General features: G+C 40.8%; 2 protein-coding genes across 2 annotated transcripts; one reads left to right on the forward strand and one right to left on the reverse strand.

The window, feature by feature from the left end:
* The first annotated feature begins 33,210 nt into the window (after positions 1-33,210).
* On the forward strand, positions 33,211-34,158 carry LOC110875520. The gene is made up of 2 exons (XM_022123715.2): positions 33,211-33,454; positions 33,683-34,158. The coding sequence occupies exons 1-2, from the start codon at positions 33,211-33,213 to the stop codon at positions 34,156-34,158; spliced, it is 720 nt and encodes a 239-aa protein (XP_021979407.2).
* A 3,401-nt stretch (positions 34,159-37,559) lies between these two features.
* LOC110877435 lies at positions 37,560-42,289 on the reverse strand. The gene is made up of 2 exons (XM_022125563.2): positions 42,002-42,289; positions 37,560-41,420 (listed from the first exon to the last, which is right to left on the reverse strand). The coding sequence occupies exon 2, from the start codon at positions 41,416-41,418 to the stop codon at positions 39,841-39,843; it is 1,578 nt and encodes a 525-aa protein (XP_021981255.1). The 5' UTR covers positions 41,419-41,420; positions 42,002-42,289; the 3' UTR covers positions 37,560-39,840.
* Positions 42,290-72,089: the final 29,800 nt, after the last annotated feature.

Consider the following 72,089-nt stretch of genomic DNA (forward strand, 5'->3'; position numbering starts at 1 on the left):
GGAAAAAGAGGAAGGCTTCAGATGACCTTCAAGGATTTCCTCTTCTCCGTCAGCAATTCCTTGACTATTTTGATGAGGTTAGGATCACTGCCCCTGTTAATTGTCTTCGACAAGTCCGAGGATCACATGTGTCTGATGTTGCTTTCCTGTTGTCTTCTTTAGAAATTCTCCGAAATGGAGACTTACGTCAATCAGGTTGAGGATCAGGATCGTCAAATTGCTGACCTTCAACAGACGTGTGGGCTGAAGGATCTTAAGATTGCCGATCTTGAGAAGGAGATCCGGGCAGTCAAAGATGAGGCTGTTAAAGCGTTGATCAAGTTTGATTATGAGAAGCATGACATTACCCAAGACGCTAAGGTCTCTGCTGCGGTAACCATGTACAAGATACAACTGCAGATGGCTACGGAGGCTCAGGATCCTTCCTTTGACAGGAGCACATGGGATGTTGAAGGTTGGAAGGCAAGGCTAGCAGAATTGGAAGATGATGATGATGCTGAGGACATCCCAATGCTGGAGGGAGGTGATGCTGGCAAGGATCAAGGTGAAGATGCTGGTGGAGATGGAGCAGCAGAGAAGTAAGCTGCATGATTGGGCGATGATGGATATTGTTGACTAGGCCGGAGCCCAATTTTTTAGGTTTTTTGGTAGTGGTTTGTGGTTGATGGTTTGTGAACAATTATGGTCTGTAATTTCTGAACAGTAGTTTCTTTAGGGTTAAGGATCCTGGATCCTTTGAACAATAGGTAGGATTACACATGGTGGAGGGATCCTCTGTTTGGGGGATGAAGCCGTTGTGATCCTGCCGCCTTTTAATTTCCCTGCAATACTTTTGAACCTATTATCATGGACACCCTTTACCTACCCCAGCGGACGGGCCACGTATTGGTAGAAGCTTTGGGTAGGTAATTTTGACAACTTTTTTGAAAGGGTTAATGATCCTTTGGTTTAATAATATAACTTTACTCTTTCTGGCTTATCTTGTATTGTTATCCTTTTTGATTTTCAATTGTTTTGACACATGTTTGTTTGAAAAGTTTGAGCAAATTATGTTTAAGAAATTTAGGATATGATCCTGGATCAAATATCCTATAATCGAAAGTTTCCAAGATAGTTTATTTTAAGGATCATAGGTTCAGTTGTCAAGGTCTAAAGGTTATTCAAATGAATAATGAAATTAAAAGTAGTTAAGGATCATACCTGAGGATCCAAGTTTGGATCCTAACCTTTAATTGGAACAACCGTAGGTAAAACTTTAATGGATAATAAGGATTAAGGATCCTTAATCGTTTAACTTCGAAATCCTGAAAAAATGGAATATAACTTGGGGCTAAGCCAATATAAAAGATAAGTTAGTAACTGGGGACAAGCCCAAAGGATAACTGAGAATGATCCCGGAGGATCACTGGGGACAAGCCCAAAGGATAACTGGGGATGATCCCGGAGGATCACTGGGGACAAGCCCAAAGGATAACTGGGGACAAGCCCAAAGGATAACTGGGGACAAGCCCAAAGGATCGTATGTAAACTGGAGTATGGCCCTTTCTGGCAACTATCCAAACTTAGTGACATGAAAATGTCAAAACCTTAGCTAACGTGAAAACGTTAGAAACCTTAGGAACGGATGTATGGTGCGTCCACCATTATACGTAGGATCCCAAGTATAGCCAGTACGATGAGGTCGCCAGCCCCGAAAGTGGGTACTGATCCCAAAGACGTGAACTATATCAGGATCATCGTGCGCTGCTGGCGGAAACTGGGGATAATCCCAAGGATAACTGGGGTTGGACCCGAGGATCTGTGATGCTTTTGAAGATCTTTGATGATATGCTGAAGATACCTGAACTATCATAACTCAAATGGTTTGTGAGTAGAGGATGAAGGATACATGATCCTTATCCTTAGGCAAAAAGTAAGAAAATGCAATAGTTTTAGGATAAGCATATTACCTGAGTAAGGATCACCGATATCTCCAGGATCCTTCAAGGATATTTCAATGTAAGGATCACATGCAGGAAGGATCATGTTCACATGAAATATTTCTTTAAGTGAACAGCATTCCAGGCTCTTGGTAACAAGTTTCCTTCCATGGTTAGCAACCTGTATGCCCCCTTTCCTGCTTCAGCTTCAATCAAGTAGGGACCTTCCCATTTTGGTGCTAGCTTCCCGTCAGCAGGATTAATAGTATTTTGAAATGCTTTTCTTAATACCATATCTCCGACTTGGAACCTCCTTATCCTGACATTTTTGTTGTAGGCACCAGCCATTCTTTGTTGGTAGCTTGCCATCCTTATTCTGGCTAGGTCCCTGATTTCCTCAATAGTATCCAAATCCTGGGCTAGAGTTGCAGCATTTTCTTCAGGATCACGAGCACTTGTTCTAGCAGTTGGGATCACCATCTCTGTTGGGATCACTGCTTCTGCCCCAAATACTAAAGAGAAAGGTGTTTGGCCAGTGGCATTCTTGGGAGTTGTCCTATCAGCCCATAGCACATAAGGTAACTCCTCTGCCCATTTTCCTTTCTTGGATCCTAGCTTCTTCTTCAGATTGTTGATGATGATCTTGTTGGATGATTCTGCTTGACCATTGGCTTGTGGATGAACTGGTGTTGATGTTATCATCTTGATTCCCCAACTGTCACAAAAGTTAGTGGTTCTCCTTCCAATGAATTGAGAACCATTATCACATATAATTTCAGAGGGGATGCCAAATCTGGTTATAATGTTTCTTTTAATGAAGGATATGACTTCCTTTTCTCTGACTTGAGCGAAGGCTTCAGCTTCTATCCACTTGGAAAAATAGTCAGTCATGGCAAGCATAAATACTTTTCCACCAGGTGCTTTAGGGAGCTTGCCAACTATATCCATTCCCCATCTCATGAATGGCCAAGAGGATGGTATGGGGTGTAGTAATTCAGCTGGTTGGTGAAGGATATTGCTATGTCTTTGGCAAGGATCACATTTCTTAGCATACTCTACAGCATCCCTTTTCATGGTTGGCCAGTAGTATCCTGTTCTAAGGATCCTTGAGAATAATGCCCTGCCCCCAGTGTGGTTTCCACAATCTCCTTCGTGGAAGTCTCTCAATACTTCTTCGATTTCAGGATCTTCAATACATCTTAAATATGGTCCTGCAAGGGATCGTTTATATAGCATATTATTTAGGATTGTAAATTGAGATACCTTGATCCTGAAAGCTCTAGGATTTTCTCCCATTGGGATCTCTCCGTTTTGCAAGTATTTCATGATTGGTGGGATCCATGATCCTGAATAAGATCGAGCTTCTTCACTAGGGATTACTGCAGTATCCTCTTCTATTTCCATGGCTACTTGGTTTTCAATAGCAGGAGCCAGGATGTGGATGATAGGGATACTTATATTTTCTGGAATTTTTAAGGATGATCCTAGGTTGGCCAATGCATCAGCTTCCGTGTTATCCTCCCTTGGTACCTGTGTTAAGCTAAAAGAAACAAAAGAAAGTGCCAATTTTTTGACTATCTCTAAATATTTGGTTAGTTTTTCACCTTTAACAGCATAGGATCCATTAAAGTGATTGGTGATCAATAATGAATCTACATATACTTCGAGATACTTTACCCCCATATCCTTAGCAATTTGTAAGCCAGCAATTAAGGCTTCATACTCAGCCTCATTGTTAGTTGCCTGGAACTCACAAGCTATGGAGTGGGGTATTATGTCCCCCTGTGGCGATTTTAGTAGGATCCCTAGCCCTGTGCCTTTGATATTTGAGGATCCGTCGGTGTGTAGTATCCAAGGATCCTTGGTCTCATCCAGCTGCTGGACCTCCAATTCTGCTTCCTTTTGTAGATCACTACTGAAATCAGCCACAAAGTCAGCTAGTGCTTGAGATTTAATGGCTGTTCTTGGTTCGTATCTTATATCATGGGCACTAAGCTTCACTGCCCACTTAGCCATTCTCCCTGACATATCCGGTTTCCTGAGGACATTCTTAATTGGAAAATTAGTTTTAACAATAATAGTATGAGTTTCAAAATAATGCCTTAACTTCGTGGATGCCATGATTAATGCAAGGATGAGTTTTTCGAGGTGTGAGTACCTGGATTCGGCATCAAGTAGACTTTTACTTACATAGTAGATAGGATATTGTGTACCTTCGTGATCCTTAACGAGGACAGCACTTACAGCGGTTGAGGATACCGCCAGATATAAGGATAACACATCTCCTTTTTCCGGTTTTGCTAATGCTGGTGCTGAGGACATATACTCTTTTAGGGCTTGTAAAGCATTTTCATGCTTCTCAGTCCATTCGAACTTCTTATTCTTCCTTAGGATATCGTAGAATTCTTTGCACTTTTCTGAGGATTTCGATATGAACCTGTTCAAAGCTGCTATCCTGCCTGTTAGTCTTTGAACATCCTTGGCATTGGCAGGAGACTTGATATTTATTAATGCTTTGATTTGTTCCGGGCTTGCTTCAATGCCCCTCTGGGTTACCATGTATCCTAAGAACTTTCCTGCCTTAACACCAAAATGGCATTTTGAAGGATTAAGTTTCATGTTGTAACTATCAAGGATATCGAATGCTTCTTCCAAGTCCCTTAGGTGATCCTCAGCTTTCTTTGACTTGACCACCATATCATCTATGTACACCTCCATAGTTTTTCCAATTTGATCTTTGAACATCATATTTACCAGCCTTTGATATGTTGCACCTGCATTTCTTAGTCCAAAAGGCATGGCAATATAACAATATAAACCGGTTGGGGTCATAAAGGCTGTATCCTCTTGGTCAGATGGTTCCATCTGGATTTGTTGGAATCCGGATGATGCATCCATAAAAGTTAACAGTTCATGCCCCGCTGTTGCATCCACCATGGAGTCAATGTGGGGTAATGGGAAAGGATCCTTGGGACATGCCTTATTCAAATCAGTGAAATCGACACATACCCTCCACTTTCCGTTTTTCTTTTGGACAACAACCACATTGGCTAACCATTTAGGATACTTTACCTCTCTGATCATACCTGCTCGAAGTAGTCTCTCTACTTCTTCTTGGATAATGGCATTCCTTTCTGGTGCAAACTTCCTCCTTTTTTGATGGATTGGCTTGATAGACCTGTCAATGCCAAGTTTGTGAGTAATAATATCCTTGGATATACCTGTCATATCTTCATGTTTCCAAGCAAAGGTAGATTTTCTTCTTTTGAGGAAGGATATCATGTCTTCTTTCATCTTGCCAAGGATCCCTGATCCGATATAGATTTTTGATTCAGGATCACTAGGGTCCAAGAGGATTTCATCTACATCTTGCTCCCTTGCCTCCAAGACATTCCTCGGAGGATACTGTAATTGCTATTGCTCCCTTGGCTTCGAGGTTGGCTTCATGGATGAGGTATAGCAATCCTTAGCCTCTTGCTGATCGCTGTCGATCTTGATTATCCCCCATGGGCTAGGGAGCTTTACACATTGATGGTAGGTAGATGGAACTGCTTTCATGTCATGTATCCAAGGCCTGCCAAGGATAACGTTGCAACAAGATAAACAGTCAATAACACAAAATTTTTGATAATTATGTAATCCTTCCACGTAGATTGGGAGTTTGATGTCCCCCAGAGTTTTCTTCGTTTCTCCACTGAATCCTACAAGCACGGAGGATCTTGGTGTGATGTCTGATTCTGGGATTCCCATCTTCTTCAAGACATCAAGCTGGATTATGTTCACTGAGCTCCCTCCATCGATAAGGATCCTGCGGACAAAATGGTTAGAAATAAAGAGAGTAATAACTAAACTATCATGATGAGGATCCTGGATGTTGATGCGATCATCCTCATCAAAGGTTATCGTTTTCCCTTCTGAAACACTTGATGTTCTAATAGGCCTTTCTCCATTGTCCATTTTTGATTCTTTTGCATGTCTTTTGGCCGCTGAAAAGGATGTACCACAAATGTCTGATCCTCCGGATATGAAGTTGATCACTTGTGCATTTGCCGGAGGTGCTGGGGCTTTTTCGGGGATCCTTTCAGGATCCTGGGTCCTTTGCTTTTTTCTCCCCAGCAATTCTTTTAGATGTCCCTTGCTTAGCAGGTATCCAATTTCCTTTCTTAAGGCTATGCAATCTTCAGTTAGATGCCCGAAATCCTCATGGTATGCACACCATTTGGACTTGTCTTTAGTCCCGGATGGTTTGTCATTCTTCCTGGGCCACCTAGCCTTTTCACCTAGATTCTGCATTGCAAGGATTAGTTCATGATTATCAACGGAAAAACAATATTCTGAGATTGGAGGATATTCTTCATCATCCTCCTCTTGGTCGACAGCATGCACATTCTTGTTCTCGTTTCTATGGTAGGATTTGAACTTGTTGTTTTTGAAGGAGGATCCTTGCTTATCTTGTTTTGAGGATCCTACTTGTCTCTCCTGGATCCTCTTGTCATCCTCTAGCCGGATAAACCTGAGTGCTCGAGTTCTTACTTCATCTAAATTCCTGCAAGGTGTCATAACAAGATCATCATAGAATAATGAATCCTTAAGAAGTCCCATTTTGAAGGCTTCAACAGCCGTAGCCATATCCAAGTTGGGAATATCCAAGGATTCTTTACTAAATTTAGTTATATAATCCCTTAATGATTCATTATTATTTTGAGTTATCCTGTACAAATCACTAGTTAATTTTTCAAATTTTCTACTACAAGAGAATTGGTTATTGAATAAATTAACTAAATTAGCAAATGAAGTAATAGAGTAAGGGGGAAGACTTAGCAGCCATTTAAGGGCTGATCCAGTAAGAGTAGATCCAAATCCTTTACATAGGCATGCTTCCTTCAATTTTTCTGGGATAGGATTGATCTCCATCCTTTCCCTGTATTGTGCTATATGCTCCTCTGGATCCGTTGTGCCGTCATACAACTTCATGGTAGGGATATGGAACCTTTTGGGTACCTCTGCATCACAGATTGGTGGTGCAAAGCGAGATACCTTGTGGCTCCCATCTGCAATCTCTGGGATAGGCTTGACTACCCCTGGAACACTTGAGATCATGTCCTTTAGTTTCTGTAGTTCCCTGGCCATAACATGATTGGTACCTGTATCCTGCATGAATCCAAGGTTAGTAGTAGGATAATTATTTAAAGTGTTACCTCCCATTGGGTTCTGGTTAGGGAATCCATATTGCTGGGATTCTGGAACAACGGAGGGACCAGTGGAAGCAATAGTCTGCATTGGAATGAAGTCCCCTTGATGGACATCTAGACTCCCTGTTTGCAAACTTTTTAGGGATCCTGGCATCTGTAAGGATCCTGGTATCTGGGATGATCCTGGAACGAAGGAGGATCCTTGAACCTGGGATGATCCTGGAACAAAGGAGGATCCTTGGCTCTGGAATGATCCTGGAATAAAGTAGGATCCTTGAAACTGCTGTGCCCCCGGATAGGCTCCCGGATTCATGAAGGATCCCATATACTGAGGATAGGATCCTGCTGGCTGAAAATACGAGCCCGATGTCTGAGTCATTGCTGCTGACTTGAGATGTAATCCTCTCGTCTCCCCTGTGATCTGTACGTCTGGGATCCCTGATGGCTGAGAGGTGACCATTGGAGTCTCAAAACTCAAGGATTTTGGCATCAGTGGGGAATGATCCTCTGCCGCTTTCTTTTGTCTTTTGAGATCTCCAATCTCCCTGAGGATCCTGTCATTAGTTTCATCCTGCCGCTGCATACGATCCTTCATCTGCAAAATTAAAGCAAACACATCACTAGTACTGGGAATAGAAGAATTCATAGCAGAAGAAGATGGAGGTTTAGAGAAAGAAGGGGTTGGTCTCTTCTCAGCATTTCTCTGGGATCCTGCCGGTGGAGGAGGTAGAGTGGTTTGTGCTGAGGTGACTGCAGACATCGCCGTGGAGGTGTTCTTCAATGATGAAGCCATGTAACTCTTTGAAATGATTTCGAACAAAAGATTTTCTTTATGAATGAAGCACCAATTGCCCCACGGTGGGCGCCAAACTGTTTTGGTCAAAAATCACACAAGGATAATGTAACCAAACTTTATGTAAACGGGGTATGATGCTTGGTTAGCTATGAAAGTAAAGGATCACTTCTGTGATGAATATGCAAAGACACAATGATTTATACGAGGAAAAAGCCCTTGATCAATGTATGATCTCCGGCATAAAAAACCTCGGGTGATGGCAACTACCGATCACCAACTTCAATATAATAAAAATGTAGTTACAACTTCGGATGATAATGAGCTGAGTACAAGGATCACTGAGTGTCTAAGTGTTGAGAGTTGTGTCGTATGTTGTGTGTGTTCTTCCGAATGAGGAAGATGGGTATTTATACATGTGTAGGTAACTTATTTTAGGTAGATAGACCACTAATCAGCTCATTACCCCTTTAGAAATAAAGATAATCTAGCCTAAATTGCTGCCCTTAGATCAAGCCATGTTTCCATATCCGGCACAACGTTCATCTTCAATTCAGCTCTTGCCATATTTGTAAAAGCGCGTCCCTGGATCATGATATGTAGGGCATATCCTGCTAGATATTCCTGCAAAATAATATTGTAGTAATCGAAAATGACCGTTAGTATAAGGATCACCTCAATGTCCCGTGATCCTGATCCTGAGGTCCGGCTGAGGATCACTGCCTGCCAAAGAAATAAGGATCACTGGTTAGGATCACGTATAAGGATCATTCATAGTAAAAATCCAGCCCTAACAAAAAGCAACAAGTTCAAATCCTACCATAGAAACGAGAACAAGAATGTGCATGCTGTTGACCAAGAAGAGGATGATGAAGAATATCCTCCAATCTCAGAATATTGTTTTTCCGTCGATAATCATGAACTGATCCTTGCAATGCAGAATCTAGGTGAAAAAGCTAGATGGCCCAGGAAGAGTGATAAACCATCCGGGACTAAAGATAAGTCCAAATGGTGTGCATACCATGAGGATTTCAGGCATCTAACTGAAGATTGCATAGCCTTAAGAAAAGAAATTGGATACCTGCTAAGCAAGGGGCATCTAAAAGAATTATTGGGGAGAAAAAAGCAAAGGACCCAGGATCCTGAAAGGATCCCTGAAAAGGCTCCAGCACCTCCGGCAGACGCACAAGTGATTAACTTTATATCCGGAGGATCAGACATTTGTGGTACATCCTTTTCAGCGGCCAAAAGACATGCAAAAGAATCAAAAATGGATAATGGAGAAAGGCCTATTAGAACCTCAAGTGTCTCAGAAGGGAAGATGATAACATTTGATGAGGATGATCGCATTAACATTCAGGATCCTCACCATGATAGTTTAGTTATCACTCTCTTTATCTCTAACCATTTTGTCCGCAGGATCCTTATTGACGGAGGGAGCTCAGTGAACATTATCCAGCTTGATGTCCTGAAGAAGATGGGAATCCCAGAATCAGACATCACACCAAGATCCTCCGTGCTTGTAGGATTCAGTGGGGAAACGAAGAAAACTCTGGGGGACATCAAACTCCCAATCTACGTGGAAGGATTACATAATTACCAAAAATTTTGTGTTATTGACTGTTTATCTTGTTGCAACGTTATCCTTGGCAGGCCTTGGATACATGACATGAAAGCAGTCCATCTACCTACCATCAATGTGTGAAGCTCCCTAGCCCATGGGGGATAATCAAGATCGACAGTGATCAGCAAGAGGCTAAGGATTGTTATACCTCATCTATGAAGCCAACCTCGAAGCCAAGGGAGCAATAGCAATTACAGTATCCTCCAAGGAATGTCTTGGAGGCAAGGGAACAAGATGTAGATGAAATCCTCTTGGATCCTAGTGATCCTGAATCAAAAATCTATATCGGATCAGGGATCCTTGGCAAGATGAAAGAAGACATGATATCCTTCCTCAAAAGAAGAAAATCTACCTTTGCTTGGAAACATGAAGATATGACAGGTATATCTAAGGATATTATTACTCACAAACTTGGCATTGACAGGTCTATCAAACCAATCCATCAAAAAAGGAGGAAGTTTGCACCAGAAAGGAATGCCATTATCCAAGAAGAAGTAGAGAGACTACTTCGAGCAGGTATGATCAGAGAGGTAAAGTATCCAAAATGGTTAGCCAATGTGGTTGTTGTCCAAAAGAAAAACGGAAAGTGGAGGGTATGTGTCGACTTCACTGATCTGAACAAGGCATGTCCCAAGGATCCTTTCCCATTACCCCACATTGACTCCATGGTGGATGCAACAGCGGGGCATGAACTGTTGACCTTTATGGATGCATCATCTGGGTTCCAACAAATCCAGATGGAACCATCTGACCAAGAGGATACAGCCTTTATGACCCCAACCGGTTTATATTGTTATATTGCCATGCCTTTTGGACTAAGAAATGCAGGTGCAACATATCAAAGGCTGGTAAATATGATGTTCAAAGATCAAATTGGAAAAACTATGGAGGTGTACATAGATGATATGGTGGTCAAGTCAAAGAAAGCTGAGGATCACCTAAGGGACTTGGAAGAAGCATTCGATATCCTTGATAGTTACAACATGAAACTTAATCCTTCAAAATGCCATTTTGGTGTTAAGGCAGGAAAGTTCTTAGGATACATGGTAACCCAGAGGGGCATTGAAGCAAGCCCGGAACAAATCAAAGCATTAATAAATATCAAATCTCCTGCCAATGCCAAGGATGTTCAAAGACTGACAGGCAGGATAGCAGCTTTGAACAGGTTCATATCGAAATCCTCAGAGAAATGCAGAGAATTTTACGATATCCTAAGGAAGAATAAGAAGTTCGAATGGACTGAGAAGCATGAGAATGCTTTACAAGCCCTAAAAGAATATATGTCCTCAGCACCAGCATTAGCAAAACCGGAAAAAGGAGATGTGTTATCCTTATATCTGGCGGTATCCTCAACCGCTGTAAGTGCTGTCCTTGTTAAGGATCACGAAGGTACACAATATCCTATCTACTATGTAAGTAAAAGTCTACTTGATGCCGAATCCAGGTACTCACACCTCGAAAAACTTATCCTTGCATTAATCATGGCATCCACTAAGTTAAGGCATTATTTTGAAACCCATACTATTGTTGTTAGAACTAATTTTCCAATTAAGAATGTCCTCAGGAAACCAGACATGTCAGGGAGAATGGCTAAGTGGGCAGTGAAGCTTAGTGCCCATGATATAAGATACGAACCAAGAACAGCCATTAAATCTCAAGCACTAGCTGACTTTGTGGCTGATTTCAGTAGTGATCTACAAAAGGAAGCAGAATTGGAGGTCCAGCAGCTGGATGAGACCAAGGATCCTTGGATCCTGCACACTGACGGATCCTCAAATATCAAAGGCACAGGGCTAGGGATCCTACTAAAATCGCCACAGGGGGACATAATACCCCACTCCATAGCCTGTGAGTTCCAAGCAACTAACAATGAGGCTGAGTATGAAGCCCTAATTGCTGGCTTACAAATCGCTAAGGATATGGGGGTAAAATATCTTAACGTATATGTAGATTCATTATTGATCACTAATCACTTTAACGGATCCTATGCTGTTAAAGGTGAAAAACTAACCAAATATTTAGAGATAGTCAAAGAATTGGCACTCTCTTTTGTTTCTTTTAGCTTGACACAGGTACCAAGGGAGGAGAACACAGGGGCTGATGCATTGGCCAACCTAGGATCATCCTTGAAGATTCCAGAAGATATAAGTATCCCTATCATCCATATCCTGGCTCCTGCTATTGAAAATCAGGTGGCCATGGAAATAGTAGAGGATACTGCAGTAATCCCTAGTGAAGAAGCTCAATCTTATTCAGGATCATGGATCCCACCAATCATGAAATACTTGCAAAACGGAGAGATCCCAATGGGAGAAAATCCTAGAGCTTTCAGGATCAAGTGTTGAGAGACTTCCATGAAGGAGATTGTGGAAACCACACTGGGGGCAGGGCATTATTCTCAAGGATCCTTAGAACAGGATACTACTGGCCAACCATGAAAAGGGATGCTGTAGAGTATGCTAAGAGATGTGATCCTTGCCAAAGACATAGCAATATCCTTCACCAACCAGCTGAATTACTACACCCCATACCATCCTCTTGGCCATTCATGAGATGGGGAATGGATATAGTTGGCAAGCTCCCTAAAGCACCTGGTGGAAAAGTATTTATGCTTGCCATGACTGACTATTTTTCCAAGTGGATAGAAGCTGAAGCCTTTGCTCAAGTCAGAGAAAAAGAAGTTATATCCTTTATCAAAAGAAATATTATAACTAGATTTGGCATTCCCTCTGAAATTGTATGTGATAATGGTTCCCAATTCATTGGAAGCAGAACCACTAACTTTTGTAACAGTTGGGGAATCAAGATGATAACATCAACACCAGTTCATCCACAAGCCAATGGTCAAGCAGAATCATCCAACAAGATCATCATCAACAATCTGAAGAAGAAGCTAGGATCCAGGAAAGGAAAATGGGCAGAGGAGTTACCTTATGTGCTATGGGCTGATAGGACAACTCCCAAGAATGCCACTGGCCAAACACCTTTCTCTTTAGTATTTGGGGCAGAAGCAGTGATCCCAACAGAGATGGTGATCCCAACTGCTAGAACAATTGCTCGTGATCCTGAAGAAAATGCTGCAATCCTAGCTCAGGATTTGGATACTATTGAAGAAATTAGGGATCTAGCTAGAATAAGGATGGCAAGCTACCAACAAAGAATGGCTGGTACCTACAACAAAAATGTCAGGATAAGGAAGTTCCAAGTCGGAGATATGGTGTTGAGAAAAGCATTTCAAAATACTATCAATCCTGCTGACGGGAAGCTAGCACCAAAATGGGAAGGTCCCTACTTAATTGAAGCTGAAGCAGGAAAGGGGGCATACAGGTTGCTAACCATGGAAGGAAACTTGTTACCAAGAGCCTGGAATGTTGTTCACCTAAAGAAATATTTCATGTGAACATGATCCTTCCTGCATGTGATCCTTACATTGAAGTATCCTTGAAGGATCCTGGAGATATCGGTGATCCTTACTCTGGTAATATGCTTATCCTAAAACTATTGCATTTTCTTACTTTTTACCTAAGGATAAGGATCATGTATCCTTCATCCTCTACTCACAAACCATTTGAGTTATGATAGTTCAGGTATCTTCAGCAAGTCGTCAAAGATCTCCAAAAGCACCACAGATCCTTGGGTCCAACCCCAGTTATCCTTGGGATTATCCCCAGTTTCCGCCAGCAGCGCACGATGATCCTGGTATAGTTCACGTCTTTGGGACCAGTACCCACTTTCGGGGCTGACAACCTCATCGTACTGGCTATATTAAGGATCCTACGTATAATGGTAGACGTACCATACATCCGTTCCTAAGGTTTCTAACGTTTTCACGTTAGCTAAGGTTTTGACATTTTCATGTCACTAAGTTTGGATAGTTGCCAGAAAGGGCCATACTCCAGTTTACATACGATCCTTTGGGCTTGTCCCCAGTTATCTTTTTGGGCTTGTCCCCAGTGATCCTCCGGGATCATCCCCAGTTATCCTTTGGGCATGTCCCCAGTCACTAATTTATCTTTTACATTGGCTTAGTCCCAAGTTATATCTCACTTTTCAGGTTTTGGAAGTCTAAACATATAAGGGTCCTTAATCCTTATTAACTATCAAAGTCTTATCTATGATTGTCTTGATTGAAGGTTAGGATCCTAACGTGGATCCTCAGGTATGATCCTTGATTATTTTTGACTATACTCTTTATCCTAACCAACCCTTATACTTTGACAACCGAACCTATGATCCTTGAACTAAAACACTTTGAGAATTTTCAATATGAGGATATTTGATCTAGGATCATATCCTAAGTTTTTTTTTATTGAGAAATAAGAGGATTATTGAAGGATAACAACACAAGATAAGCCAGAAAGATTAAAGTTATATTATTAAACAAAAGGATCATTAACCCTTTCAAAAAGTTGTCAAAATTGCCAACCCACATTTCTACCAGCAAAACGTGGCCCGTCCACATGGGTTGGCAAAGGGTGTCCATTGTCTATGCGGTCTTAGCAATTTTTGCAGGAAAGAAAAAGCGGCAGGATCACAAAGGCTTCATCCCCCAAATAGAGGATCCCTCCACCTTTTGCAATCCTACCCATTGTTCAAAGGATCCAGGATCCTTAACCCTAAGAAACTATTGTTCAGAAATTACAGACCATAATTGTTTCAAACCATCAACAACCACAAAAAACCACTATCAAACCTAAAAAATTGGGCTCCGGCCTAGTCAACAATATCCATCATCGCCCAATCATGCAGCCTACACCTTCGCTGCTTCATCACCACCAGCATTGCCACCTTGATCCTTCTCAGCATCACCGCCTTCCAGCATGGGGATCTCCTCAGCCTCATCCTCGTCTTCCAGGTCCGCCAGCCGTGCCTTCCAACCTTCAACGTCCCACGAGCTTTTGTCAAAGGTAGGATCCTGAGCCTCCTCAGCCATCTGAAGTTGTATCTTGTACATAGCAATTGCCGCGGAGACCTTGGCGTCTTGGGTGATCTCCTGCTTCTCATTATCCATGTCAATCAACCTCTGAGCAGCCTCAGCCTTCATGGCCCGGAGTTCCTTCTCAAGATCTGCTATTTTGAGATCCTTAAGCACGCCCATTTGTTGAAGGTCAGCAATCTGGCTCTCTTGATCCTCAACATGGCCAAGATAGGTCTCGATCTCGGCAAGTTTCTGCAAAGAGGGAAATAAGGTAAGATCAGAACCGGATGATCCTCGAAGAAACAGGATATTCGAAACGGATGACCAATAGGGGCAGTGATCCTCACCTCATTCACGTAGTCAAGGAATTGTTGACGGAGGAGGGGAAATCCTTGGAGATCTTCAGAGGTCTTCCTCTTTTTTCCCTTGCCCCGGATAGACGCTTTGGGAGCTGATGCTGAAGGACTGGCAGCAGGAGCCTTCTTCTTTGAAGACGTAACATTGGCAAGATCACTTAACCCAAATTTAGAAGCTGATTTGACAGACCTGGCAGACTTTCCGGCACCTACACAATCAAAAAACAAGATAAGTTGCTTTATTAATCAAACCATCCTACATATAATTTGTTTTCTGTAAGGATACTTACTTGACATAGTGGCAGATGCAGAGGATACTTCTTGAGAATCTTGGACGGTGACCTGGAAACTTCTGACTTCAGGATCAAGCTTTTTAAAAGCTAACACTCTTTCTCTTGCAGCAGGGGTCAATTTTAAGTGAGCAACGGAAATAGCTGCATAAAAGACAAAGGAAAAAAGACATTAGTGATCCTCATCATATGAGACAGGACTGACAGTGATCCTTCGAGGATCCTCTACCCTACCATGAGTGGCCCATTCCTTGGGCAGATCCTTCCCATCCGGGATGGAATCCCTCTTAACAAAGAAAAACCGACGTTTCCAGTTTGTATCATTCTTGGTAACTTTGAAGATAGGGTGATCCTCCCCAGCTTTCCGTTTCAGCAGATACCGATGTGATCCAAACGTAGTAAGATCATAGAGCTCAGCTAGCTCCGCCATCCCCAGGTCAATTCCTTCCTGCTCAATGATCCTCTCGAAGGTATAAAGAACCCTCCAGATCATCGGCATAGCTTGGATGTAAGAGATGCCGGTTAAGGAAAAGAAAGACTGGGTAAAGTCTGGAAAAGGATATGAGTAACCTATAGCAAACGGAGTAGCAGGAAAAGCCACCCAGACATCTGAGACAAAGTCGCTCAAAGCAGTAGGATCAAAGGATTTAAAAACAACATTCGCCGGAAAGCAATGGCGAATCTTGTCTATATGGACATCAGTGAAGCAGCACCTCTCCGTAGGAGAATCCTTGATAATCCCCTGGCTTTTTAATGGACTATCCTTCTTAGAATCCTTGTGTGGAGAATTCCGGAGTAACATGTTTATGACAAGACGGAAACAGAGTAGAAGCAAAAAACAGAGCAAAGGGAAGGAAGAAGGGAAATAGAGAAGAAGAGAATACCTGATCAAGTCTTCGGTTGTGATTATAAAGGGAAGATACCTCGAATTTAAATACCGAATGATCCTAACCCTATCTCCTATTTATAATGATGATTTACAGGGATTGTCACATCTGTGACGTAATTATCACAACGGCTAGTCCATGTGTAACGGCTAGTTATCCGGAATCGCCCGTTAGAGATAAGATCAAAACAAAATATAACTCGTCTATTTACAATTAACTCCTTATATTTTGGGGGCAATTGTTAGGGCTGGATTTTATTGTAGGTGATCCTTATACATGATCCTAACCAGTGATCCTTGTTTCTTTGGCAGACAGTGATCCTCAGCAGAACTTCAGGATCAGGATCATGGGACATTATGGTGATCCTCATACTAACGGCTATTTCCACTCAATACAATATTGTTTTGCAGGAACATCTAGCAGGATATGCTCTAGACATCATGATCCAGGAACGCGTCTTCACAAATATGGCAAGAGCTTAATCGAAGAAAGACGTTGCACAGGATATGGAAACTAGGCTTGATTTATGGGCAGCAATTTAGGCTAGATTGTCTTTATTTCTAAAGGGGTAATGAGCTGATAATTAGTCATTTTTACCTAAAATAGGTCACCTACACATGTATAAATACCACTCTTCTTCATTCGGAAGAACACACACGACATACGACACAACTCTCAAACACTTAGACACTCAGTGATCCTTGTACTCAGCTCATTACTATCCGAAGTTGTAACTACATTTTTGTTATATTGAAGTTGGTGATCGGTAGTTGCCATCACCCGAGGTTTTTTATGCCGGAGATCATTCATTGATCAAGGGCTTTTTCCTCGTATAAATCATCGTGTCTTTGCATCTTTATCACAAAAGTGATCCTTTACTTTCATAATTAACCAAGCATCATACCCCGTTTACATAAAGTTTGGTTACATTATCCTTGTGTGATTTTTGACCAAAACAGTGCTGTTGACATAAACTTTGTTAGCTCATCTTCATCAGGTAGGAATGAATAATCATGACTAAGAGGAGGTGGGACTTCATTATAGCCTTGGAATCCCACACTAGTCTTGTCATTACTCTTCTTTAACCCACCCATCATATGTTTCATAACAAAAGTAGAATCCCTGAATTGACCCAATTTCTTTTCAAGTTCAACAATTCTGAGTTGAGCATCTGACAACTCTTTGTTTTTATCAGAAATCTCTTTTGTTTTTTCAGCCATCATGTCATGAGCTAAGTCAATGACTTGAAGTTTTTCATTTAATTTGCAGGTTACGGCTTCAAGTTCACTTTCATAACCTTTTATTTTCTTCAAGTATGACGTTTCGTTTCTTTTAGCAAAAAAGTTTGATTCTTTAATGTTAGACATCTCACTTACCAAACTTTTGTTTTGTGCAGACAGCCTGTCAACCTCACCCTGTAGTTCACGACATTTTAAACACACAGAATTAGATTTTACCTCTCCTGTTTGTTTGTCAAGGTTGGCCATTAGAGCAGCAAGCTGAGCTTCCAGTTGTTTATACTTAGCATCCTTTTCCTCAGCTTCTCTTTCATATTCTGACTTTTGTTTTTCATCTTCAGCACCTGTTGTCTGATCATCTTTCTTTTCTTCAGCTCTATTCTCTACCTTCACCTCAGCATCCTCTTTCACTTCAGCATCATCTACTTTAGCTTCATCATCATCGACTGGAGTAATCTCTGCCATGAATGCTTGAGTGACATTCCCATCATTTTCTAAGTGAATGCTCCAATCGTATGAACCCTCTCTTGCAGTAGAGATCAACGCCTTTGAGCTAGAGTTGCTTGATGCATTCCTGTTGTTTGAACTCTGACTCGAGTTGTCTTGTTTTTGTTTCTGACACTCCCTAGCAAAATGCCCATAACTTTGACAGTTAAAGCACCTCACTTTGGCCTTGTCGAAACCAACAGACCTTCCCACAAACTTTCTTCCTGTTCTGTTCATGAACCTTTTCACACGCCTAGAAATCATGGCCATTTGCCATTGTAAATCCATCTCTTCAAGATCATCAGGGTCAATCTGATCGTAGTCTTCATCTAAAGTAGCAGGATCAGAAATCTTTCCCTGAATATAGTTTTCATAGGAAGCAACAAACGAAGCAAGCAGAGCCAGATGCTCTTCAGCAGACTTCACACTCATTGGCATTGACTTAGCAGTAGTACTCTGCTTAGAAGCTGATGTTTTCTTAACTCCTGATGATCCTCCTGAAGCAGCAACAAAACACACATCACCATCCTGATTCATCATAACCTGCTCATTCTCACATGATAAAAACGCAGTAGCAGAGTCGCTAGAAGCGTTGTGAGATGAAGAAGATGTAAGCCCATTGTACACTGCCGGATCTTGAACCTGATCATATTCAGTATCTTTCTTCTTCATGCTGAGCTCATAAGCTCTCAACTTTCCTACAACCTCTTCAAGCTCTTTTGTTTCATAATCTGCTTCACCCTTGATCATTAAAGTGTAGATATCCCACTTAGTAGGCAAAGCATCTAGCAGCTTGTCATTTTTCTCTACGTCAGAATAGCAATCGATCTCATAATTGTCCATTTCTGACATCAGATGGTAGTAACGCGTGATGACGTCTTCAAGTGACTCATGCTTCATGTACTTGAAAACAGCAAACTGCTTCTTCAGTAGATCAATCTTGTTCTTCTTGACATCAGCATTACCAGCGTATCTTTTCTCCAAAGCATCCCACATATCCTTTGGGTTAGTGTACTTTTTGAAGGTATGTTTGATGCTATCAGGCAACGACATTTTGATTGCAGCCAAGGCTCTCTTTCCAGCCTCATACATCTTTTTATCATTATCTTGCATGTTCATATATTCTGTTCGACGTGGTCTGCCCTCAAAGTCGTGTGTAGGATTCACGTAACCATCTTCGATGCATATCCACATGCGCGTATCCTGATATTCAATGAAGGACTGAAAACGATCCTTCCATGTCAGATAGTTTTCCACCTTCATCATCTTAGGTGGTTTGTTGGTAGTACCAACCTCATGCTCCATCTTCAACAGCTCGTTCAAAGTAGACATGTTTGACATTTTAACGTTAACAGACTGAGAAAACCGTACAAAACTTTCCGAAAAACAGTGATTACTAAATTACACCGTTAGAATCGTCTCGAAAAGACGAATCCAATGATATATAATGTCAAAGACCGAATTCGGGATTTTCCAGTTCAACGGTCCAAACGGTTCTGTCAAACGAGTTCAACGGTCCAAACGGTTCTGTCAAAAATCACACGAGTTCAACGGTCCAAACGGTCCAAACGGTTCTGTCAAACGAGTTCAACGGTCCAAACGGTTCTGTCAAACGAGCTACGGATCAAATTCTATTTGCGAAACACTGAAAATTTTCCGACGCTTGCCAACTTAAATTCCACCCCTTAACTTCTTTCTTAATTTCGCTGGTTATGCTTAAATTCGCTAGATAATCAGTTAAATTCGCTGATAAGGTTCGCTGGTAAGACTCAACAGTCAATTTCGCTGATAAGGTTCAACAGTCAATTTCGCTGATAAGGTTCGCTGGTTATTTTCGCTGCTCTATTTCGCGAATACGAGAATCGTAATAACTTCGCTGTGGAAAGTTATACGATCACCAAAGTCGCCTTTGGATTTACTTCGCCGACAAATATGCTGGAACTTTTAAATTCGCTGTGTCTGTCAATTTCGCTGGTCAGTCAGCAAAATTAATCAAAATCGCCAGTTAAATCTGGAAACTTGATCTGTTCGAAAATTTTGAAGATTTTTCAGATTTTCTAACAACTTCCTGCAAAATCAAAGCAGCAAATCAGCAAAAAATTTCGAAAATTTTTCAAGAACAGATTGAATAAACTCAAGAACACGAAGAACAGTCTTCGAATCTTCAAGTCTATCACCCCAAAACTTTTCCAGAATCAGCCAAATCTTTCCAGAAAACCTGCAAACCACCAAACAAACAAACCAGAAGATCAAACAGCCAAAAAATTCGAAAACTTTATCAAACCAAAACACACAAAAATCGAAAATTTTAAAAACCCTAATTTTCAGGTTTCAAAAATTTCGAAAAAATCTCCCTGTTTCTGCAGCAAACAATTCTGAACCGAGCAATCAAGAGCCTAATGCTCTGATACCAATTGTAGGTCCCCTTAAGTCTATGGATCGTCACAGAATCGTCTTTCCAATCAAGAGTGCGGAATCCTCTTGATCAGAATTAGCAGAAAACGTGTAGGAAACAGAAACAGCAAATCACTTTCAAACCGGGTTTTATTGATTATCTATCAAGACTGATTACAATCAATCAAACCCTAACCACAAACCCTAATTTCGTCCAAACCCTAATGTTCTCACAAAATTGCTCTCTAACAACTGTTTTTGGCTGATTAACGTTAACCCTAATGTCTAACCTTGTTTATATAACACAAGGTTCACAACTGGGCTAGGTTAAAGACTCCTGGGCTGCGAATTGGACAGGCCCAATTCGCCCCCCATCACCCAATCCTTTGGGTTTAGTTAGCCCAAACATTACAACTAACTATTACAAAGCTAAACCCGCTAACTGTTTATCGTTTAACTAATTACAAGATATCCAAAGACCAAATCTAAGCTGTTGTCACAAACATGCACCAACAAGCAGCAGTCGCATCACCGACCAGCACCAGTGACGAATGCACCTCCAGCAAAGCGTGCATACACAAGTCCCCACCCGCTCTGCCCGACATGCTCGTATCATCATCCGGTGGGTCTCGCCTGTCGTTTCTGCGCTCATTGCAATCTGTACGGTCATTTCACTGCAAATTGTCGCTATGGTCCCTGTAACACCGCAGCTCCTACCACTGCTCATCAAGCTCTACTCCCAGCCCCGTAAGGACAGCACGCAGCTCAAGCGCCTGCGATCAATGCTCGAGTCTGCTTTGCATGTGGTGATCCTAACCACTTTGCAAACATGTGCCCGAACAGGGTTGTGAAGCAAGAGCCCCAGCAGCAGCAGCAGCAGCAGCAGCCTTAGCAGCAGCAGCAACAAGCAGCATGCGCCAGAACCTTCAACATCAACGCTCGTCAAGCCCAGGCTGACAATAACGTGGTTAATGGTACGTTCCTTGTGAATGGTATTTATGCATCGTGTTTGTTTGATACTGGAGCCGATAACTGCTTTGTGTCGTTTGAATTCAAGAAGCTCCTTAGTCGTAAGCGCTTTTATCTCTCCTCGTCGTTCGAAGTTGAAGTCGCTACTGGAAGAACTGTCGCCGTTAACTCTGTTCTCCATGATTGTACTCTCGAGCTCAACAATCACATCTTCCCAATCGACCTCATTCCGATGCAACTCGGAAGTTTCGACGTCATAGTAGGCATGGACTTTCTTCGCGAAAACCATGCTGAAATTGTGTGCTTTGATAAAATGATTCGATTTTCGCTCGCAAATGGTGATTTATTATGTATGTACGGCGAAATTGCTTCGAAGGGTCTCAAGCTCATGTCGTGTGTCCAAGCTATCAAGTATCTCCGCAAGGAATACAGAGCTTTCTTGGCTAACATTGTAGTAGCGGAGAAGGAAAAGAAAAAGAAGGCCGAAGTCAAAGACGTCCCAGTGGTCCGTGAATTTCCTCAGGTGTTCCCTGATGATCTTCCTGGACTACCGCCAAGTCGTGATATCGACTTTCGTATCAACCTCATTCCTGGAGCTAACCCTGTTGCCAAAGCCCCTTACCGACTCGCGCTATCCGAAATGCGAGAACACTCGAACCAACTCCGGGAATTGCTTGAAAAAGGCTTTATCCACCCGAGCACCTCTCCATGGGGCATGCCAGTCATTTTCGTTAAAAAGAAGGATGGGTCGTTCAGGATGTGCATCGATTATCGGGAGTTGAATAAGCTAACCATCAAGAACCGTTATCCCCTGCCTCGTATCGATGACTTGTTTGATCAGCTGCAAGGTGTTATGTGTTTCTCGAAGATCGATCTACGTTCAGGCTATCATCAACTACGCATTCAAGAGGAAGATATACCTAAAACCACTTTTCGCACTCGATACGGCCACTATGAGTTCGTTGTTATGCCCTTTGGTTTAACCAACGCACCCGCGGTTTTCATGGATCTGATGAATCGCGTGTGTAAGCCATTTCTAGACCGTTTCGTCATCGTGTTCATCGACGATGTCTTGATCTATTCCAAGTCGAAAGCCGAACACGCACAACATCTACGTTTGGTTCTCGAGCTACTCTAGGGGAATCAACTCTATGCCAAGTTCTCCAAGTGCGAATTCTTGCTGGAGGAGGTTCAGTTTCTGGGTCACATCGCTAATAGTCAAGGTATTCATGTCAATCCCGCGAAGATTGAAGTAGTTAAGAGTTCGATTACGCCTAAGAACCCGTCTGAAGTTCGTTCTTTTCTCAGACTAGCGGGCTATTATCGACGATTTATCGAAGGATTCACTAAAATCGTTGTGCTGCTTACCGCTCTTACTCATAAAGATAAGCCTTTTGTTTGGGGAACTGAACAAGAGTCTGCCTTTCAAACCCTCAAGCATATGCTTTGCAATGCTCCTGTTCTCACATTGCCCGACGGAAACAACGACTTCATTGTCTATTGTGATGCTTCCAACCTTGGTCTTGGTTGTGTTCTCATGCAACAGGACAAGGTTATAGCTTACGCATCTCGTCAGCTCAAAATCCACGAGAAGAACTATACAACCCATGATCTCGAGCTAGGCGCCGTTGTCTTTGCATTGAAGATTTGGCAACACTACATGTATAGTACCAAGTGTACGATCTTCACCGATCACAGGAGTTTACAACACATCTTTAATCAGAGAGAACTTAACATGCGTCAACGCCGATGGGTAGAACTTCTTAACGATTACGACTGTGAGATTCGTTATAACCCAGGCAAGGCAAATGTTGTTGCCGATGCGCTCAGTAGACGGGGTTATATGCTCAGTATTCGCAATACCCAAGCCCAGCGCAACCTTGAAACCCTCATTCGCGAAGCCTAACATGCTTATTTTTATGAACGATCCTTGAAAAAGGAGAGGATCTATCACGATGGAGCTCAGCTTGTAAGAAAATCAAATGGGATCTTCTATTATCTGGACCGAATTTGGATCCCTAAGCGGACCGATTTGCGAAATATCTTAATGAACGAAGCCCACAAATCCCGATATTCTATTCATCCTGGTGCCGATAAAATGTACCAGGACCTTCACTACAAGTACTGGTGGCCGGGCATGAAACGGGATATCGCTCTCTATATTGGAAGTTGTCTGACTTGTGCCAGAGTTAAGGCTGAACATCAAAGACCCTCTGGCTTACTCGAACAACCGCCAATCCCTGTATGGAAGTGGGAGAGTATAACTATGGATTTCATAACCAAACTTCCGCCCACGCCATCAAGTCACGACAGCATTTGGGTTATAATTGATTGTCTGACCAAATCAGCCCACTTTTTACCAATACGAGAAGACTACAAGGTAGAACGATTAGCCCGGATCAACACCGACGAGATCATTTGTAATCATGGTACGCCTCGCGAAGTCATCTCTGACCGTGATGCTCGGTTTACCTTGCGATTGTGGGAAACGTTTCAAGTAGCTCTTGGTACGTCGCTTAACTTAAGTACCGCATCCCATCCTCAAACCCAGGACAGACTGAAAAAACGATCTGTACTCTTGAAGACATGCTCCGTGCGTGTGTCATAGACTTCGGTGGTAATTGGAATAAATACCTATCGCTGGTCGAATTCTCGTACAACAACAGTTATCATACCAGCATCCAAATGGCACCATTCGAGGCTTTATATGGAAGAAGATGTCGATCGCCTATTGTGTGGCACGAGATCGGTCACTCGCAACTAACGGGTCCCGAGTTACTACAAGAAACGACTGACAAAGTCCTCCAAATCCGAGACAACTTGTTGAAAGCTCGACGTAGACATAAAAGTTACACCAATAGAAGACGCAAGCCCCTTGAATTTGACGTTGGCGACTACGTACTCCTAAAGGTATCACCTTGGAAGGGTGTGGTCAGATTCGGCAAGAAAGGGAAACTAGCGCCTCGATATGTTGGACCTTTTAAGATTCTGGAGAGGATCGGAAAAGTCGCCTACAGACTCGAACTACCGGAGGAACTTAGTAACGTTCACCCGACTTTCCATGTGTCAAACCTCCGAAAGTGCCAGGCTGAACATGATCTAGTTGTACCCCTCGACGACCTTCAAATAAACGAAACGCTACACTTCGTGGAGAAGCCTGTCGAAATCATGGATCGCCAAACCAAGTAGCTTAGAAGCTCGCGCATTCCTATGATGAAAGTCCGATGGGAAGGCAAACGAGGCGCAGAGTTCACTTGGGAACTCGAAAGCGACATGAAGGCGAAGTACCCGCAGTTGTTCAAGTGAAAGTCTAGTGAGAGAAAGATCTCAAACGTGATTCACGGTGTTGTGCAGCTTTCAGCCTAATTTCGGGACGAAATTCCCTAAAAAAGGGGAGGCTTTAACACCCCGTGTTTTCAAAAGTCAAAGTTAAAGTCAAGATTGAAGTCAAAGGAAGAAAAGATCGCTAATTGCGATCAGTCACTCCTTATTCAACTACTGTTTTGACTTCTTTGACTATAGTAGCCTATTTTATGTTTTCTTTAGTTGTATTATGTGGAGAAAGTGTTATATAATCAAGTAATTGAATGTCCATCGATGCGAACGTTATGCGCCTGTGAGTGATAGGAAGTAACAATGTGATAAAGTCAATCAAGCTAATCAAATCATCATCGAACTCAAAACTCGAATTGTGCAAACTTTCGTGTTATTATACGTGTGTGTGTGCCTTATATGTTACTTGTGCGTGTTTACTTTATGTTATGTGTGTGGTAATCAATCGAAACTCGAATCGAAACCGAAACTCAATCGAACTCCATCGAAATCGAATTATGATCATTGGTGGAAAAGGGATAGTGCGAGATGTAAATGCTTGCATGTTAGATATAGTGGTTGGGATTAAAAGTAATATGAATAGGAAACTCTATCGTATACGTATTGTCCTCAATCGAAATCAAAATATCGAAAATCGTCGTGCCGAACGCTTAAAACAGGCAGCTGAACGATCAGGCTCTCAGCCGATCGAACAGCCCAGCCGATCGGACAGGCTGACCGATCGGGATGCCTGGCCGATCGGCCATCCCTTTCCCCTTTTGGCATCCTATAAATGCCCCTGTCATTGTCATCTTTACCACTTTTGGAAAGCTCTGACTGACCAGCTCGTGCTCTCATCCCTTTTCTCAGATTTCTCTCGATTCTGGTAAGATTTCATCCTAAATCTTGTACTTTCTTGATCTATACACACTCCTACACCTTTCTATCTTTCAAATCTTAATTTTTAAACGTGAAATCATCAAGATTCAAGTGTTCTAGGATGATGTCATCATGGTGTTCTTGAAGAACTTCATGTTTTGGCCTTAATCCACAAAGAATAACTTGGATCTAGCCGATTTCCACATAAACAAACAAAGATCCGCAACAGATCTAAACAACAACACGGTGTAAAGGATTGAAAGATGGATTTTCCAACTTTCTTTCAACTCTTTTACACTCAATACCTTCAAACCGATAGAAACGAAGCTTGCGCCGACTCACTGATCATTCTAGTAGTTGTGCGGTTCAAGATTCGGGTTCTATCTACGAGGTTCACGATTGCGGGTTAAATGTTAAACTCGTTCCGAACCGTTCACCGGCCAGACTTGGGTGATTCCTGTCCGAACAGGAGGAACAAGTAAGAACGAGGGTTCTATGGTTCGACTCGTTGTCAAATTACCTCGATATAACGACAAACAATTCAGAACAGCCAAGTATTAGACGAACAGGATGACCAGGTCAGGAAGCTGACCGATCGGACTGACTATCCGAACGGACAGCCTAGCCGATCGGACAAGCCCGCCGATCGACCAGGCCAGCCGACCGGCTAGCACATGGCCTCACACTTTAACAATTTCATGAAGTCAAGTATTGAACGAAATGCTATTCGATCGGACTACTGTCTGATTGAATTACTCTTCGGATCATGAGATACTATGCCTCAACACTTAATCGATTATCAACTTGATCGATGCACTTGGAGTGCCACTCGATCGAACAGTCGTCCGATCAGGTGACACCCTACTTAGAACTTGGTTACTGAAGTACGTAACCGATCGGTTAAGCTGACCGATCGAACGGTCCGTTCGATCGATCGACCTGAAAGGTAAGGATATTTCAATGTTTTCGAATACTGCAACAAAAACCTCAAAAGGTCAAACCATCATACACAAACACATCTTACTCAAAGGAAGAAACAATCCACTCGAACAGCCCATCCGATCGGCCTAACCGACCGACCGGACAGGCTGTCCGAACCGATTGTTAACCGAACGGTTAAGCCGTCCGATCGAACCTACCGACCGATCGACCAAGCCTTCCCACCCTCCATCACTTGTTTCCATTTTACGCGTTACTCATCGTTATGCTATCGAACTATTCAGGCTAACCCTACTCTCAAGCGCTCCCTTCAATCCATCAACCGCTGTGAGTATACTCGAACCCTTTTTGCTTTAGCACTTTTGGGTGTTACATACGTTACTTATTCTAATTCACAATCGAACACACAACTCAATTACTTTAACACTAACCGTTACCGCATGTATTACGTGACTAAATAAATGCTTGTTGTTATGTTTACACGTGGAATGTTGTCTACCTGCCTTAACGACGATAGTACTATAGTTTCGACTCAGCACCCGTTCACACGGGGGTTGTTAAGGACAATTAGTTGCATGGATTACGGTTGTAATCATGTATTGCGAACTGCCTCGGGCAGTCAACCCGCAGTCATTGGTATCGATAGATCCATGTCGATAATTAACATGCTTCGTTTTCCTCTGTGTATGTGCTGGTTATGCGTAAACTATTTCGCACTCTATATGCTATATCAAACTTGTATGCTCACCTTTGCATTATATGTATTGACTTTATTTAACGTATGTGATAGGTGTTTAAGATGCTTATCTGCTAGGAAGAGGAAGCTAGAATAAGATTCTAGAGCATAGTTGTCTGTAGATCTTGCAGGACAAGTATCTAGATAAACAATATTTATATTTTTATTTAAATCTGAGTTGTCGGAACAGAACATTTGCCTAGATGTTATCTGTAATAATTTGTTTTGCTATTTGAGGTACGGTATGGGACGTATTATATAAATTGAATAGTAATGATAATTGTTGTGGAACTTCTGGACAATCTGTTTCGCTCAGTGCCGTGCCCTAATGATTCCGCCATCGGTTGGGGTGTGACACTAAGGATGATAACTTTGATTTAATCGCTTTCAATGATTCTGATTTTGGCGGATGCAAAATCGACGGCAAATCCACAACGGCTGGATGCCAGTTTTTAGGAAATCGCCTCGTAACATGGCAGTGCAAGAAGTAGACTTGTGTCGCTACATCAACTTGTGAAGCTGAATACATTGCTGCCTCAAGTTGTTGCTCCTAAGTCCTGTGGATACAACAGCAAATGCGTGATTACGGTTTTGAATTCCTAACTACTCCTATTTTAGTCGATAATTATGCTGCCTTATGTATCACTAGAAATCCTGTGCAGCATTCAAAGACCAAACACATCGAAATTAAGTATCACTTCATACGTGATTGCTTTGATAAAAGACTAATCGATGTTGTTAAGGTTCATACTGATGACCAACGTGCCGACCTTTTTACCAAAGCATTCGATAAATCAAGATTTGGCTTTTTATTACTGGTAAACGGCATTAAGGTCAAGCAAGAGTAAAATCCACATCGGAAAATCGTTTTTGTAAATATCTTTGTGTTTTTAAAATTTATTTTTAGTTTGTTGATTTTAGGGGGAGTAATTCCAAAATTTGAAAAATTCAAAAACGTCGAAAAATTTCAAAATTAAAAAACAACAGAAAAACAAAAATGAGTTTCCTGGCGAGCAAAAGAGAAAATGATAGTACATCAGTGGTCTGTTGAAACCTCTTTAAACTGAAATGCAAAATGAAAAATGTTAAGCAGCTCTATATAAGATGTATCGGTAGGCTCACAATCATCTTAAAGTGTGCAGGGTGATATAAACCTAAGTCGACTGAAGACCAGGTGGGAACCACTCATTGGCATATGGTCTTAGTACCGAAATTTCGTTTGAGAGATTGCCGAGGTTCTGAGATATGTTGTCTTTATGCTGATTATCATCTGGGTATCATGGTTGTTTCTTTTACCGAAACAAAACGGAGACGAAGTCTAGATCTTCCATTATATCATACATACGTGTACATACTGCATACGACCTCAATAAGTGATCAACAATCATATGTCCAAACAAATAAGTGATAATATATCACATTTATCCGGGAGTCAAGTTCGTCTCTTTGCTGTACGAAAGTACTGACCTGTTCACGGACTTGCTCCAGTGCCCTCATGCATCTGAAAATCAAGTTCCTCATCAATAAGTGATTCTATCACATAGGGCTTGTTTTCAATCAAAATAAGTGAGTATCTCACATTTTCATATACGTCAAAACAGATGATAAATGGTATACTCACCAGTAAGATGAACTCTCGTGCATACCTTGATATGGGAATGTGTCGTGTGTGGATGAACACCTGTCGGTAAGTATAAATCATACCTTAACGTATCCCCTCGCCATGATTACATCTGATAAGTTGACCTTATGTGGACAACAATACTGATAATCGTTATAGGATGCTTATCTAATTGTTAACTAACTGAACAAAAAGAGCGTTTTGGCTTGACCGTACATTGATATGATTCTCTTACCCTCGAAACTCGCAAAAAGAATGTCTGTAAATATTTATTATTGCTTTTCGTTTCTACATCTTTGTATATATTTATTTATTGCTTTCTGTCTTTACATTTCATATATTCAAAAATACCAAAAAGATTTTAGTTGTGTTTTAATATAAACTTTCTAAAAGCCAAAAAGATTTTATTTCTATCTTATTTTTTATTAACCGATGTTGGAACTCGAGTCTTCGTTACCTGAAATCTGATAGAAAACCAAAACAACCGATTCTTCATAAACGTTCGAAAATTGCAAGTTTTGAAAGTTAAAAACCAAAATTGAAGAATTTGTTAAACTTTTTAAACTAAATTGTCGGACGGTAGTTGAATGAGAATTGGTCTCATGTGTGTCGTTTGTTTATGTTAACTATTTTCCAAGCGGTTGTTCTCATTATGCGTTTAGATTTCTTGCATGTGCAGATGCTAAAGGCGAAGAGAACATGTTCGATGACAAGCTATGGAATGAAGACATGAGGTGGAGGCACTCAAAAGATAAAGATGATCGAGTTGCCGCTGACCTATCATCAACACCACAAGGATGTAAAGATTTGAAGATCAACTGATTCACGAGCATAACTCAAAGGAGAGCTTATCTTAAGGGGGAGTTTGTTAACACACTTCCTAAATGAAAAAAGGGAGTTTGTTGATACACTTTCTACTTACGTCAAGTGAAGACTTTAAAGATCCTCCGACATGGAATATATGGAAGATGAACCTTACGAGTAGCGTCCAAGGGGGAGTTTGTTGATACATATAATGTGGACGCGACTCGGTTCGGTTCGACTCGGTTTGGTTTGGCTCAAGCCCGACGTCACGATATTCCTCTGTCGTGCGCCCGAGAGTTCGACACGTGAAGGACGGAGAGCCGCGGACCAATTCCCGCTGACACATCATCATGACGTCATCATGATGATGTCATTATGATGTCACAAGTTGACAAATCTCTACAAATCTGAATTTGTTGAATTATATACGTACATGTGCTTTGTTTGTGGACCAATCAAATTCTTCATTGGGCCGAAACCTTCACATGGGCCGAAACAACTCACTGGGCCGAAATCCCATAATCCAACATGCATGTCGACGAAACCTTGAAGGGTTTCGTCGACTTTGAAGTTTCGTCATATGTTTTATCGACAACAACAGGTTTCGTCGTATCCTATCCATGTTTCGTGGATGCTGTGTTGCTGAGCCTATATAAACAGAACTGAGAGAACAGAGGACATAGAACACACACACGAGAGAACTAGAGAGAGTTTACAGAGATTATTTTGTAAACATTGTATTGTAACCGTTTCAAAGCATTAATACATTGTGTGTTAATCGTTGAGTCTCGTGTTTATCATTTACGTGTTCAAACTTGGTTTAACTTACCCGTTAGGATTCCGCACTCTCGGGTTTGTCGGAAAACAGGGGATAGGTTATACTCGATCCTCCGGGTGGACCTACACTTCAGCAGTACTTTGTAAATCAGTAGTGCTTAGCATTGAGCAGACCTTTGAAGCAGCGCCTTTGTCATTGGGGGAAAAAGGAATTCAAAACACTGTTATTCAGGATCAGTAGTTGCAGAACTGTTTTGGCTTTGTATCATCTGTTCTCAAGGAAGGATTCACATGAGCCAACATTATTTTTTGAAAATTTTCATTTTATGTTTTTTTTTCTAAATTTTGTGGTTTAACATGGTGCAACGTGCGGGTATGGTTCAATGTTATAATGTTTTGTTCTAATTTTGCAAGTTAACATGCCGCAATGTGCATGTGTGGTTCAACATTTTTGCATGTAGTTTTTTCCCGATTGATAGGTTCATCACAACGAGTGGTTCCTAGATCGATTTAGTTATTATTTTCAATGTTTTACGTTTCAGTTTAATTTCTTCGAATTAACACGTCGCAACTGGTGGTCACCGGTGGTGGTGTCGTTTTTTCTTTTCTGAATTCTTTATTTTTTTTTACTTTCAACTCCATTACTTTCAAATTTTTCGATTTACGTTTCTATCTTAATTTTTCGAGTTACATGCCAAAATGTACGTGTGTGGTTCATCATTTTTACCTCTATTTTTTTCTCATTTAACAGTCGCGTTGTCTTTTCTTTTGGTCTAATTTTTTGCGTATTAACACACCACAATGTGCGTATGTGGTTTAAGTTTTCACGTCTACTTTTCGTTTGGTTTTATTTTGTCGTTTGTTTTATGAAACATTCCGGAGTTGATGGTCGCTAACAACGATGTGTCATTGATGCTACTTGGCACGAAGTAATTTCCCGCCACACGCGGGAGCTTAATACTTAGTATTCTTAAATATTTTAATAAGTCAATAATAATAAATTTAAGGGTATTGATCACTTTAATTGAGTTTTTTTTTTTTCCAAAGTAGTGTATTTACAAAAATTATTTATCTTTTTGGGTACTTTGAAAAATATTTATCTAAATTGGTACTTTTGTTTATCCCTTCTTAATTCTTTTTTAGTTTGTTTATCTAATTGGTTAAATCCTAATTAATGATATCTAAACAAAACATAATATGTTTATTTAATAAACTAACTTTTTTTAAATTATTATATTTCTTTATCTTACATTTTTTAGTTATAATTAGTATATGTCTGTTTTTAATTTGTAATAAAAATACTTTAAGTTTAAAAGTAAAAATTTATGTATTTAGCTTGGCTTTTTATTCTAAGAATAAAAACTTATTAATCATTACTTATTAACAGAGTCGAACAACAATTGAGAATAAAATACACAAAATAGTAAAGAGAATAAGATTACTCTCTTAATAAATTGAGTGAATGATTATATTAGTTTTTTTATTACTAAGATAAAAGCCAAACTACATATATTTAACTTAAAGGTATTTTTATTACAAATTAAAAATTAAAAACCGAGATATATTAATTGAATAACAGCTAAATATGTAAATTTTTACTTTCAAACTTAGAAGTATTTTTATTGTAAACTGAAAACATACATATATTAACTAAAAAAACGTAAACTAAAAAATATAATAATTTACAAAAATAAGTTTGTTGAACAAAATCACTATATTTTATTTGGGAATAAATAATTTAGGATTTAACCAATTAGATTAGGAGAGAGACAAATCAATAAACCAATTAGAAAAATACTCATTTAGGTAAATACTTTTCAAAATATCTAAAATGATAAACACTTTTTGTAAGTACACTAGTTTGGAAAAAAAAACCTCCACTTTAATTGCTATTCAATCATGCAATCTCCAAAACATAAGGGTGTAAGGAGTGGTTAAACACTTTGTAGTGGTAAACTAATAAACCGACCAATCAGAGCGCGCCATGTCAATCAGTGTGAAGAGTTTAAACTTTGGCGAAAAGTGTTGACAGTAGTTAAATAGTTGAAAGTGGTAAACTTTATATATATATACACACACATCAACACATACACACACACATCATTCATCATCATTCTCTCTTTCCCGATCGGTGATGGCTCCCCGCTATTTCAAGTTTGCCGAGCGGCAAAGGAGGCCGGCGGCGGTGTTGCCGCGCGGCAAACTCCTTTGCCGTCGAGTTCACCACTCCACTCCGTATACCCTAAGGGTGAAAGATGTGCTTCCCTCTCGTACCGCATCTGTAACACAGCTCTATTCAAGGTATACGTCACATCAGATCACCATTATTTGCATCTTATGTGCTATAACTTTTCAAATCACATAAGACTAGAAGGTATGGGGGCCGGCTGATGCCCGGCTAGGCCCGGCGCCGGACCCCCACACCGCCCCCCTGGGGCTCGGCCCGTCACACCCGGCGACCCACAGCCGGGTCCGCCGATCCAAATGCTTTGAAAACTAGCCGTTGTTAAACGGCATTATTTAATAAAAAAAAAATCCTTTTTCTATAAAATCACCTATTTTCACCATCATTTCCCCACTTTCAACCCAAAACCCTCTCACTTTTATACCATTTTCTCCCCACTTTTATAAAAAAAAAATATCTTTTCATCCACAATGGCTTCTAATCCTTGGTGGCCCTCGTCTTCGGATGACGAAGAGGAGATGTTTTTCGCAAACGCTGAGCTACGGGCGAGACAGATTCTAATTGAAGAGGAAGAGGAAGAGGAAGAGGAAGACTTCTCGTCTGAAAATGTTATTACCAGACGAATACGGATTAACAGAGACCGCCAAGGTTTTTCATTACAAAATTTCATTATCCTTTTTTTTAACTCCTATTTATATATTTTATACGACAGGAGCGCACGAGAAATTGGTGAACGATTATTTTTCGGATGAACCACTTTACAACGCCGACATTTTCAGGCGTAGGTTCCGAATGAGTCGCCGCTTATTCACACGGATTGCTAATGATTTGGCGGGGCTAGACCCGTTTTTCACGCAACGACCTGATGCTCGAAATTATGAAGGGTTCACCATGTTACAAAAGTGTACTGCGGCCATTCGCCAACTGGCGTACGGGACAGTGGCCGACGCTTTGGACGAGTACTTACAGATGTCGGCAAAAACTACGCAGGAATGTTTGTATCGGTTTTGCCATAATGTGGTGAAACTGCATAGCAAAAAATATTTGCGGAAACCAAACGCGTATGATGTTCAACAGTTGTACCAAGCTCATGAAGCAAGGCACGAGTTTCCGGGAATGCTTGGTAGCATTGATTGTATGCATTGGGGGTGGCATAATTGCCCGACTGTGTGGCGCGGCCAATATACGCGAGGTGATCACGGCTATCCAACCGTGATACTTGAAGCCGTGGCATCACAAGATTTGTGGATATGACATTCTTTCTTTGGTCTCCCTGGTTCACTCAACGACCTCAACGTGTTATACCAATCGACGATCTTTACCGATGTCATTAATGGAACCGGTCCGGACACACGTTTTACAGTTTCTGGGGTTGAGTATAGACGTGGGTATTATCTTGCTGACGGGATATATCCGTCTTGGTCTATAATTGTAAAGACTATTCCATATCCCGAGGACGAAAAAAGGAAAAAATTCGCCAAGCGTCAAGAAGCTGCAAGAAAAGACATCAAACGTGCTTTTGGTGTCATACAAAAAAAATGGGCCATCGTTGCACAACCGGCACGTGCGTTCACACCGAAAAGGTTGCGTCTTTGTATGTACGCTTGCATTTTGCTCCATAACATGATTATTGAAGACGAAGGTCGGGCGATTTGTGAGTATGATGAGAATGCATCTTACGGGAACATTGTCCCGGTTGATCCGCCACAACAGGATTTAAACTCGTTCTCGCTAACAAACGACTTCACGCATGCAAACCTTCAACAAGATTTGGTAGAACATATTTGGAACAATGTTAACATGGTGGACGGTGACGGAGACGAAGACGAAGACGAGTAGTGTAATTGTTTTAAATTTTTAAATCTAGTTTTTTTTTTACAAATTTTAGGTAGCGTAACTTTTTTTTTAGGTTATGTAATTTTTATTTATGTTATGTAATGGATTTTATTATCTTCCTTTATGTCTTATTTTTATTTAAATGTTGAATAGTTTTTATAAAGTTAAACAAATAAAAAATAAACAATAAAACATAAACAAATAAAAGTTAAACAAATAAAATGAATTAAATAATAAAAAAATATGTGGTGGGGCCCCATCCTCCATCCCCCTCCATCCTTCATGGAGGCTCATCCCCCACTAGCCGCCTACGTGGAGGCTCATCTTCGTGGGGATTGAGCCAAACCATACCTTCTAGTCTAATATGCATATGCTTCTAATTCTTTTAATGTGACAACCTATTTATAAATTAAATCTGAAAAGTTATATACCTAACTTAATATACCTTTTTAAAATAATATTATTGATTTAATGAAATAATGTTATTAATTTAATAGGTTTTATAAAACTTTAGGATTTAATATAATAATAATAATAATAATTCTAAACAAAACACCATGGTGTAAATTGTAAATTCCTTTAACCTATAGGGTGGATTAGAAACATAAAATTTAAATCAGACATCTGTTTTCAATCTCAATTGTCTTCGTTATGTTACCCGCGGGAAAAAGAACTCGAAACTATCGCCGTCTCATAGTTTTTTTAACCGATGGTTAAAGTTTAACGATTTTGATGATTCAATCAACGGCTAGTTGATGGAGGAGGGTCCCACCCGAAGCCCTCCCTCTCTCGACGTCACCTGCAAAATCGGAACCTACGTAGCTGCTAACAACCTTGCTGATCTAAACTTCTCACATGCTACTTGCCGAGAGTGAAGGAATCACGTGCCTTGCCGCCCCATTATTTTGTCCACCCTAGAAGTATATTTTTTAATTTGTTTGCTTTGCATGTTGTGTTTAAATATATGTAATCTTACATAGAATTAAACCGACCGTAGTGGGCGTCTTTTTTTAAAAAAATTCAAAAGAAACGCTCGATAACGTCTAACCCACCATTACGGTAGGCGTTTTAGGGCGTTTTTTCGAAAAAAAATGTCTCCGGCGTTTTAATTAAAACGCTTACACAATGTTTGACCAACCAATCATAACTCATCAACGGCTCGTTAACGGCTAATTGTTTTTTTTTTAACCTTTTACCTATATATATATATATATATATATATATATATATATATAGGGGACCGCTAGAATGAGAACCACCTCGAGTTGTAAGAACCGCGAGAACTACACCCCACGGAGGGGCGTTCGGCGCGATTTTTTTTTTACAAGTAGATGTGTGCATTATAAACACGGCCGTAAAAAATCACGGCGAACGCCCCTCCGTGGGGTGTAGTTTTTTACACCTCAAGTTTGGTGTTTTTTAATTTTTTTTTTCTTTTTTCTTTTTTTTCACCAAACTTGAGGTGTAAAAAACTACACCCCACGGAGGGGCGTTCGCCGTGATTTTTTACGGCCGTGTTTATAATGCACACATCTACTTGTAAAAAAAAAAATCGCGGCGAACGCCCCTCCGTGGGGTGTAGTTCTCGCGGTTCTTACAACTCGAGGTGGTTCTCATTCTAGCGGCTCCCTATATATATATATATATATATATATATATATATAGGGGATGGTTCAAATGAAAACCACTTTTATTGTGAAAACTTGAAAACTAACTAAAAAAAGCCTAAAAAACACACAAAAAAAAAAAAATTTTTCAATTTTTTTTTTTATAAAAATCGCTAGTGTTTTATAAAAAACTTGATGGATTCTCCTAGTTCTTCATCTATGGTAAATTTTTACTACAACAAGTATTTTGCGGATGGCGATGGTTCCACCGATGAGGAGCTTGAGCAAGAGGCGGTTACGAGTGCTTGTCAACTAGCGGTGAGATATGTCAAGCATTGTCGTCGCCCCCAAGCAGAAAAAAATAAAAGAGGTTATATTGAACGAGACCGACGCGCGGCACACGATCGTTTGATGAAAGATTATTTTGATGAGGCGCCAACATTTTCGAACGAATTTTTTAGGCGTCATTTCCGAATGAGTAAGCGGTTGTTTCTACGCATAGTCGACGACTTGGAAGCCAACTACGATTATTTTAAACAAAAAGCGAATGCGAGAGGGGCACTTGGATTTACCGTTATCCAAAAGTGTACGTCGACGTTACGAATCCTTGCTTATGGTAACACTACCGACATCAACGACGAGTATCTAAAAATGACGGAGAAAACAACACGAGACAGCTTGGAGCATTTTTGTCGCGGTACAATTCCTATACTTTACTTTTTTTTTTAAAACGACGAGTATGTTTACAATTTTTTTTTTTTTTGAAGCTTATGTTTGTTTATATTTTTTTTATAAAAGTATAATTGATGTGTACGGTGCGCGTTATCTTAGAACGCCCACATGGAACGACCTTCAAAAGATCTACAAGGTACATAATGCTGAGCATGGTTTGCCTGGTATGATCGGGAGCATAGATTGCATGCATTGGCGTTGGGATAACTGCCCGACTGCATGGCGGGGCCAACACACACGTGGTGACCAAAAAGGACCAACTATTATTCTTCAGGCGGTTGCTTCACATGACCTTTGGGTTTGGTCGGCTTACTTTGGCGTTGTCGGGTCATGCAATGATATCAATGTTTTTGAACAATCTCCGTTGTTAGAGGAGTGGATTTCTGGCAAAGCTCCAAAAGCGTCGTTTTACGCAAATGGAAACTACTACCCTCATGGATATTATTTGAGCGACGGAATTTATCCTAGGTATTCGATTTTCGTGAAGACGTATACTGATCCTATTGATGAAAAAAGAGCATACTTTAAAAAGGTTCAAGAGTCTTCACGAAAAGACATTGAGAGATGCTTTGAGGTTCTTAAACAACGCTGGCAATATTTGAGAAATCCTTGTCGTGCATGGAGCAAGCAAAAAATGAGAGATGCTATTGATCGATGTCGAAAGGTCGGTCAAAAACAAGTTTAAAATTTGGTCCTAAGTACCTTTACTAGCAAGGGTAAGTAGGGTCGTCTCCACAGGGAATATGTGGTTAGTGTCGATTGTAGAAACCTAGATTAACTAAAACTAAGAAAAACTATTGCTTTGATTGCGTTTTGAGATTTTTGATTGAGAATAATTAAGAAAGTTATCAATTTTAAAGAAAAGCAACCCTCTCCGGATTTCCGGTTCAATGATTCACCCAAACCTGTTTAATTAGATAGATACCAAAAGGTCTTGTTAACGGTTTAGTTTGATTGATAATCAAAGACAAGTTTTTAATAATAACCTATGCAATTTAATTACCAAATCATAAGTGCCAAGAACCCACCCAATAACCAAACTACTCACGATGCAAGAAAACCGAATGCGAATGGTAAAAGATGAATAATTGCAACACTCACAATTCTTTTAAACAAAACTAAACCACAAGTATTCTTCAAGTTATGAAAAACAATCCAAAGAACTAAATAAACAAGGTTTGAGTTTCACATACATGAACCATCCACCCGGAGGTGGTCACAAAAGAATCTAGCCACTCATAATCATGATTTGATCTTCTTGGTTTTCTTGGATGTTTGATTGCATGAAAGATTGATGAAAATTGAGGTTAGGAACTCCAAAATTCGTCCTTAGGAAGTGGAAAACGGCTAGGGTTAGTGAATATCACGTTTTGGGGTTGAAGATATCTCAAAATAAAGTGAAATCCTGAATTTTCGCATGATTATCTGCTGTCAGCGCAAGGTTGCGCCCCCCCTGGCACAAGGTTGCGCCCCTGACTCACTGGCATCTGTATTGCGTCAAAACTGACACTAGGTTGCGCCAAACTGGTTTCTTCTTGCGCCAAGTACTGGTTTCTCACCATTTTTGGCATTTTTCAAATCCCAACTTGTGTGTAAGCTTCGAACCTTCATAAGTCTTCCCGAAAACCCCTTGTTTAGCTTCAATATCCATCCGTTAAGCTCTGGGCACCTACAAATAGAAACACACTCAAAGTAACCATGTTTTATGATAATAAACACTTAAAACCTTATATTTACACATGCTAAAACACGGTTATTCACCCTTCTATCACATCCCCACACTTCACCTTTGCTTGCCCCCAAGCAAAGCTTTCTCACAACTATCCCACCAACATTAGCAATTACACCTCACTAATCATTACCAATTCTCGGTTCGGTCCAAAGTCATACCTCATTCACAGATCAGCATTAGATGTGTTAATTCAATAGGAAAACATGATATTTTTTTTAAAACCGAATTTACCCAGCTAAACATAACATGCTCCCGGTTTTTATTCTCATGCAACACACCCCTCACAATTGTCACTCCCCTCGGTTTAATATCTGAACTAGTATGTTATGCACTAGTATTAATCACTCATCAACTGAATATGAAACTCTGTACTCATAAGCTTGTTTGACAATCACACCTCCACTGTACCACATAGACAATGCACATATCTAAAGGACTTACGGGTTTTGGGCTTGGGCTAAGGACAGGTAATTTTTCTCGATTTTGTAAGTAACTAATAAGAACAGAGAAAAACCAAACCGTAACGATCTTTATTCATACTAATCCTACTAACGAACAACTTTGGGTTATTTTCGACCCATAATTAAACACTACTAACACATGATTTTTTTTTTAGCCGCCTACTTTGGTCATTTAACCCATTTACTTGGCTGAACTTTTTTTTTTTTTTTTTGCAACAACTATATACATAGCTAAACACATAGATTGTCGTTAACAGTTGATAACAGAGTGGTTCGGTTTAGGTAATAATTAGGTTTAACAAACGAATAGATATCAAGCTCAAATTTGGCTACTAAGGGTAATTGTTAAACAAAAGTGTAGAGGTGAAGGAATTCCTAATTTGCCTTTATCATCTATGTGCATAAATCAAGTTCACAGTCTCAGCATGTATCAAATCAGACAAGTTCTAAAACAGAGCAACATACAGCCCACTCTCAACAAATGAATATATATCAAATCATCTAACCATTCTAGTAGGCTCAAAATCTCACTAAAGTAGGGAATAGGGTTGCCGATGTGTGCATGCATTTATTACCAAGAGCTTGTCACCCCTAGTTAGGCAATTCTGAACATTTTCTATAAAACACCTGCTGAAAACGGTTCATATTACTTTTCTGTAGAATTAGACCATGACTACGGACCTAGACCAATAAGTTAGCATTTGAAAAGTTGATGATTTACATTGAAAATGCAGCTTTCAAGCGCAATTAAGCCCGCTTAGAAACAATTTTTTTTTTCAAAATTTTCATACTTTTTTCAAATTCGCTCAATGTTCGTGTGAACTTTCAAACATTTCCCTCGGGTATCCCCCATCCCCACACTTGGGATACATTGTCCCCAATGTATGCTTTTCAGAAAACTCTTTTATCAATAATGGGGCGGGGACCATTTGCGAACTTAAGATCTCAAAACATTTAACCCTCTATTCCAACCAAAATGTTACCATAATGTTCAAACATCCCATAGAACATCCCAATCCACCTCTCAACCGTCCCAACAGTTTTAAAGTAACAATCATAACATGCCAAGTAGAAGAAAGAGAAAAAACACATGGACCTGATCATGGATGCAACCCTGATCAGTGAGTGTTTAAAAGAAAACACACACTACCCATCAAACTCCTAGAAGCGTATCCTGTCCCATACAAACCATCTCATAATAGCCACTCATAACTGCATCCATGCCATGCGGTTCCTGTGAACTCGATCCTTCACCCATCCGCTGCTGATTCTGCAAGATCATCAGCTTTTGAAACATCCTAGTCTCCTCCATCGCCTGAGACTGCCTATCAAACTGAATTCTCTTATATTCATCCCATGTCCCAAAAACTGGGGGCCTAGCTCGCATCACCGTATCATACATATGAACATACCAAGGTGTCCCTAACATTTCCAGGGTGAACCCGTTCAAATACGGCTCTAACACTGCTGTCTGCGAAGCACCTTCACCTGCATTCACAACTCTCCTTGGTTCCAACTCAATCTCCAAAGGCACACCCTCTTGAACTCTCGTACCAACCTGGACCGACATCTCCTCATCCACTTCATCTCCTTCCACATCTGATCTCTGCCCCTCTACATACTTATTTGTCCCTTCTACAGTCAATCGATGTTTAGTCCTCGTCTTGGAATACTTCCACCTAGACGCCTTAGTGAACATTTGCATATTAATTTTTGTTTGCTTCTTAACAAACCCCTTAACCCCCTTAGGAATGGCCCCTTGCTTTTTCAACAACAAAGATAACAATCTAGCATGAGGAATCATCATTCGTTGTTCTCTCTCCCTCGCTTCCCACACGTTGTACATGATAAGGTGTTTGGCCGACAACTTTGGAACACCTGTCAATAAAGCTTCAAGAACCAACATTTCGGGAAAACGTACCTTACCCAAATCACTAGTGCGCGGCATAACATTGTACGTTATAAACCGCACAAGAAACCTAGGCATAGGGCGTAAAAAATCTGTCTTCAAGGACCACTTTGTCAAATCAACCCCCCGGGGCAAATCAAATAAACTTCGAACTCTTGCTTTCCACTCTTCCGTCTTTGTCTCATCTGCCAACTCCGCCTCTTTAGGATATGTATATGGCCCCTTCAACGTAGCCTTAATATCATACTTACTTATCCTCTTCATCTCATCAAATGACAACACCACGTCCACCCCATTAACCTTTCCAATCAACCGAGTAGTAACCGGTGGATTATCTCCCTCATCCTTTTCTAAACTAGACATCCACTCTATAATTTCATCCATATAAATCTCGTCGCCCCCAGTAAACTGTAGGAAGTCAAGCCAACCTAACTTTTTGAAACACTCTTCTATACCAAATGCATGAAAGTCCTTCAAAACTATAAACTTCTCACACAAAAATAGTTCTTTCCTAGGTTGTTTACTTCGTTCTATCTTCTTACGATACATACCCGCTCTATGTTCAATAGGATACCTAGACAATCTCTTTGACGCATCCCACTCCGGTATCCCATCCTCATCAAGCACTAACTCCACCTCATCATTATTCTCGTCTTCCTTTTCTACTTCTTCTATTTCTTCTTCCTCATCCGAAACATCATATTCCGAATCCGACTCGTCCGACTCCTCTACAACAAGAAGTTGTTTCTTTGCCTTCTTTGAAGCCCTTTTAGAAGGTTCCTCTTGGGTCTTCCCTTTCTTACTCTCTCGAACACGTGCCATTCCTACAATTCACACAAACTTCCACTATCAACTTCCCATAATCAACAAATAACATTATGCAAAATTCGGCCACTTGATTAATTATATTATCTTAATTGTTTAAAAAAGAACTAAAATCTTAACAAGATACCAATTTCACTTAACCAAGACAATATAACTTTCAAACCATTTTAAGGCGAATTCAACATAATCCCAACACTATCAAATTCACACAAGTGTGCCATCCCCACACTTGTTTCCAACAACACTCCTTTTTCCAAATCACCATTATGAATCAAGGTTTTATAAAAGAGTTTAAATTTTCAAGAAAATACCAATTACATAACCTTAATCACATTCACCATTTAACTAAAATTCATGAAGAACTCTCATTCTAAGCATTCGAATGGTGATTTTCTAACAGCAACCCCACTTTCACCAAGGTATACACTATTCAGCACCCAACAAGTAAGTTATCCCCAAATCAATGCTAATTAACTCATTATACATCAAAAACCCACCCACATTCAAACAACAAAGTTCAAAATCACATGGATATTCAACATAATCTGTAATAATCTAGCAAAAACGGGTGAAAACATACCTCGAGTGATGATTAAACAAGCACTAAACACCAAGGATGAAAGCTTGCAAAAACCCACCAAGAACCCCCAAAATTTCGGACCAAAAATGTCCAAAAATCTCAAAAACCGTGAAGAATTTCGAAATTCTGTTCGGTTAGTCTTGTTCGTCTCGAAAAAACACACAATTTGGATCCAAGAACCGTTTGATTTCGTTAAGAACTGAATGAGTTATGGTCTCTAAAAGTTCTAGGGTTTATGTGGGTTTTGTTAAGAGAAGATGACATAGGGTGACAGGGAAATCACGACCTGTGTGTTTTGAATGAAAAGTTAAATGTTATTGGGTCCTCAAATTGGGATCCGGTATGGATGTTGACCCATGTTTATTTAATTTGTCTCATATCAATAAAAAACAAATGGGTAGACTAGATTATAAGTGGTGGGGCTGGGTAAATGCATGTTTAGAAGTGGAATTTTTTATTTGGTGGCCAGGTCACGTGCTTTCTTAAAAGGTGTGAGTGGGGGTTGATTAATTTAGATGATTTTTTAATATTTAATGTGTAGAGCTGGCAATGAAACCAACACATGGTTTCTACTCGGTCCCGCAGCCATGCGCCTAATACTAGCGCAATACAGGAAGAAATTAAAGCTGGCGCAAGTCAGCGGCTTGCCAGCGCAAGTCAGCGCCTCCTCTACAACTTAAACCATCCACTGTCATTTGTCAACCCATATTGACCAACTTTTGCATCAATTTTTTTTTAAGTAAAACTAATATTTTAAAACAATGGGTGAATTTTATGAAATGGTGGCAGGTGGTTCGATTTTTTAACATAAACAACGATTGCTTCAGAAAAAGAATTAAGAACATGTTTTTTTTTTTTTTTTAAATTGTTTTTGTATTTTTTTTTAGAATAGAAATATATAAAACCAAACGTGTGTGCTCGTATTTTCTTACTCGTTTGACCACTTATCACCACACTTACCCGTGCATTGTCCTCAATCGCACCTAAAACATACTTGGGATTTCACTAAATATCCCCACACTTGGGTAACTGCATCGGTGGAGATTAATACCTGCAAGACACACACGCAAGACAAAACAAAACAAATACACTACTCTACATCATCGGGCTGCCTCCCGAGAGCGCTAAGTTTATAAGTCTTCAGCCGGACTTCATACCTGAACATGGTTATTCCTTGTCATGGACCAGAGTGCTTAACATAAAGCTCTCCGACTGTTTGCCTGGTCCATTAATGTCATTCGCTTCCATAAACGGTTTCAACCGATGTCCATTCACCACTTGCCTCAGATGGTCATCAAAGTCTTCAATCTTGATGTCTCCATAATTACCAACCCGCGTAATGAGATACGGGCCCATCCATTTGCTTTTTAGTTTCCCAGGAAACAACTTCAATCTAGAATTGAACAACCACACTTTCTGACCCACCTCAAACTTTTGCAACCGCAACTTAGCATCGTGCACCTTTTTCGTCTTGTCCTTATAAGCAGACGCGCATTCGTATGCTTCATCCCTTAACTCTTCTAATTCCCCTAACACCAACTTCCTCGTTTTACCTGCATTTTCATAATCCATGTTAACTTGTTTAATAGCCCATAAAGCACGATGAGTAAGTTCAGCAGGTAAGTGACATCCCTTTCCATAGACCAACCGATAAGGTGTGGTACCAATAGGCGTTTTATAAGCCGTACGATACGCCCATAAGGCGTCATCCAATTTAGTGGACAAATCCTTACGGTCGGCTCGTACGGTTTCTGTAAAATTTCTTTAATTTGCCTATTCGATACCTCAACTTGCCCACTCGTTTGTGGGTGATACGGTGTTGCAATTCGGTGATCTACGCCATATTGTTTAAGAAGTTTGCCAAAATAAAAGTTTTTAAAATGCGATCCCCCATCACTTATGATCACACGGGGGATTCCAAATCGTGAAAATATGTTACTTTGGACAAACTTGCATACAACTTTATGGTCATTTGTCTTGGTGGCGATTGCTTCAATCCATTTAGACACATAATCTACCGCCACCAAGATGTATAAATTGCCAAACGAATTCGGGAATGGGCCCATGAACTCGATTCCCCATACATCAAAGATATCAACTACTAAAATCGGTTGCATGGGCATCTCACTCCGTTTCGAAATACTACCCATCCTTTGGCATTTTACACAATTCTTAGCAAATTCAAAAGCATCTTTAAATATGGTGGGCCAATAAAGTCCACATGATAAAACTTTGTGACCCGTCTTTTGACCACTAAAATGGCCACCACATGCGGAGGCATGTAACATCTCCAAAACACAAGGGATTTCTTCATCTGGGATGCATCTTCGGATGATCTGGTCTGCTCCAACTTTGAAAAGATCTGGCTCTTCCCAAATGTAATGCTTTGCTTTAGCTAAAAATTGTTGTTTTTTCTTCCGTGTCCAATGTTCTGGAACATTACCTGTAGCTGCATAATTTGCAAAGTCAGCAAACCAAGGTTCAGTTGAAATAGCTAATAAATGCTCATCTGGAAACGTCTCTTTAATGTCGGCATCTGGTTCATCAATTTCATGAATCACTCGAGATAAGTGGTCCGCTACCACATTCTCGCTTCCCTTCTTATCACGGATTTCAAGGTCGAACTCTTGCAATAATAAAATCCATCTAATCAACCTTGGTTTAGCATCCTTTTTTTCCATGAGATACCTGACAGCACTATGATCAGAATAAATAATAACCTTGCTACCCCAAAGATAGGATCTAAACTTATCCAACGCATAAACAACCGCAAGCAACTCTTTCTCAGTAGTGGTGTAATTTAACTGAGCATCTGAAAGAGTCTTGCTTGCATAATAAATAGCTACGGGTTTCTTGTCAACCCGTTGTCCCAAAACCGCCCCAACCGCATAATCACTCGCATCACACATGATTTCAAATGGGAGAGACCAGTCCGGTGATTGTAAAATTGGGGCTTCAATCAATTTTTGTTTTAAAGTGTTAAACGCTTTTAAACATTTTTCATCAAAAACAAATGGAACATCTTTTAAAAGAAGGTTACATAGCGGTTTGGTGATATCTGAAATCCTTTAATGAACCGTCTATAAAACCCGGCGTGTCCTAGAAAGGAACGAACGCCTTTAACATTAGTAGGTGGAGGTAACGATGAAATCACTTTAATTTTAGCATGATCTACCTTAATCCCCCTACTTGAAATCACGTGTCCCAACACAATTCCCTCCTGAACCATAAAATGGCTCTTCTCCCAACTTAGTACCAAATTCGTTTCGACACATCTTTTTAAAACTCTTGTTAATTGATCTAAACATGACTTAAATAATGTACCGAATATGGAAAAATCATCCATAAAAATCTCCAAAGACTCCCCGACCATATCTGAGAAGATACTCATCATGCACCTTTGGAAGGTGGCCGGGGCATTACACAATCCAAATGGCATTCGCCTAAATGCGAAAGTGCCATATGGACATGTAAAAGTGGTCTTTTGTTGATCGTCTGGATGTATAGCTATTTGATTGTAACCTGAATACCCGTCTAGAAAACAATAAAACTTCTGACCTGCGAGTTTCTCTACAATCTGATCAACAAAAGGCAAGGGAAAGTGATCTTTGGAAGTTGCAGCATTCAACTTCCTGTAATCTATGCAAATGTGCCACCCGGTTACCGGCCGAGTGGCAATTTCTTCACCTGATTCACCTTTGATAATCTGAATTCCTGCCTTTTTTGGTACCGTCTGAGTCGGGCTTACCCAAGTGCTGTCAGAGATGGGGTAAACTATTCCCGCATCCAGCCACTTCAGAACTTCCTTCTTCACCACTTCCCGCATGTTCGGGTTCAATCTTCTTTGAGCATCCCTAGCTGGCTTGGCTCCTTCTTCAGTGATGATCTTGTGCATCACAATGGATGGGCTAATTCCCTTCAAATCTGCGATTGTCCATCCAATAGCCGCCCTATGTTCCATGAGAACTTCCATCAACGCCTTTTCTTGAGCTTCCGTCAAATTAGACGCAATGATCACCGGGAGGGTGTCATTGTCTCCCACAAATGCATACTTCAAATGCTTCGGTAACCCCTTCAGTTCTAATTGAGGAGGTGATTCCAATGATGGCTTAAGGTGAGTGTCAATATGTTCGGGTAAACTTTCTACTTGGTGGGTCCAAGTGGGTTTTCCTTCCTCTATAGCCATTACCTCCAATTCCTTTTCAGCTTCATTCAAACATTCTGATAATTCAGCCTGTTCCCTGTCACAAATAACACACGTCTCTGTTGTGTTTACCCCATTTTCATGAGGATGACACTCGTCAATGATGTCTGCCATAAAGCATTCATCACTAACCAGAGAATCAGATGCACGGGAAAACACGTTTAATTGGACTTTCCTATTACCAAAGGTCATGTCAACTGTTCCATTTCTGCAATCAATTAAAGCGTTGGCAGTTGCTAAAAATGGTCTACCGAGTATAACATTAGGTTGTTTAGTTTTATCAATTGAGACATAGTCTAAAACCAAGAAGTCAACTGGGTAGTAAAAGTCCTCTACTTTGACAATGACATCACACACGATTCCCCGGGGTAATTTCAAAGTCAAGTCGGCCAACACTACTGTGGTGTCAGCTCGCTGTAACGGTCCAAAATCGTATTGATCGTAAAGACTCCCCGGGAGAATACTCACACTCGCTCCCAAATCCAGCAATGCTCGGCTCATTTTAAAGTCACCCACTTGAATGGGTATTAAAGGAGCACCTGGATCTCGGAGTTTAGGAGGGATAGCACCCGACAAAACGGCACTAACATTTTCGGTCAAATCGATTTTCTTTGGAAATTTGTTTTGCCGCTTTTAGGTGCACATGTCCTTCAAATACCTAGCATAAGCCGGAACCTGTTTTATTGCATCTAGCAATGGGATATTGATTTTCACTTGCTTAAAAACTTCCCACATCTCTTCTTGTTGTGGGCCCCTTTTTCCTGTTTTGCCAGTTTTTGTTTCAGGATTTTCCAATGCCTTAGGAAACGGGATGGTATTACCCTCCACACCCTTTTCCTTTGGTTTGGACAAGTCATTCTCTATTACCCTATTATTAGATTCTTGAAAAGTTATTTTTTTAGATTCCTTAGGGTTTACAGGTTCAGACTCAAGCTCATTATCCTCATTTTCATCCCAATCCTCCACCACACCCTCAACAAATTGTGGTGAAGTGCCAACTTTGTTGTCATATACTTTACCAGAACGAAGTACACTTACCTGGTTAACACGTGCATTCTTGGTAGCTGAACTACTACTTTGATGTTGCGGGTTGACCGTGGTGGTACTTGGCAGCTTTCCAGGGTCTCTTCTCAACTGGGCTATATCCTCTGCTAATTGCCCCAATTGCTTCTGCATTGCTACCGATGTCTTATCTCTAACCTCATTATCCTTCTGAATATCCTTCATAAATGACATGATTGCATCTAGCTTCGAATCACTCGAGTCGCCTCCACCACCTGAAGAATTACCTTGCTGGTTACCTTGATTCCTCCAACTCCCTTGATAATTGCTTTGATTTTGCTGTTGGTTGTTGGCTTGAGGCCCTTGATTATATTGGCCTCGATTCTGGTAACCTCCTTGTTGGTAATTTCCTTGCCGATTCTGATGCTGTTGACCTCCTTGGTTAGGTACCTGGAAACTGGGGTTCAACTGATTAGCAGAATTACCATAACTAAAATTGGGGTGGTTTCGCAAACCTGGATGATATATATTCGATTTCATATCATATTGCTTTCGATCACCGTACAATTGATTCACTTCATCAGTCTGACCACCCAACACAGCACACTCTCCGACTTGATGCCCTAACTCTCCACATTCAGTGCACACCGAAAACGTATTGGCGGTTTTAACTTCACCACCTTTTCCAAGGTTCATTTGAGCTACCTGACGCTCAAGCAACAAGTTTTGATGCCTCAACTTCTCGACCCGTTCCTCAGCTTCATAATCAACGATTTCGCTGAACTCGATCTTGCCCTCCTGCTAGATTGTGCCTGTCTTTTCGAAGTGGCACTTTGTCTCTCTAAGTATGCCCAATCTGCAGCCTCGGTGTTCGTGAGAAACGTACCATTGCTGATGGCGATAAGATCTCTTACATCATCTGGAAGTAGCCCATCATAGAATGCCTTGATCAATTCCCATGTCTGAATTTCATGATGCGGGCATTTCCTCAGCAACTCCTTAAACCTTGTGAATGCCTCATGGAACGGTTCCCCTGAATGCTGTTGGAAAGCTCTGATTGCATCCCGAGCTTCACTGGTTCTGTTCATTGTGTAATACTCCTCCAAAAATACCTGTTGCATCTCTTGCCAAGTGTAAATACTCCCAGGAGGTAATGTTGCGAACCATTGGCGTGCCTTGTCTTTCAGGGTAAATTGAAACAACATCAACTTAACCTCATCCTTTGTAAACCCTGAACCTCCTATAGTTTGGCAAATTGAATCGAAGCTTGCAATATGCAAGTATGGTTCTTCAGTTCTTTTTCCATAGAATTCAGGCAAATGGCCTAAGTATTGAGGCCTCACCTCGAAGGGTCGATTATTAATCCCCACCGGTGTAACTATAGCTGATGAGTTGGGTACTACAACGGGTCGACAATGACCTTCAACGCCTTGAATTGGTGCCCCTTGAACGACTTGTTGGACACCATCCACAAACTGTATTTGCTCGCCCCTAAACCGATTATTAGCTCTTCCCACATTAAACTGCGGGACTCCATTATGAACTTGATTTTGTGGAATCGGCCGCTGGATGTGATTTCTTTGGTTGACTTGTTGTTGTACCGGGTGTCCTTGATTAACATTATACCCTTCGTCGTATCTGTAATCAGCATATCTCCCATCATACTGGTTCTGATAATCATCATTTTCCCAACCGGATTCCCACGTGTGAACACTGCCTTCTCTGTGGTTGGGATCCTCATCATACCCGTGTTGATGTTGTGGTTGGTTAAGACGAATAATTTCCCCATGTCGGAGATTTAGATTTCCAGGTTGGTTTTGTGGGCCTGGGTTGAATTGTGGAAATGGTTGTGGTGGTGGTTGATTCTGGTTTTGGTTATTATGCTGGTTTTGATTCTGGTTCTGATTTTGATTTTGGTTTTGGTTTTGAGGGATTGGTGGATCTGGAATGGGAGGGATTGGATCGTTTTGAGCTTGGTTTTGTGGCTCTTGATCAGCCATTTCGTGAGCTGCTTGTTCAAGATCTTGAGCAACTGTTGATGACTGAGCTTTAGTTTTCACTGCTGAACGGAGAAGAACGAGATTCTGTCGAGCAATCTTCTCAATTTCTGGATCAAATAAGAGCGGTGAGGATTTCTTTGAAAACCTGGTATGCATGCAACACGAGAATCACCTGCACACAGACAAACAAGAAACCAAGCGTAATACGGAACAAACAAATAAAAGACAAACAAAAAGAAATATTTTTGGTTTTTTCTTTTTAATAAAAACAACTACTAACACTAAGCGCACCGATTCCCCGGCAACGGCGCCATTTTGATCGATGTCGAAAGGTCGGTCAAAAACAAGTTTAAAATTTGGTCCTAAGTACCTTTACTAGCAAGGGTAAGTAGGGTCGTCTCCACAGGGAATATGTGGTTAGTGTTGATTGTAGAAACCTAGATTAACTAAAACTAAGAAAAACTATTGCTTTGATTGCGTTTTGAGATTTTTGATTGAGAATAATTAAGAAAGTTATCAATTTTAAAGAAAAGCAACCCCCTCCGGATTTCCGGTTCAATGATTCACCCAAACCTGTTTAATTAGATAGATACCAAAAGGTCTTGTTAACGGTTTAGTTTGATTGATAATCAAAGACAAGTTTTTAATAATAACCTATGCAATTTAATTACCAAATCATAAGTGCCAAGAACCCACCCAATAACCAAACTACTCACGATGCAAGAAAACCGAATGCGAATGGTAAAAGATGAATAATTGCAACACTCACAATTCTTTTAAACAAAACTAAACCACAAGTATTCTTCAAGTTATGAAAAACAATCCAAAGAACTAAATAAACAAGGTTTGAGTTTCACATACATGAACCATCCACCCGGAGGTGGTCACAAAAGAATCTAGCCACTCATAATCATGATTTGATCTTCTTGGTTTTCTTGGATGTTTGATTGCATGAAAGATTGATGAAAATTGAGGTTAGGAACTCCAAAATTCGTCATTGGGAAGTGGAAAACGGCTAGGGTTAGTGAATATCACGTTTTGGGGTTGAAGATATCTCAAAATAAAGTGAAATCCTGAATTTTCGCATGATTATCTCCTGTCAGCGCAAGGTTGCGCCCCCCCTGGCACAAGGTTGCGCCCCTGACTCACTGGCATCTGTATTGCGTCAAAACTGACACTAGGTTGCGCCAAACTGGTTTCTTCTTGCGCCAAGTACTGGTTTCTCACCATTTTTCGCATTTTTCAACTCCCAACTTGTGTGTAAGCTTCTAACCTTCATAAGTCTTCCCGAAAACCCCTTGTTTAGCTTCAATATCCATCCGTTAAGCTCTGGGCACCTACAAATAGAAACACACTCAAAGTAACCATGTTTTATGATAATAAACACTTAAAACCTTATATTTACACATGCTAAAACACGGTTATTCACCCTTCTATCAGCTATGTACGCTTGTATAATCATGCACAACATGATTTTGGAAGACGAAGGAAAGGCGATATGCCAGAAGCCGTTGAAGAGGAGCATCCACAGGCGTCAATGGAAGAAAGAGTGAATAATGCGCGAGAGTTGCGTTACGAACCATACCATTCCCAGTTAATGATTGATTTGGTACACCACGTATGGTCGGTTCGGTATGTACCACCTGAGGGAGAGGAAGAAACAGGGGACGAGGAAGACGAAGTTGGCGAGGGTGAAGAAAGCGAAGACGAAAACTAGTGTTTTTTTTTTTTTTAATTTAATCGGATTTTTTTTTATTTCTAGTATTGTATTTTTTTTTAATTTAATGAAGTATTTAAAGTTAAAAAAAATAATTGTGAAATAATTGCATGAGGGTTATTGGAATAATGACCCACTACAATACTTTATGCTATAATGCCCCATGCTAACTGGGATTACACGTGTCAGATAATGCCCCATAGTAGGGACATTATTTTTCTTCACCACTACACACATGTTGTTAAAATTGACTGGGACTTATTTTATAAACATGTTACGATCCCACGATGCAAGCTGATGGAACACGTGTACAACTAACTATTGTGAAATACATTTAATACAAAATGCACCCATGTGTTGTGTATAAATTCATTAGCCTGTAAATAAAAATATCGTGAGCCTTACAACGTTCACATTAGCCATTCTGTAACCCCAAGTAGAAAGAAACATTTTTTTGAATGGTGAAATGTTCTAGAGTTTAGAGTTGAAAACCGGCCAAAATAAGAAGTTGACCGTCAAAAGAACAACAAAAAATAGCCTGAAAACAGAAGAGTTTAATTTTCTTGGGTAAAGATCATGTATAAATAGCTTTATTGAACAAAACGTATGAAAGACATAATAAAGTAAAGAGTAAACTTCTATTTTGCTCCCTGTGGTTTGATCACTTTAACGGTTTTGCCCCAAAACTTTCAAAATAGCCATTTTACTCCCTGATCTATGAATCTTATCTCTATTTCACTCCCTGTCCCTAACACCATCCAATTCAACCGTTAAATCCTTGTCACATACCCCTCACATGAGGGGCATTTTAGTCTTTTTCCACTCAAACTTATTAATTTCCTTAATTAATTTTCACATACACACTCTCTCTCTCTCTCAATATACCATTCCCTTTCTCTATACTCTAACAACCTCACCCACACCATCAGACACCACCTCCTAATCTTCTTCCCCCTTCTCCATCTTGACAAAGCATTACCACACCACTACAAACCACCACATTCACAAATCATAACCACCACCGTCAATCCTACCACCACCACCTCTGAAAACACAAGAACCGCCCGGAGATGTGCCGGTGGTGGTTGAGATGAGACCGGTCGGAGAACGCCGGAAAAACAAGAACCCTTCCACAACCTCTACTGCTTCACCCCTGCGGTGGCACACTTTAACCACTCTAACCCTTTACAACACTAACCTCACTGGTTTTATCCCCAAACATTGGAATCCAAAGCTTACCCACATGGATTTTTCCAACAATAAGCTCAATGGAACCATACCCACTTCATTAACTTTGTTAGTAAGCTTAAAGTTTCTTATTTTATCTTCCAATCAGTTAACCGGAGAAATACCCACTTCATTTGGTGACTTGATCTCTCTCCAAAACCTATCTTTATCTTCAAATTCTCGATCAGGATCCATTTCCACCATTCCAAAATTAACCCATTTGGACCTGAGTTCAAATTAGTTCATTGGGACCATCCCCAGATCCATATCTGAAATGAAGAATTTGAAGTACTTAAATCTTGCACATAACAATTGTCATGGAGTTATGCCTTTTAATACATCATTTATTAGTAAGTTGGATGTTTTCAAGATTAGTGGGAATGATAATTTGTGTTATAATCATTCTGTTGTTTAGAAAAATTAAAGCTTGGGATTGCTGCTAGTGATAAACATAGGCTTTTTATTGTGGTGTTTTTGATTATTTTCTTGCTTAGTGGTAGATGTTGTTGTTGCTGTTAGGGTGAACGGGGCGTTCTCGGGGAGTGCCCTCGGTGAGCCATTTCCCCGATCGGGAACACCGCCGCCATCAACGCGGGGTCCCGAATCGGGGTTGGTTTTGATTGTGGGTTCACCGCTTGAATTTGGCACACTGATCGAGATTTGACCGTTGACAACGGTCGGATTTTTTAAAAAAAAAAATCAATTTTTTTTAAACTAATATAAATACTCAACTCATTTTCACCCTTTTTTTTATCCACAACCATCTCATTCTCTATATTTTTTATACCAAACTCTCCAACCACAACCATTTCACTCTTTATTTTTTATACTATCCAACCAAACCCCATCCACTTTTTATTTTTTATACACCGAGCAATGGAGAACCGACCCCGCGAGGCCAAGAAAAAAAATAAGGGGCGGGTATCGAAACCGTCTCGAGATGGTTCGAGCGGTGCAAATGCTCAACCACAACCCCCTTACGGATACACTTCACAACCCCCGTTTTATTTCCAACAACCTCCACACCCCTCGTTTTACAACACCCAACAACCCAATTTCGGCTATTTTCAAAATTTGCTATCAATGGACGCTCCTCCTCAATCCCCCGCCTTCGACCCATATGCTTATCGTTCTCCACAAGTTCCTTCTACAAGAGGAAGTGTCGAACGTTCTCTACCTATTGACGAGGACGACGAGGACGATGAGGTAGTGCCCGAAACTCAAAATTTGGGCGACGACGACGAGGAAGATGAATATAATGTGGACGAAGAAGCGGGCAACGAAGAAGACGAGGCTCGAGAAAAAAAAGGGAAAACGGTGAGCGAAAAATGGACAAAAAAACAAGAAGAGGCGTTGGCGAAGGCGTGGGTACATTGTTCTACCAACAAAAAAAGGGCAATCAACAAAGTCGCGAAAGTTTTTGGGGTAAAATTTTAGAGCACTATAACAAAAGTGTCGGTGGAAGTAACCGGACCGTTCATCAAGTACGGTCTAAATGGAACCCGATGATGGCGAAAATTAACTTTTTCAACGGCCTATACCAACAAGCGGTAAAATTTATATATTTTTTAACATTGTATATTTTTTATTTTTTTTCTAAGTTCATACTTTTCTAACACTTTTTAATTTTTTTTACTTTATAACATGTAGGATCGCACACGAGGAAGCGGATGTCAAGATCTCGACGTGATGAAAGTCGCGTTAAAAGAATTTAAAGAAAGATTTCCAAGCGGTTTTCAACACCTCGAGGCGTGGGAGGTCGTTCGAAAACACGAGAAATGGGCACAAGTGCCATTGATGGGCGAGGAAGGTGAAGGTTCGGCACCTAAAAGAAAGCCCGTTGACGTAGACTTTTCAATCCCGGATATGAACGAAGATCCCTCGCCACAAAGACCACAACGGCGAGACAAGCGTCAAGCTACATCGTCCGAGGGAAGCTCGGCCGAGTTGGCGGCACAATTCAAAGTGTACACCGCCATGAAAGAAGCGAAGCAAGCGGTAGAATTGGAGGCGATCGAATTGAGGAAAAAAAGAGATTCGGAGGCTCGCGAGCTCATATCGGCACAACTCGAGACGATGAAAAACTACAATTTCGATCGAGATATGAAAACCTTCCTTAAGCCGCACGACGATGTTCCGCCAAGTATGTTGCCGATCATCCTCGCCCGAAAGCGAGAAATCGCTAACAAGTACGGGTGGCCATGCGATTTCTAGTTTGAATGTATTTTTTTTTTCTAGTTTGAATGTATTTTTTTTTCTAGTTTGAATGTGTTTTTTTTTCTAGTTTGAATGTGTTTTTTTTTTCTAGTTTGAATGTGTTTTTTTTTCTACTTTGAATGTATTTTTTTTAAATTTAATGAAATGTCTTTTATATAAATTTTTAAACATCAACAAAAAAAAAAAAATAATAATAATTTTGAACTCACCTAATAGGTGAGTGCCGCCATCAAAAAGGGGAATTAGGGGAGTGTATTAGGTGAGTTGACGTGGCACCATGTGATTGGTTAGGTGTAAGATGGGGGACTCACCTATTAGGTGAGCACCCCTTACACCCTTAGATTTTATTAGATTGAAGATGCAGAGGAATGTAGAGTGAGAGAGAAAGTGTTTGAGAATTAAATAAGGAAATTAATAAGTTTGGGTGGGAAAAGACTAAAATGCCTCTCATCTGAGGAGCATGTGACACGGATTTAACGGTTGAATTGGATAGCGTTAGGGGCGGGGAGTGAAATAGAGATAACCTTCATAGATCAGGGAGTAAAATGGCTATTTTGAAAGGTTTGGGGCAAAACCGTTAAAGTGACCAAACCACAGGGAGCAAAACGGAAGTTTACTCTAAGGTAAAAAATGCGGTGGCATTTCCAAAATTATTTTGCTCGTAATTACCCTACAGGATCAAAATTATCATACACGATCATTTGTAGAGTAATTATGATACTTTACAAAATTACCCTACAAGATTAAAATTACCCTACAAAATCAAAATTACACTACAAGATTATTTGTAGACTAATTGTGATCCTCTACAAAATAACCCAACAAGATCAAAATTAACTTACAAGATAAAATTACCCAATAATATCATTTGTAGAGTAACTATGGTACTCTATAAAATTATTCTAAAAGATCAATATTACCCTATAAGGTCATTTAACAAAATTACTCTACAAAATTAATTGTAGGATAATTTTGATAATTACTTTACAAGTAAACAGTTATGAAAATGTCACCGTGTTTTTTTACCTTTTAATGTCTTTCGTACATTTCGTATGATAAGCCTTTTTGTATTTGATCTTTTTCCTAATTTTCTTTCCTTGAACCGAACAAAACGTAGGAACATATTATCAAAATTATTATATTTTTTTTGGCAACTACCCAGAACAGAGAGATTAAAAAAGTTAGTTTTATTGAAATGCAAAAAACCAGCTGCAAATGTATATAAATCCAGCCAAATGCTAACAAACCCAAACAAATTATAGAAACATGTTTAATTGCATTATGACATACAAAGTTTATTAAACTTGTTCGAATATTATACTAAACAAACTCATTTCTCGCTATTGTCATTAAATACTGAAATAACAAATCGCCGCATAGTGTTATCGAAATGTATCAAATCTCTGGGCGCTTTTTTTGGATTATTTTACTTAAAACGCTTGAAAATATGTATATTATATGCCCTAAAATTTGTTTAAAAATGGCTTATTACATACGAATTTGTAGAGTTTTATTATCAACCGCAAACCCGATTAACTCAAACAACACGCATAAGTGAGAGTATATATATATCTAGTGTAACAAACACGATATATTAAGGAATATATTGGATTTTAATAATTCTAACTATTCATCGTTGGCCGCCAACAGTCCCAACTTCAAAAATAACCACTCCGGTTATAACTATTGACATATTGCTCACCGATGGATCCTGACTAACAGAACCCTAACGACGTTAGTCTCCTGTTGTTAGAAAACCGTTTTTGGCCAGAAAAAGGTTTTAAAGGTCCGATATAAGGTCACAAAGAGGTGTGAAACGAAAATGTTGACTTTTCAAGCCAAAAAGTTGAGTTTTCCGACCTAAAAGTAGTTTTCCGGCGAAAAAAGATTTTTCTGACGACTTAAATAATTAGGGCTTTTACTATAAAAGATTGTTAAAGGTCCGTAATATGGTTACAAAGAGCTTTGGGACGAAAAGGTTGAGTTTTCCTGCCAAAAATGAGTTTTCCGGCCAAAAACGTTTTTCTGGCGATTGGAGACTAACTGTAACACCTCGAAAATTCCTGTCCAATAAAATAAAGACACGTGTCATGTAAGACAAACGTGTCAGGAACCCGGGTCAAATAAAGATGTATGGTAGGATTTAAAAAGGGCGTCATGTTATTAAAGATACCTCTGAACGGCCCAAGGGCGACATGTTATTAAAACGCCTCTGAGCGACCCGAATCATAAATCCCAAGATCTTTAAATCGTTACGATAAGCATCTGATCTTAGCCGGTTGTTTTAAATAAATAAAATTCCATCTTATATGGAAAATCTGATTTCTAAGAATAATGTTGTAAACATTTGAAAGTGGAATTCTTGTTTTGAAAAGCAAAATTCAATAAGAATTCATGTCCCTATTTTCCGACACTTTCTAAAGCTTGTCACAAGAGGCCAAATGGTGTAAGGGCATGCAATGCATGCAAAGGCTGAGCAAGGGACCCTCCTACTGCAGTAAAAGCATGAAAGTTCGGAGTCCACGATGCTGCATGGTCAAGGCTTGAATTTTTAAATTTTTTTTGGTTCTGGTCAACGGTTACGGACCGTAAGGCCCTAGGCTTATGGTCCGTAAGAGGCATACCTGGGCGATTTCAGCAAGGGTCGGTTACGGACCGTAGCAGTTCAAGCTTACGGTCCGCAAGAGGAGCATACGGACTACAAGATCTTAGGCTTACGGTCCGTAAGGCTGTCGCTGGCAGCAGGTTTTGGACAGCTGCCTGTTCAGCCTGTTACACCGACTTAAATGGATGGTTTTCGAAACCAGGGACTTGCTAGGCAGTATTTAGCCACATAGGGACATCTGGGATGATCTTGTAACTATCCTAGACTAACTTGGCATGATCTTGAGCTCCTTTGTTCACGATAAAAGGACTTGAGTTGTGACCATTTTTCCTTGCTCATTCACATTACACTCAAGGCACTCTTTGGAGCTTCTCTAGACAGCAAATAAGTTCTCATTAGGTCCCTAGTCCTTCTTAGGACTCTTGTAAGTGTCCTTAACCTCCCTTAATCCATTTTAGCTTAGTTCATTAGCTAAAAGTCAAACCATCGTAATTAAGGTTTGACTTCGAGATTAGTCCATAATTACTCGGTCAAATCTCGAACTAAAAATACCTATAAGTAGGTAATTATGTGGGTAAGAAACCCTTAAAAGGGTGTTTCCAGATTCCCATTCTAACCATGTTAATTGTCGAGTCAAAGTATACTTTAAAAAGTCAACAGAATGCTTAAATCCGAATTAACTCATAATTAGCAATGTAGGATGCATGAAACCTGTTTGATCATTAAAATAACTTGGTAACTAATGTAAGAACATGTCCCAACATGTTCAACTCGACAATTTTCTGTTTAGACCCGGTTTGGAACCGAAAGTCGCATAGTTTGACTTTCGCTTTGACTTTTAGTTCTGAGCCGTTTTAGTCAAGTTTAAGATTGCCTTAGAGCTTCATTTAGACCTAGTAACATGTTAGTATAACCCTCGGTTATTATACGGCTTAGTTCACTAGTTGTCTAATTATTATGCAAATTTCCGTTAAATGCCCATATGTTGACCATTATGCCCAAATGTCCATAAAATATGATTTTTTAAAATATAAAAGGGTAGACATCTTAGTTACTGAATTATAAACTTGTAACCAAAATTTGACATCAGTTTGAGGTCTAGATTAAGAGTTATGCTCGTTAGCGTAATTAGAAGCTTTCTTAGTAATCAATTAGCATAATTAGCATATAGCCTATCTAAACCCTATTTTTATATCAAAACTTTATACCCACTGATATATAATAATATTTTGGGAATTTTAAAGATTTTTATTTATTTTTAGGCTGAGCATAACTTAGAGTTTTAAGCTTAATGCGGCTAATGCCGGTTTTGCCCTTTTGGGCTATAAAATGAGTTTTATAAAACCTTTTGATCTCAAACCTTTTTCTACTGATTTATTATGTTAAATATATTATTTTGAGCCTTCTGGAATTATAAAAATATCAGCGTTTCTTTTAAAACCCGGAATTTGCTCCAAATCGCCTTTTTAGGCATTTTTACGACATAGTATATGTCAAAACTAGTTTATATATATAAGAGTCAATACCTACTGATATATTTAGTAAAACCTTATATTATAACAGTAAACTAAAGTTTCAAACTCAGATTTCCAGTTTTGACCTTTTATGCTTATGTGAATTTACCAAAATGCCCTTTCGGTGCATAAGATGGCCATAATTAATAAAATTCACATATATATGATACCCTACTGTTATAACATGATAAACTAAGTATAATTACTGTTACTCAGATATACAACTCAGATTGCTAGTTTAACTCTTTTATACCCTTTTAAATGACCAAAATGCCCTTTTGAGGCGTAATTTGAGTTTAAAATCATTTGGGGCATAATAGGACATATCTTGCTGATATCACAACATATTTGGTGCATATAATCTCAGGAAACTTTTATATGATTTATATGGTTACCGGTTACGCACTTTCGCGTTCGGATCGGCTTATGTAACTAGCTTACGCATATTAGCCGAAACGGGTCAAACCGTATCATCTTTGTCTCAAAATCCAGAATGTATTAAGTTTACCCATATTATACAAGTCTCCAAACTTGTTGGGTCTAAATCACATTCCTTTCCGGTTTTCGCCTTCCATGCGATTAAACCATAATTACCCTTCAAAACTAACCGGTCTAAGCTTAGGCTATATTAAAGACCCGTTAGGATTCTAATAGGTTATTATAAACCTTCGTTCCAGAATAGGAGACCCAGTAAAAGACACTTGCATTTGCTTATTGTGGTTTATACTTGCTCAGGTAAATACTTTTAACTTATTTTCCCTTATACGCGCTTGGGGTACGGTATATAAAATACCGCTTGGTAGGCAAATTAACCCTAACTCATTAGTAGTTGGGTATTATCAATGTGACCCGTTTGAAAATTGGTTTTGTTTGTTTTACGCCTTTGGGAGTTTAATGACCATGTCCCGGATATCCTTGGCATCATTTTACGAAATGGCCACGACCTTGACATTTGGGTGTAGGCGTACACCCGACAATGTGTCCATATTTATTAAGGTATAACCGTTGGCTTCCCGCCGCGGATTTATACTATGTGGTGTGTCAATTAACCTTAAACCCGACACGAAACGGGCGACTGAACGCATAACGAACATGTAATTCTTTTACAAGATTAGATTTGATTAATTATCCCCAAGTGTAACACCTCGAAAATTTTGCGTCCTATATTGTATTGACACATGTCATAAGCTTGGACGTGTTAAAGAATACTAAAGAGGGACTAAAGTTGACAAACATGGAAAGTATGCGAATTCAAGGGTTCAAAATGTCAACAAGGGGTAAATATACTTTTAATAACCCTACATGATGCTCTTACCTTCAAACGAACGAATCATGGATCATACGGAATGAAATGTGGAAGAAAGTGAGAGATTACAAGCTACAGGGGTTAAATGTGTCAACATGTTTAAGTTATACCTCTGAGTGACCCTTTAACCAACCCAAGGCTTTGTAACGGTAAAATATGCTCACTAGAATGCACGATATAAATTTCATCAAGTTTCGTTATCAAATGGGAAGGTTATGACCAAATTCGTTTAAGAAGGGTTAAAAGCGTCAACCATTGAAAGTTATGACTTTTCGGGTAATAATAAACTAACCGAGGATTAATACGTTGGGTAAAAGTCCCGAGACCCTTATACGTAAATAAGAAAGGCCCAAAATGCAAAGTTACCCCTCCGTAAAACCAAGAGCCAACTGTAATAATTGAAAAGATTTGAAAATCTTACAGCATGTCTCAGGTGGGCCGCGTAAAGGTTAGCAAGGGTTTTACGCGGGCCGCGCTGACAGTGAAAGATATGGGCTCTGACAGGAAGATTCATACGGGCCGCGTAAGAGTTGCAGGACCTCTTACGCGGACCACGTCAATGGCCCAGATACAGAAAAAGCGGACAGAAACACTGTTTGGTGTTTTAACCGACTTAGATCATTATTACAAGAGGATCGGCGTCCTCTAAACGACCCCTAGCACTCAGGGACACTTGTTGGTGATCTAGGAACTCTTGTAGACCTTGTTGTCAATGATCTAAGAGCTTATGAGCACTATAAAAGGCCACTAAGTTGCAACAAGTTCTTCACACCTTCCATCTGCACATTGGAGCATTTCTGGAGCTAAAGACTTCTCTCTAAGCTTCACAAATCGTGCATAGGACTTCAGTAAGTGTACTCCACCCTTCTTAGTTAAGTTTTTGCTTAAAAGTCAATCCGTCGTAATTAACGATTGACTTAACGATTAGTCACTAATGGTCCAGTGATTAGTCGAAACAAAGGTAGTTATATGTTGGTAATTATGTGGGCATTAAACCCATAAAAGGGCACCCTCTGATTCCCACTCTAACTAGTCCAAATGTCGGGTCAATGTCGCTTAGAAAAAGTCAACAGAATGCTAATTTTCGATTTAATGCATAATTAACAATGTAGATGGCATGTAACCTATTTTATCACTCATATAACTTGATAATAAGTATTATAACTTGTCTAAACTTGTTTGATCCGACCATTTGCTATTTTGACCCGGTTCGGAACCGAAAGTCGCAAACTTTGACTTTTGCTTTGACTCCAGTTCTGACCCGGTTTGGTATGTTTTAGATATGCCTTAGGGCTCTCTTAGGACCAGGTTACATGATGGTTCAACCCTCTGTGGCTGGTTCGTTGTTTGTCCGAGTCATTTGCACATTTCCGTCATATGCTTAAAGTTGACCATAAAGCCCTTTCGACCTTAAAACGAGAATTTTGGATATGTGAAAGGACAATAACCTTAGTTACTGATTTCTAAACATGTCCTTAAAATTTCATGTCAATCCGAGGTCTAGAATAGGAGTTATGCTAAATAGCGCAATTAAAGAAAACTTTTGTAATTAAACGGCGCAATTAGCGTAAAGCCTACCTAAACCCAAATTTCGACACCAAACCTTTTACACACTGATGTAAAATATTATTTTGAGATTTTTAAAGATTTTTAATGTAACACCCCGTGTTTTCGAATGTCAAAGTCAAAGTCAAAGTCCAAGTCAACTTTGACTTCTTTGACTGTAATTAGTCGATTTTGTGTTTTAGTTGTATTCTGTGGAATAAGTGTTGTAATCAGAAAGATCAAAGTAATCGAATGTTAAATCAATGCGACCGATTTACGACTATGAATAGTAGGAACTAACAATGCGATAAAGTTAATCAATCTATAATCAAGTGATCAACCAACCAATCAAACTCGAGACTCGAATTATGTGAACTATGGTGTTGTTATACGTGTGTGTGCACCTTATGTGTTACTTGTGCGTGTTTACTTAGATGTTGGTGTGGTATTCAAGCGAATAAATCGAAACTCGAATTGAAACTCGAAAAGTAATCAAACTCAATCGAAACCGACATCGAAACGTGGCCTATAGACGATTGTATGTTAGATATAGTAGTTGGGATTAAAAGTAATTTGATTAGGAACCCTATCGTATTCGTATCATCGTCCATCGAAAATCGAAACATCAAAAATCATCGCGAAACGCTCAAAAGGTTGAGCCAATCGAACAGGATGCAATCCTGATCGAACAGGCCAGCCGATCGGCTAGCATCTTCCTAGCCGATCGAACAGCCTGCTCGATCGGAGCTCCTGGCCGATCGGCTGGTACCTTTCCCCTTTTGGAAGCCTATAAATAGGGCTGTCATTGTCACTCTTTCTACTTTTGGAAAGCTCTGACCGGCCAGCTCCTATTCTCCACCTTTTCTCAGATTTCTCTCAACTCCGGTAGGTTTTCACTCTAATTCTTGGACGTTTTTAATCATTGAATGATTCTACACCTTTCTATCTTTCAAAACTTGGATTTTAACCGTGAAATCACCAAGATTTAGGTGTTCTTGGGTGATGTCATCATGGTGTTCTTCAAGAACATCATGTTTTGGCATCATTCAACCGTGAATGACTTAGATCTAACCGATTTCCACATAAACAAACTATGATTCGCAAGGATCTTAACATATCTCACGGTGGAAAGGGATTGAAAGAAGGGTTTTCCCGATTTTCTTTCAACTCTTTTACACTCAATGCCTTAAAACCGATAAAAACGAAGCTTGAACCAACAAACTGACCATTCTAACAAGTCAAGAGGTTCAAGATTCGGATTCTACCTACGAGGTTCACCGATTCCGGGTTAAACGTTAAACCGACGTTCCAAACAGTTCACCGGCCGGATTTGGGTGATTCATGTCCGAACCAGTGGAACAAAGTATGGACCCGTGTTCTATGGTTCAACTCGTTGTCAAAACACCTCAAAATCATAACAAAACAACAGCCAAGTGTTAGACGTAGGGCCGACCAGGTCAGAAGTGCTGGCCGAACGGCTAGGCTGTTCGAACGAACAGCCCAGCCGATCGAACATAGCAGCCGATCGGCCGGGGCCAGCCGATCGGCTAGCACATGGCCCCACACTTTTCAAGTTTATGAAGTATGTTATTGATGAGGTGATGTTCGATCGAATACGCAACTCGATCGAACAGGCCGTTCGATCGAGCGACATCCCACAGAGAACTACTCCTAAAGTCCTAACCGATCGGCTAAGCCGGCCGATCGAACAGACCGTTCGATCGACCGACCGACCTGAAAGGTAAGAACACTTCAGTATTCTCAAATGCTACAACGAAAACTTCAAAAGTTCAAATCCTCAAACACAAACACACCAGAGGAAGAAACAATCCACTCGAATGGCCCAGCCGATCAAGCCTACCGGCCGATCGAACAGGACTAACCAATCGGATATACCAGCCGATCGAACAGACCGTTCGATCGAACCTGCCGTTCAATCGACCAGCCTCTTCGATCCATTCACCTTTGCCTTGTGTTCCACGTTACTTATTGTTGTGCTATCGGACTATTCAGGCTAACCCTACTCCCAACGCTCCCTTCAATCCATAATCAATCACTGTGAGTATACTCGATCCCTTTTTGCTTTTAGCACCTTTGGGTGTTACATACGTTGCCTATCAAATCACAATCAAACACAAACTATTTGAACGCTAACCACTTGCATGTGCTACTTGACTAAATGAATGTTGTTTATTATGTTTACACGTGGAGTGCTATCTACCTGCCTTAGCAACATAGTACTATAGTTTGGACTCAGCACCCGTTTACTCGGGGGTTGTTAAGGACAATTACTTACATGGATTACGGTGGTGTTCATGTTTTGCGAACTGTCTCGGACAGTCAACTCGCAGTCGTTGGTGCCGATGATCCCATGTCGATAATTAACATGCATCGTTTTCCTCTGTGTACGTGCCTGGTTATGCGTAAATTATTCGAACTCTATATGCTATTATCAAACTTGTATGCTCACCTTTACATTATATGTATTGACTTTATTTTAACGTATGTGACAGGTGCTTAAGTCGCTAGGATGCTTAGGTGCGTGGTGATGAAATCGAGGCTAGGGAGTCTAGAAATAATAAGCAATTGTCTGTATTAATATTTGAATCTGAGTTGTCGGAACGGAATTTCTTGTTTAGATGTTTATCTGTAATAACATGTTTGTTTATTCGGGATACGGTATGGGACGTATCTTTAACTGAATTATATGAATAGTTGTTATGGAAACTTCTGAACAATCTGTTTCGCTCAGTGCCGCGCCCTGATGATTCCGCCATCGGTTGGGGTGTGACAGATTGGTATCAGAGCCATAACTATAGGGAATTAGGCAAGACACGACCTAGTCCGGGTCGCTGTCTTAGAGACCTAGACTATAGTTAGGAACCAACAGACCAAGCCTATATGCCTCATTATTCTTACTTTGCCCTACACAGCTATCACCTCACCATCTGACGCCGAACGAGTAATTTGGTCAAGATTAGGTGTTAAAGCCTCAAAACTCTCGACTAAATTATTTATTCCGGCTGCAATTTATTCACAAATGAGGAGATTATTCATCAAGAATAGGTGTGGAAACCGCAAACTCTCGACCGAATTATCTGCTCAACTTCCTCAATCTTTCTTAAAAACAAGGAAGAGATTGCTAAGCCAGGGGTGAAACCCTAACCTTGGCAGTCTGTTCCGAACATTATTTCATCTCACCAAAGCATTCGACGGACTCCAACGACCTGAACTCACGAGTATGGCCTAGGAAATACGTGTGGAATGCCCGAGAATCGAGGCAGAAACACAACCCCTAGAGGCGAAAGCGATGACAAGTCCACTGTGAATAGTTGAATCGCCTTGGTTAGTCGACGTCTAGTAGCCGCAGACAATCTATCTCCCGATTTTATGTGTTTCGATTTTGAAAACCGTAGCCGTGTGCTCGGATGATTCATTGATTTTACGTGCTTTTATGTGTTATACCTGTTTATGTGTTTAATGTTTTCGGAAGTTATTCGATTCTCACTGACATCTCAACCAACACACACGACTCGTATTGCTATTCTATCTCAATTCGATCTCCAGTTGAAGCAATCTATACGATATCATGCTATGCTATGCTATACGACTAAGTAGGGCTATGCTATACTATGCTATCCGCGATCGCTATATTCAAATACTCGTAAACTTAGAAGCAGTCAGGAAACTGAATGTGCTCTAGTGTACTGATAGGAGAATTACGTGACATTAACTGCTTCTGTGCTAAACGTGTATGTGTATATGTGCTTCTGTGCTCAACTTGCTTATGTGCTTTTGTGGTTATGTGGATTCTGTGCTTTTGTGCCTATGTGGTTATGTGATATGTGTGTCGACGTGTCTCTGAGCTTTAGTAGTCTTGACGTGTGAGGCGAGATTCGGTTACGTTGTGTTGAGTCCTGAGACGATGTCTATTGCAGACCATGTCATCATCTGGATCCCGACAACACCTGACCCGCCAAGAGAAGAGAGACAGACGTCTCGCTGCAATCATCTCCAAATCAGTAGCAAAAGCTGTGAGTAAGGTGTACGAGAATGCTAGCAAGTCGAATGATGAATCACGAACTGATGCTCCCAGAGATGCCAACAAAACTGCTTTTAGCTTCAAGCAGTTTAAAGCGTGTGGACCGAAGGAGTTCACCGGTGAGGATGGCCCTACTGCCATGTTTCACTGGTTCGACTCGGTTGAAGTCACCCTCCGACAAAGCGGATGCCCCGAAAATCTCCGCACTCTCAATGCTACAAGCGTCTTCCAGTCACGTGCTCTAAACTGGTGGACTGCTGAACGAAACAAGCGCGGGAATGATGCAGCTTACGAGCTGACATGGGAGGAACTGAAGGCAATTATGATCGACGAATTTTGCCCTCCCCATGAACGCCAAAAGCTAGAGGACGAATTCTGGGGAATCAAGCAGAAGGACGGAGACAACGCTGCTCTCACTGCTCGCTTCAAGCAGCTTAGTACCATATGTCCCGATCAAGTCAAGACCTCAGATCAAGCCATCAAGAAGTATATCTGAGCTCTACCAGACTGTGTAGCAGATTTTGTTCACGCCTCCAAGCCAGCAACAATCGACGAAAACTACCTGCTAGCCGCTGAGATTAATGACAAGCGGGTGAAGGCTGGTTTCTGGGATAAGCAAACCAAGTCTCTGCACCAAGCCATAACAGCACCCACCGACAACACCTCTGCTCAATCCTCAAGGTCTTCAAGAAGGAAGAAGAAGAACAACAGTTCCAGCAACAAGAACTGTGCTGCCGCAACAACTGCTGCTCCCCTACAAGCTGTACCAGCTCAGCAGCAGCAGCAGCACCAGCGCTCAGCTCCAGTGATCAATGCACCGCCAGCGAAGCGTGCATACACAGGCCCTCACCCACTCTGCCCTACATGCTCGTATCACCATCCAGTGGGTTTGGCTTGTCATTTCTGCACTCACTGCAACCTCTATGGTCATTTCACTGCGAACTGCCGTTATGGTCCTCGTCAAGCCCCAGTTCAAGCTACTGTCAACTAAGCTCTACTCCCTGCCCCTCAAGGCCAACAAGCAGCTCCAGCACCAGCAGGCAATGCTCGAGTCTGCTTTGCATGTGGTGACCCTAACCACTTTGCAAACAGGTGCCCGAACTGGGTGGTTAAGCAAGAACCTCAGCAGCAACAACCACAACTGTAGCCTCAGCAACAGCAGCAGGCAGCTCATGCTCGAACCTTCAACATCAACGCCCGTCAGGCTCAAGCTGACAACAACGTGGTCAATGGTACGTTCCTTGTGAATGGTATATATGCATCATGTTTGTTTGATACTGGAGCCGATAGCTGCTTTGTGTCGTTTGAATTCGAGAAACTCCTTAGTTGTAAGCGCTCTTATCTGTCCTCGTCATTCGAAGTCGAAGTCACTACTGGAAGAACCGTCGCAGTTAACTCTGTTCTTCGTGATTGTACTCTAGAGCTCAACAATCACATCTTCCCGATCGACCTTATTCCGATGCAACTCGGAAGTTTCGACGTCATAGTAGGCATGGACTTTCTTCGCGAAAACCATGCTGAAGTTGTGTGTTTTGATAAGATGATTTGATTCTCGCTCGCCAATGGTGATCTTCTATGTGTGTACGGTGAAACAGCATCGAAAGGTCTAAAGCTCATGTCATGCGTTCAAGCCAGTAAGTATCTTCGCAAGTAATACCGAGCCTTCTTAGCCAACATCGTAGTAGCGGAGGGGGAAAAGAAAAAGAAAGTTGAAGTCAAAGATGTTCCAGTGGTCCGTGAATTTCCTCAGGTGTTCCCTGACGATCTCCCCGGATTACCACCAAGTCGTGATATCGACTTTCGTATTGACCTCATTCCTGGAGCTAACCCTGTTGCTAAAGCTCCGTATCGACTCGCTCCATCTGAAATTCGGGAACTCTCGAACCAACTCCAGGAATTACTCGAAAAAGGCTTCATTCGCCCGAGCACTTCTCCTTGGGGCGCGCCAGTCCTTTTCGTCAAAAAGAAGGGTGGGTCGTTCCGGATGTGCATTGACTACCGGGAATTGAATAAGCTAACCATTAAGAACCGATACCCCTTGCCCCGAATCGACGACTTATTTGATCAGCTGCAAGGTGCCCAGTGTTTCTCGAAGATTGATTTACGTTTTGGTTATCACCAATTGCGGATTCAAGAGGAAGACATCTCCAAAACCGCTTTTCGAACCCGATACGGCCACTATGAGTTCGTTGTTATGCCTTTTGGTTTAACTAACGCACCCGCGGTTTTCATGGATCTGATGAATCGTGTGTGTAAGCCCTTCCTAGACCGTTTCGTCATCGTGTTCATTGACGACGTCCTGATCTATTCCAAGTCAAGGACCGAACACGCGCAACATCTACGTTTGGTTCTCGAGTTACTTCAGGGGAACCAACTCTATGCCAAGTTCTCCAAGTGCGAATTCTGGTTAGAGGAAGTTCAGTTTCTGGGTCACATCGTGAATAGTCAGGGTATACACGTCGATCCCGCGAAGATTGAAGCAGTCAAAAGTTGGATTACGCCTAAGAACCCGTCTGAAGTTCGTTGTTTCCTCGGACTAGCGGGCTATTATCGACGATTTATCAATGGATTCTCCAAGATCGCTGTGCCGCTTACCGCTCTTACTCATAAAGATAAACCTTTTGTGTGGGGAACCGCACAAGAGACTGCCTTTCAAACTCTTAAGCATATGCCGTGCAACGCACCGATTCTTACGCTGCCCGACGGAAGCGACAACTTTGTTGTCTATTGTGATGCTTCCAACCTTGGTCTTGGTTGTGTTCTTATGCAACGGGACAAGGTTATAGCTTACGCATCTTGACAGCTCAAGATCCACGAGAAGAACTATACAACCCATGATCTCGAGCTAGGCGCAGTTGTCTTTGCATTAAAGATTTGGCGACACTACTTGTATGGTACCAAGTGTATGATCTTTACTGATCACAGGAGTTTACAACATATCTTCAATCAGAGGGAACTTAATATGCGTAAACGCCGATGGGTAGAACTCCTCAACGATTACGACTGTGAGATTCGTTATCACCCAGGCAAAGCAAATGTTGTTGCTGACGCACTCAGTAGAAAGAATTACGTGCTCAATGTCCGAAACATTCCAACCCAGCATAACCTCGAAACTCTTATCCGCGAAGCTCAACATGCTTGCTTTAACGAGCATACATTGAAGAAAGAGAGGATCTATCACGATGGAGCTCATTTAGTAAGCAAATCTGATGGGATATTCTACTATCTGGACCGAATTTGGATCCCTAGGCGGACCGATTTGCGAAAGATTATCATGAACGAAGCCCATAAATCCCGGTACTCCATTCATCCCGGTGCTGACAAGATGTACCAGGATCTTCGTTATAAGTACTGGTGGCCGGGCATGAAACGGGATATCGCCCTATACGTTGGAAGCTGTTTAACTTGCGCAAGAGTCAAGGCTGAACATCAAAGACCTTCTGGCTTACTCGAACAACCGCCGATACCTATATGGAAGTGGGAGAGTATAGCTATGGATTTCATAACGAAGCTCCCGCCCACGCCATCAGGTCACGACAGTATTTGGGTCATAGTCGATCGTCTAACGAAATCAGCCCACTTTTTGCCAATACGAGAAGACTACAAGGTGGAACGACTAGCCCAAATCTACACCGACGAGATCATTCGTAATCATGGTAAGCCTCGCGACATCATCTCTGACCGTGACGCTCGGTTCACTTCTCGGTTGTGGGAAACGTTTCAAGCGGCTCTTGGTACGTCGCTTAATCTGAGTACTGCATTCCATCCACAAACCGACGGACAGACTGAAAGAACGATCCGTACTCTTGAAGACATGCTCCGTGCGTGTGTCATAGATTTTGGTGGTAGTTGGAACAAACACCTGCCATTGGTGGAATTCTCGTACAATAACAGCTATCATGCCAGCATTCAAATGGCACCTTTCGAGGCTTTATATGGTAGAAGATGTCGATTGCCTATTGTGTGGCACGAGATCGGTCACTCACAATTAACCGGTCCCGAGATCCTGCAAGAAACGACTGACAAAATCCACCAAATAAGAGATAACTTGGTGAAAGCTCGGAACAGACAGAAAAGTTACGCCGATAAAAGACGCAAGCCCCTGGAATTTGAAGTTGGTGACTACGTACTCCTAAAGGTATCGCCTTGGAAGGGTGTACTCCGATTCGGCAAGAAAGGGAAGCTCGCGCCTCGATACGTTGGACCTTTTAGGATTCTGGAAAGAATCGGAAAAGTCGCCTACAGACTCGAACCACCGGAGGAACTAAGTAACGTCCACCCGACTTTCCACGTCTCTAACCTCCGAAAATGCCTTGCTGATCATGATCTAATCGTACCACTCGACGATCTTCAGGTCAACGAAACTTTACACTTCGTGGAAAAGCCTATCGAAATCATGGATCGCCAAACCAAGCAACTCAGGCGCTCTCGCATCCCGATCGTGAAAGTCCGATGGGAAGGCAAACGAGGCGCGGAGTTCACTTGGGAACTCGAAAGCGACATGAAGGCCAAGTACCCGCAGTTGTTTAAATAAATAGATCTGAAGCATCAAATTGGTAAATCACGGCGTTGTGTAGCCTTCGACCTAATTTCGGGACGAAATTCCCTAAACAAGGGGAGGCTGTAACACCCCGTGTTTTCGAATGTCAAAGTCAAAGTCAAAGTCCAAGTCAACTTTGACTTCTTTGACTGTAATTAGTCGATTTTGTGTTTTAGTTGTATTCTGTGGAATAAGTGTTGTAATCAGAAAGATCGAAGTAATCGAATGTTAAATCAATGCGACCGATTTACGACTGTGAATAGTAGGAACTAACAATGCGATAAAGTTAATCAATCTATAATCAAGTGATCAACCAACCAATCAAACTCGAGACTCGAATTATGTGAACTATGGAGTTGTTATATGTGTGTGTGCACCTTATGTGTTACTTGTGCGTGTTTACTTAGATGTTGGTGTAGTATTCAAGCGAATCAATCGAAACTCGAATTGAAACTTGAAAAGTAATCAAACTCAATCGAAACCGACATCGAAACGTGGCCTATAGACGATTGTATGTTAGATATAGTAGTTGGGATTAAAAGTAATTTGATTAGGAACCCTATCGTATTCGTATCATCGTCCATCGAAAATCGAAACATCAAAAATCGTCGCGAAACGCCCAAAAGGTTGAGCCAATCGAATAGGAGGCAATCCTGATCGAACAGGCCAGCCGATCGGCTAGCATCTTCCTAGCCGATCGAACAGCCTGCTCGATCGAAGCTCCTGGCCGATCGGCTGGTACCTTTCCCCTTTTGGAAGCCTATAAATAGGGCTGTCATTGTCACTCTTTCTACTTTTGGAAAGCTCTGACCGGCCAGCTCCTATTCTCCACCTTTTGTCAGATTTCTCTCAACCCTGGTAAGTTTTCACTCTAATTCTTGTCGTTTTTAATCATTGAATGATTCTACACCTTTCTATCTTTCAAAACTTGGATTTTAACCGTGAAATCACCAAGATTTAGGTGTTCTTGGGTGATGTCATCATGGTGTTCTTCAAGAACATCATGTTTTGGCATCATTCAACCGTGAATGACTTAGATCAAACCGATTTCCACATAAACAAACTATGATTCGCAAGGATCTTAACATATCTCACGGTGGAAAGGGATTGAAAGAAGGGTTTTCCCGATTTTCTTTCAACTCTTTTACACTCAATGCCTTAAAAACGATAAAAACGAAGCTTGAACCAACAAACTGACCATTCTAACAAGTCAAAGGTTCAAGATTCGGATTCTACCTACGAGGTTCACCGATTCCGGGTTAAACATTAAACCGACGTTCCAAACAGTTCACCGGTCGGATTTGGGTGATTCCTGTCCGAACCAGTGGAACAAAGTAAGGACCCGTGTTCTATGGTTCAACTCGTTGTCAAAACACCTCAAAATCATAACAAAACAATAGCCAAGTGTTAGACGAAGGGCCGACCAGGTCAGAAATGCTGGCCGAACGGCTAGGCTGTTCGAACGAACAGCCCAGCCGATCGAACATACCAGCCGATCGGCTAGCACATGGCCCCACACTTTTCAAGTTTATGAAGTATGTTATTGACGAGGTGATGTTCGATCGAATACGCAACTCGATTGTAAACATTACTGTTCGGATCATGAGATTCTATGCTTCAACACTTAATCGTTTTGCAACTCGTTCGCAGTATGGCGTGCCAGCCGATCGAACAGGCCGTTCGATCGAGGGACATCCCACAGAGAACTACTCCTAAAGTCCTAACCGATCGGCTAAGCCGGCCGATCGAACAGACCGTTCGACCGACCGACCTGAAAGGTAAGAACACTTCAGTATTCTCAAATGCTGCAACGAAAACTTCAAAAGTTCAAATCCTCAAACACAAACACACCAGAGGAAGAAACAATCCACTCGAATGGCCCAGCCGATCGAGCCTACCGGCCGATCGAACAGGACTGACCGATCGGATATACCAGCCGATCGAACAGGCCGTTCGATCGAACCTGCCGTTCGATCGACCAGCCTATTCGATCTATTCACCCTTGCCTTGTGTTCCACGCTACTTATTGTTGTGCTATCGGACTATTCAGGCTAACCCTACTCCCAGCGCTCCCTTCAATCCATAATCAATCACTGTGAGTATACTCGATCCCTTTTTGCTTTTAGCACTTTTGGGTGTTACATACGTTGCCTATCAAATCACAATCAA

This window comes from Helianthus annuus, chromosome 9 (assembly GCF_002127325.2).
Source record: "Helianthus annuus cultivar XRQ/B chromosome 9, HanXRQr2.0-SUNRISE, whole genome shotgun sequence".
Taxonomy (NCBI): Eukaryota; Viridiplantae; Streptophyta; class Magnoliopsida; order Asterales; family Asteraceae; genus Helianthus; species Helianthus annuus.

Bases quoted from the DNA above. Each gene is read 5' to 3' on its own strand.
- LOC110875520 (XM_022123715.2), top strand. From the start codon at position 33,211: ATGTTACAAAAGTGTACTGCGGCCATTCGCCAACTGGCGTACGGGACA. The intron at 33,455-33,682 runs GTATGCATTGGG...CACGTTTTACAG, and splicing joins AATGCTTGGTAGCATTGATT to TTTCTGGGGTTGAGTATAGA.
- LOC110877435 (XM_022125563.2), bottom strand. From the start codon at position 41,418: ATGGCACGTGTTCGAGAGAGTAAGAAAGGGAAGACCCAAGAGGAACCT.